Source organism: Argopecten irradians, chromosome 9 (assembly GCF_041381155.1).
Source record: "Argopecten irradians isolate NY chromosome 9, Ai_NY, whole genome shotgun sequence".
Taxonomy (NCBI): domain Eukaryota; kingdom Metazoa; phylum Mollusca; class Bivalvia; order Pectinida; family Pectinidae; genus Argopecten; species Argopecten irradians.
This window is the reverse complement of record NC_091142.1, coordinates 7,370,296-7,438,716: the sequence shown is the minus strand read 5'-3', so window position 1 is coordinate 7,438,716 and position 68,421 is coordinate 7,370,296. Positions and strand designations below refer to the sequence as shown.

General features: G+C 33.0%; 3 protein-coding genes, 1 non-coding gene and 1 pseudogene across 4 annotated transcripts; 3 read left to right on the top strand and 2 right to left on the bottom strand.

Annotated features, from left to right (window-relative positions):
* Nucleotides 1-4,100, top strand: part of LOC138331365 (mesenchyme-specific cell surface glycoprotein-like) — a 4,713-nt pseudogene extending 613 nt beyond the window's left edge.
* Nucleotides 4,101-8,761: 4,661 nt separating this feature from the next.
* LOC138331281 (uncharacterized) lies at nt 8,762-21,547 on the bottom strand. Its single transcript, XM_069278803.1, has 11 exons — nt 21,406-21,547; nt 20,824-20,902; nt 20,255-20,416; nt 19,566-19,673; nt 18,482-18,544; nt 16,862-16,971; nt 16,247-16,360; nt 15,689-15,764; nt 14,151-14,309; nt 11,681-11,769; nt 8,762-10,303 (listed from the first exon to the last, which is right to left on the bottom strand). Exons 1-11 carry the CDS (start codon nt 21,472-21,474, stop codon nt 10,259-10,261), a joined length of 1,074 nt encoding a protein of 357 aa, XP_069134904.1. The 5' UTR covers nt 21,475-21,547; the 3' UTR covers nt 8,762-10,258.
* Nucleotides 21,548-32,181: 10,634 nt separating this feature from the next.
* LOC138331280 (INO80 complex subunit B-like) lies at nt 32,182-43,145 on the bottom strand. The gene is made up of 9 exons (XM_069278802.1): nt 43,014-43,145; nt 38,900-39,056; nt 38,296-38,378; nt 37,542-37,765; nt 36,859-36,910; nt 36,344-36,444; nt 35,279-35,329; nt 34,129-34,244; nt 32,182-33,440 (listed from the first exon to the last, which is right to left on the bottom strand). Exons 1-9 carry the CDS (start codon nt 43,057-43,059, stop codon nt 33,287-33,289), a joined length of 984 nt encoding a protein of 327 aa, XP_069134903.1. The 5' UTR covers nt 43,060-43,145; the 3' UTR covers nt 32,182-33,286.
* Nucleotides 43,146-47,078: 3,933 nt separating this feature from the next.
* LOC138331279 (TLC domain-containing protein 2-like) lies at nt 47,079-65,440 on the top strand. The gene is made up of 5 exons (XM_069278801.1): nt 47,079-47,459; nt 47,575-47,657; nt 49,435-49,517; nt 55,510-55,681; nt 64,007-65,440. The coding sequence occupies exons 1-5, from the start codon at nt 47,239-47,241 to the stop codon at nt 64,207-64,209; spliced, it is 762 nt and encodes a 253-aa protein (XP_069134902.1). The 5' UTR covers nt 47,079-47,238; the 3' UTR covers nt 64,210-65,440.
* Trnat-agu (transfer RNA threonine (anticodon AGU)) lies at nt 48,587-48,664 on the top strand. Its single transcript has one exon. It is a non-coding gene; the product is annotated as a tRNA-Thr (tRNA).
* Nucleotides 65,441-68,421: the final 2,981 nt, after the last annotated feature.

Here is a 68,421-nt window from a genome sequence, read left to right as displayed (position 1 = left end):
ATATTTATCATTATGCAGTTGGATCCTTACCGGATATGATCCTGCCCACTTCCGACTGTCAGACCTTTGTGGTTGCCGTGGAGGCCGAGGCGTATTACAATGGAACCCACTTTGTAGATCCAGAGGGCGCCGTCGGGATCATTAACTTTCAACCTCTTGAGGGCACCGAGAGTGACTTCCGGTACACAAGGCTTGATTTCAAGAAGTATAAGACACAGTAAGTCTCACAAAATGGTTATGTCATTTTATGATATGTAACTTTTCCTTTGTGTGTTCGCCATATTACATTACCCACGAATGATGTAATCTTCGTTATAGGTGGCAGGGACTTGGTCGCTAGTGGAGCCAGATTTGTATACAGAGAGAACAACAATCCATTCTCTTAACGATTTAGAACCAGAATTCATCACCTTGATTAGGGACGAAAAAATAGCCTACGTAACTCTACAGGTAATTACACCTGAAAACATTAATGTATTCAGAAACAAACATTGAAATAAAACAGATATATTAAACCCAAATTCCTTCAGTTTTTGGTTGTTGTGAACATACGTTACTTGATAAGTTACCGCCATCGAATCTGTACCAAGATTCTTGTAATAATTAATATATCTCGATGATATTTTGATACTATGATATGAATAGAATCCAATCTGAAATTTTCCATACTGCGTTCAATCAACTGTGCTATTTTTCAGGAAAACAACGCTATCGCGGAAGTGGACATCATCAACGAGGAGATTCTTGCTATCCACCCTCTCGGCTACAAGAACTTAACTCAATTTAAATTCGATGGCAGTGATGAAGATCATGGTAAAATATCGATTACATATTTTATTTATATAGTACAGATTTGAAGTTGGTATCACTTCTTTGTGGAGGCCAAATCAATCATGCATCTGCTCATTTATGATTTTCTGCTTATACTGTTGTCCAACAATAATCCGGACACCAAAATTCAGGAAAACTCACAATCCGGATGGAATTATCAGGAACGGAATTGATTATTGACTAAGTAATTGGAATCCGGCAGTACGAAAAATCAGCAAACCGGACGGTTTGGGATTGGGAAGGTTTCAGATTATCGAGGGCTACTGTATCTAACATTGTTTATATGCTGATAAAGGTGATTCTTTTTAAAGACAATTTTCAATATTTTGATAAGTTTGGTTTATTTTGTAGCTATAAACATGCAGCCCTGGCCCGTTAAGGGGATGTACCTCTGTGACTCTAGAGGATCACAGTCTTACCTTCTGACGGCCAACGAGGGGGACCTCAAGGTACTACTCTCTTATCCCCGGGGCTGGGGTATTTAACGAAGCAGCACGTGTTGCCAACCTCTCTATTTCTGGTATGTCTTACATTTGGAATGTATGTTGACAAATTCATGCATTGTGAAGAAATAATGTTGTTTGAGACAACCAAGATTTCAATAAACGGAAGTAAACAAGACATTGTTATCAATACTTCAGTGAGTTCAAATGCAGCAGTTAAAATGCACCAAGAAAAACATAAGTTTTTTTCTACGGGATACAGAGTATTTGAATGCAGACTTTTTTCGTGAACCATTAGCAAAGATCGTCTTAAAGTAAATGATTTTTTTTATAAATATTTGTGATTAAACATTAGACTAGTATACGTTTATAGAAATTATGACGTTCTTCTTCGTGCTAGGTTCCTCAGATATAGCCAGATGGACGGAGATGAACGGCTTTAATGGGACTTTACAAAAATTTACAAAATCTTGCTAAGTCTCATGGACTCATTCATGTTAAAATAAAAAAGTACAGTTTATTTTTTACATTGATGTCCACTGTTCCAATTGTTTTACTATCACTTGAATATATCACAAGATGTCAGATGTTTACTTCCAAACAAAGTCAGTCAAAATCAATTTGAAGATGAGTGAAATAAGATTACTTTGAAGTTGCAGTAAAACGAAAAAAAATAAAAATGAAACACACAAATATATACATGCATTTGTATACGATGGTCATTAAACCATAAATATTTATCATTTAATCTATAACATACTGTAAATAAAATTGACGTTTTCGCAATCCAGTGTTAGTGCACAAGTTGAGTTTACAGGTTAGCAGAGCTATGATATCGCACATTCGCAATAATTGTTTTATCGATGGAAAAAACAAAAACACAATAATATTTAGCGTAAAATGTTCGGCCCGAAAAATATTTACCACCAAGCATTCCCAAAATTTTGAAAATTGCAATACTTGTTATGTATAGGTTTTGACTTTTCAAGTACGAACAAGAGCTGAAAAAAAATTTGGTAGTTCTGGGAAAAATCATTATACATGTATTTACAATGCAGTGAAATGAGTACATACGGTCAGACGATGAAGCCAAGTTGTGGTTTACTTAACATCATTACAATGTAAAAGGCGTCATACATGTTTGTCTGTCCATTTAAATGATTTTCACGACTTCATTAAAGATGCTCCACCGCTGACAAATGGTATATTTTCACTATCAAAAACAGGAGCAGACGATTTAGTATTTTTCTTCAGTTGCAAAAGTTACTTACTTTACACCATTACCACCATTGAAAAGTTTGAGCTTCTAATTTTATTTCAAATTAAAAATAGCAAAAATAATTATTTGCATCCCGAAAAAATTCCATGGCACTATATCCTATATAGAATGATATACTGAATACGCGTGCACCAAAGGAAAAATAACTTATTTTATGCACACTCCACATACAGAAAACAAAGAGTTAAATGAATTGAAAATGGCCACCATAAGGTGACATATTTATTATAAAAATTATATAAAACTCATATCAAAGTAATAAAACAAATATTATGCAAACTAATTGACACATAATTCAGTTTTATAGAATTATGTTAAAAGATTATGAAACATAAGCAAAACTGATGGTTTTAAATAGATAAATGAAGGAAAAATAACCTGTTAAACTTTTCGCCTAGTTACGACACTTATAACTTCAACGCCTTACTGTAAAATTATCTCTTTTTATTGAATGGCGTTTGCAGGTCAGTAACTTAGAGGGTAAAGTAGGGGATGAGTATTAAACACTTTACGCATTTGGAGGAAGAAGTATGTCCATATTTGATCTCACGACTCACGAGATAGTTTACGATATCGGAAGTGAGGTCGAGGAACTAATAGCAAAGCAATATCCGTTGATGTTCAACGCTGACGAAAAGCAGAACAATGTCACGGTTTCATTAACAATGGACACAAGATCTGATAATAAGGTATTAGCTACTAGGTATTTTTGTAATGTAAAGTTGTTGCCCTTTTTGTAAAAAATGCGTGTTCCCTCTAATTTGCTTGATATCAATAAAGTTGCTTTTTGAAATTAAAATGTTTAAAAACCAAGAGAGTAAAACGTAAAACTGCAAACATGTGAGAGATATTGTCAATCGAGCACATGAAGCTAAAATTAACAACTGAGGAAAGTTTATGAAATGCAAAACGTAGTTTGTCAACAGTCTAAAACACACTATCAAAAATATACCAATGGACATTCTTGTTGTCAGCATATTCTTCTCTTTATATCTTGGGAAAATTTATGCTGAAAATTCTTTTATATTGCTGAAATTAACCGTCGAACAATTACATTTGGAAAAAGAATCCCTTAAAAAGATTAAACTTATTAAACTTGCTTTATCCATTTAATCATTTTATTCTATCAATTACTCTAAAATAATTCTAAGCATTAATGTCACAATTTCTTAAAATTCATCTGAGAAACAACAGTTTGCAAACATTTGCTGCACGGATTCACACAGTTTGCAAAACTTTTTTTCAAACTCCTATGAAATAAAAAAAATTAAGAACATAACTTCTTTATTGATGAATATACACGTACGTCCATGGTTGTATAGGGGCCAGAAGTTGAAGGTGTCAAAACAGCACAAATCGGAGACACAACGGTTGTATTCCTCGGGATCGAACGATCAGGACTCCTCGCAGTGTACACCATAACTGATGACGTCACCAATTTGAAATTTGAAAGTTTATGGACCGGTATTCCAAGGACCAATGAAACTTTCAGCGATCTGTGCAAGCATTGTTCTATTAGCGCAGAAAACTCAGAGGATCTCGGGTAATATAAACATGACTATAAATAACAGTTATTCGTGGATAAAAAATAGTTTTATGCCATGGTTATATAACTTAAAATTCAGATTGCAATCTAAATAAATCGAGAAAGGCTTTATATTGAAAGAGTACATATACATGTTGTGCTACAGCTTCCTAACATGAAAATCTATGAAAATTCAAATTGTTTTGAGGGTCTTGTTTTACTACAAGATTATTACGCCGATGTATCAACGAATCAGATACAACGTTCAAAACGATCATTTGATAAGATAATATCGTACTTTTAGGCCAATGGAAAACTTGTTACGAGAAAGATGTAATCAGAGTATTTTACTGCTATTTAAATCATAATCTAGAGTGAATATTATAAAATATAAAAGTAGAAGTACACAAGGTGTCAAAAATTTTTTTTTTATGAATTATCGTCAAAAATCATATCATAATTCTTAATACGTCCTTTGAAGATAAATATAATGTTTTATATATATTACCAGACAGCAGTATGTGTCGAACTTTTATTTCAAATTTTGTAGGTATGTATCCCCGCTGGTTACGGGGACAATTAGAGGTACGGCATGTCTCTGCTGGAGATTAGGGGAATCAACAGTGAGGAGAGCCATACCTTACAACATCTTAACCTGCCAGTCGTCGGATAAATTCTATTTATTCGCACTTATTTAAATGAGACTAATTCAGGTACCACGTGATACTTGATGAAGTTTGTGTGGGACTATTGTTTCTAGTGGTGCAGGAATGACGTCATAATATGATATCGTTAACGCCATTTCAGTGTACAGAGTAGAAAGAGTAACGTTCCATCACTACTGGAGATACAAGTCCCCCACAAACGTTATCGGGTATCACGTGGTACGTAAATTAGTCCCATTACACACGTCTACCTGCGTACTAAGAGTAGAGCTTCGTAGAGCAGGTGTATTATTACGTTATGTTAAAGCAAGAGTTTGGTTTCTTTTTTCGTAATTGAAAAGTGCTAGACTGTTTAAGTATCTACACTGTTTGGAATCAATATATACATACATTGTTTATGGTTTTTCTTTTTTATAAATGAGTATAATTTCACATATTTTACATGTGTTTTTATTATATTTCGATTTTCGATTCAATGAATTTAAAGTACAATTCAGGACTGTGTTAATCTGATATTGTGATGAAATATTTTCGTATGCGTTTGTCAGGTCAAATCACTAGAAACGTACATGTATTTCTACATTCTGATATTGACATCTACATCCAGGTATCCAGCGGGTTGTGGGATTCCATTATCTAGTATTGAAGGTCGGCGCACTCGTACTTTTTAGGACATATCCGGCACGTGATAATATAAACAAAGTGATGTCATTGCGCCGTCCTATCTCATTTGACCAAGTGACACATCCCTCAACTGAGATAAGAGGGACACAATATCAAGGTCACGTAATTTTTGATTGGCAGTTATGTATTTACCTCGGAATCACGTTTCTTTTCTGTGCTAGGAGCCCATGAAAAATTTGAATGTGCATATTTCAGCCATTTCTACAAATTAGCTATAAACGCCATCATACAATTGTATACTTTATATGTTTCACTACTCTCTTCACAAGGTTACCTTATTGATCCATCTGATGGAAAAGAAAAGAAAATAAGAAATAAAATATAATTAATTGTTTACATCAATACATCGAAAATGGTTAAATATAACTATAAAGGCTTCCTATTTTGATGCTAATTGATGTTGGTTTTTTATCAACTATTTCAAAGATAATTGTTCAGGTATTCATATAGATGGACCTAGGTGAACGAATGGTTAAACTTGTCTTAAATTCTACAAATAATACTCAAAGTCTAATGAGCTATTTTGGGGTGACAGTTGGACAGTTGACCCACTGCAGTGTTTCTCTGGGAGTTCTATTTTTTTAACTGACATCCAAGCTGCAATCGAAAAAAAAATGGAAAAATGGATCTTCTTTAAATGTTATAGAATTGCAGTAGGGTTGGGGTAGATGATGGTCAAGAGAAAGGTCAGAGTGTCTGTATTTAATCATGTAGCATTAAGGTTAAGAGGCAGAACGTTTAAGGTTTATCCTGAGATGTACCCGAGGTAATGTCACATGATGTGTTCATGCCAGGACAAGGACACTACTAGGTAAAATCAATTGACACAGTGCATAGTCATCAACCAGGTTCATGGCGGAGCGATCCCATACACGTACAATATAGGATAATGATATTAAATAAAATATTTCACTTTTGTCAGATATGAACTCAACGCAAAGCTTCGATAAAGATATGTATATAATATAAGGTGCTTTGTTCGTGATTTATAATAAAAAATAATTTAAAAAAATGATTTGTTTTCCTTATTAAAAATTGAACCCACATGAATGACAACAATATGAAATCATTATTAATAAATGGCTATTAAGTCGAATGTAACATATACGAATTGTTGTTATGTGATAATTATGAATTAAAATTAACCACAAAATAAAAAAAAAATAATAAAAAAAAAAACATAAACAGAGGGAAATAACAAATAAGCGATAATAATTAATAATTTTGTAAACACAACGGCAATAATATAAATCAACACGGACATGCAGTGTACGGTATGCGCTTAGTCTTAGGTGTAGATACTAAATGAAAGTAATAAAGTTAAAGATGCTCCACCGCTGACAAATGGTATTTTTTCACTATCAAAAACAGGAGCAGACGATTTAGTATTTTTCTTCAGTTACAAAAGTTACTTACTTTACACCATTACCACTATTGAAAAGTTTGAGCTTCTAATTTTACTTCAAGTTAAAAATATGAAAAATAATTAATTGCATCCCGAAAAAATTCCGTGACACTATATCCTATATGGAATGAAGTACTGATTGCCTATGCACCAAAGGTGAAATAAATTATTTTATATTATTTTTTGTGTTAATTAGCCATATATGTACACGATTAAACACCAATTATTGTTAAAATGATTTATATCATTTATGCTCTGTCGGCGGTGGAGCATCTTTAAAACAAATCATAATTTTTCATCACGCCAACGTAAATACGGGACATGAATTAAGTGTTGTTTTTCCTATTGTACATTCCGTTTGTACGAGGAAGAAGCATGGGAAAAACACTACTTTCCAGAGCTTTAAGCTTGAATATATTCAGCTGAACGTTTAGCCTAAAACACAAATGCTACCTGATGTATAAGGACATATTACAATAATCCATGTTTCGAGTTAAATTTATATGTACCGTAACTGGACGAGATTTTAGACATATCATTTTTTCTTCAGTAATCTATTGAAAACCAGGTGTGATGAATTAAGTTGTTAAAATCATTCAAATGGACAGACAAACATATATGATGCCTTACAAACGTTAGTTACAACACAGGAATTATACACTGTAAAATTATTGTTTTTTTTATGCCTTATGTGTGTTTAGATGGAAAAACACCTGTAGAAATCACTTTACAATACTAACAATACAGTAAAAATGCGAAATGAAATTGTAGACCACAACTTCATAGTCTGATCGTATGTACACAATTCACTGCATAGTAGATATACAGATACTGATTTTTGGCAGTACTTCCAAAAATCATTTCCAGATCTATATTGTACCTGTACAATTAAAACCTATACATTGTAAGTATTGTAAATCTCAAAATGTTAGTAATTGTTGGTGTTGAATACAATTAAAAGTTCTTCTAGATTAATGAGTATGACAATTACGGCACATATAACTTTTATATGGTTTTGCGATTAAATGATATCCCATCCCAAAGTCTTCGGTCTCTTTGAAATTACAATGTACTGCTTATCAAGGGCAGTGCATGAGTTGTAGACATAATCGATTTCTCTTCTTGAAATGAAATGATTTCATATATGTTGTGTGTATTCTTTAAATAAAAACAAATGAACATTATTGAACTTGAAGAACAATTTATCTTCAGTTTCAAGACCGTTTATCTCGGTGATAGAGGAGGATAGAGACATCATCGAAACTACTTTCGCGCTAATTGATTGACGTTCAGCAGACTACATGAATTTCTATTTATTTCACATAAATGTATTATATTAAAACAAAACCTTATTAATAAACGAAAATACTTTTATCACGATTAAAATCATCAGAATTATAAAATATCGTATGTTAACAGAAAATATATATATGTATGTGGATATTCATCGCGACAAACTAATTCTGGAAAACTATTGACAGTCAGGTTAGAGTTATTGGCCTTGATTACAACAGTGTATAAACTAATAAATATTAGACGGTACTGGTAATTCCGCTTTACCACAATGCTCTACGATACACTCCGATTAGCTTTTGTACTACATTGTATTTATTGTACTTTCTAGTAAATTGTTGGTCTTAGATCATTAGATCAAAAATACCTCTGTGCGTAAATTGATTAGATTAATTACGTTATCATGTAAGTAAGCAACACAACATATATTTAAGTTTGTTAATGTCAAATATATGGAAATAGTTATAACTATTCAAAACAATGGTTTAAGAACTCAACAATGGGTTAAGAACAAATACATAATCATTTTTACTTCCGTTACTTGCATTGATTAAATTGTATCGAAATATTACATGGAAAAATGGAAAATACTGGTCCTTTAAAACGATTTTATTGAAAAAAAGAAAAACACAGATACTTGATATGTATGCTTTTTAATTTCATAACACAAACAAATAGGGGAAAAGGCAGAAGTCATGGTAATTACAGACATGTGCATGTCATGGGAAGTACAAGGATATGGTTGTGAATAATAATCTTACGCTTTCTCATTTTATAATATAAAGAAAATACTGAATAAACTATCTTATTTTCGTGATCAAGGGTTCTTCATGGCAATCATGCATTCATATACTTTTACAATTATACACAAAAAATTGAATTAGCCTTTGAGCTCTATCGCAAAATTACGCAAAAATTTGTATCGCGCGAAAATATGGGTTTACAGTTCTTTTTAAACAAGTATTTGTCTACCGTACATCTCTTTTTGAACTTGTCGATAATACTAAGCAGTGGATCTTTTCAATTATGGATATTGAGTCACTTTTTCCAATAATTAATTTCAACAATATAGTTTCCACAACCAACTAAGCAATGGGTTTTTTTCAATTCCACAACAGTGGTCCAACTTTATTTGCATCCGTTTAACACATACTGTCGATAAGAAGTAAAGATTAGGCTGAGGAGGAAAACCAGAGTATCAGGAGATAATCCACCGCACAACGACTTTTACCCGACAGGATACATATGAACAGGACCATTACACTTGTTAAAGACGCTTCATCGCCGACGAAAGTAATTTATTTTGATCAAAAACATGAGCAGGCGAATTTGTAGTTTTCTTCAGTAACAACTGTTACATACTTTACAATATTACCATCACTGCAAAGTTTGATTCTCTTATTTTACTTCAATATTATATGTATTTAGCATGATTAATTGCATCCTGAAAAAAAAATAATATTGACACTATGTACGTCCTATATGGAATGAGGTACTGATTGCGAAGACACCAAAAGCAAACCAAATTATTCAAAATGTATTTTTGTGTTTATTAGACCTAATTATGTATTAACGATTAAGCCAAGTATTGTCCATACGATAAATAATGTTCAAGCTCTGTCGATGATACTCTATGATATTAGACCTTTAAAGTTGCTCCATCGCTGACAAATTTTTAGCAATAATAAATTAAAAATCGGGAACAGACGAATTGGTATTTTCCTTCAGTAACAAAAGTTACTAACTTGCGTCTTGAATAAATCATTGTCACTAGTCCTAAATGGAATAAAGTACTGATTGCGCATGCACAAGAAGCAAAATAGTTTATTCTATAGTATTTTTTGTTACTTAGACATAAATATACGCCATTTAACACTAATTATTGTTCAAATGATGAGTATGTTCTGTCAGCGGCGGAGCATCGTTTTAACTTTAGATATATTGTACCCTTAAACACATGAAATAAAGACATGTTAATAATAAAGATATGTTTAACAAAACAAAAACAAAAAACCCCATGAAATATGATTTTACTGATACGTTTTTAAGAAGTTGATTGATTCAGCATTATAGATTTCCAGCTTATATTCTTTCTTCAGATTGAATTAAGTTGACGTTTGCCTGGGACCAGGACTAGATCTGCCAAACAGATAGCCTAGCGTTTTCAACCTCTGTGGCCTGTGAAACAAAGTGAAAAAATACTTAGTTTTAAAAAACACTATTATACACATACATAAAACATACTGAAAGTAAGAAAATAGTAAGATAAATAAGTACACTGTATTTTCCGCGTATGGGTCTTTGTCATGGGGACTAAAACATATCTGCATTACTACGTTTATGCCCAGTGTAGTGTTTGTTACTTTTTGTTTTGTATCAGCCATACCTACGATAGATCTGATGCCAAAAAAGGTCAAAACCACATGACCTTCATACTAGACCAGAATTTGTTAGTTACCTTTTGACTTTTCGTATTAAGGTATAGATGAATTGATATTTATAGGCATATAAGAAGTCACTAGTTTAAACGGGGTCTTAACCATTAAGGAAACAGAATAGGCCAGAACACAATCGAAAACATAATAATATGATATTGTGACTATAAATCATTTTCTCATTGAAATGTTATTTTTACGGTATTTTGTGTAAGCAAATTCTAAATATACAAACTTCCTTAACGATCACCTCTTTATAAATACCAACTGCTGAATAAGACCACTTTTATAGGGTCCCGTATTGATATTTTCCATTATAATTCAAGTTATGTCTGACCGCCCGGCTACTTGCGCGGTCTTCAAAGACAAGTTTGACTTTATATCACAGGTACAAATACATTGTACTTGGGTGGACTTTATAAACAGGTTTGACTGTATATTACAGGTTCAGATAATTGGGTGGTCTTTATAAACAGGTTTGACTGAATATCACAGGTACAGATACTCAGGTGGTCTTTATAGATAGGTTTGACTGTATATCACAGGTAAAGATACTTGGGTTTTATGGACAGGTTTGACTGTATATCACAGGTACAGATACTCAGGTAGTCTTTATCGACAGGTTTGACTGTATATCACAGGTACAGATACTCAGGTAGTCTTTTTCGACAGGTTTGACTGTATATCACAGGTACATATACTTGAGTGGTCTTTATAGACAGTTTTGACTGTATATCACAGGTACAAGTGCTTGGATGGTCTTTATAGACAGTTTTGGCTGTATATCACAGGTACAGATACTTGGGTGGTCTTTATAAACAGGTTTGACTGTATATCACAGGTACAGATACCTGAGTGTTCTTTATAGACAGGTTTGACTGTTTATCAAAGGTAGATACTCAGGTAGTCTTTATAGACAGGTTTGACTGTATATCACAGGTACAGATACCTGAGTGTTCTTTATAGACAGGTTTGACTGTATATCACAGGTACAGATACTTGGGTGGTCTTTATATACAGGTTTGACTGTATATCACAAGTACAAGTGCTTTGATGGTCTTTATAGACAGTTTTGGCTGTATGTAGTTACTTGTTGAGCCGTCAAATATGTTAAACTTACGTTTTTGCAGGTGGCAGGTACATCAAACACCTTTTCGTCTTTAATCCCAAGAGTTAAAGCAGAATAGCCTAAGGTATACCAGTATTCCACTGCAGCAATACAAAAAACAACAACCGATAAGTAAGTAATGTTAAAACCATCTATTTGTCATCATCGGAAAACTATCATTTTGGATTGGTCAATATAAACAACAATAAAAATGATAAAAGATATTAACATTAAAGGCACACTACCTTTCCAAACAGCTTTTGATTTTGAAAAATAGAACGTCTAACGAAATTGATGATTTTGTAAAGTTGTTAAAGTTATTAGCTTAACGTTAATACTACATTTAACTTCACCTTATGAACAATTTGATTAGAAAACAAATTATATATTAATTTCTTATAACACGGGTCGTCTTGCGTTTCCCGACGTCGTCCTAATTACCACGCGTGACTTTAATTGCATCAGACAGAAAAACAGCGACACATTCATCTTCCCTGTTAACATCTTGCATTTGTTTGGTGTGGTAATCTCGTCTTATGCTACCGATACAAATTTTCTGATGTTATTATTGTGTTAAAGAAACTTTATTTTTTTTGTTTCGGAAAGGTAGTGAGCCTTTAACATATGAGATCGATTTTGTCGACATTGTTAAAATCTTGATTTTTTTTGGATTGTGTAGTATTTTGTTCCCATATGAAAATAACAGCTGTTAATTAAAGGTACATACCTACATCGAAATGGCTTTTAATTTTAAATGGGAAAGTGACACATGTAAAATATGTGTATAGTCTCAAACGTTATCATCTTACCGTTTATACTATACTTTCCACAATTTTCTAAACAATTTGATCGAAATACTGTAAATCAAATGTTCATTTGCATAACGCGGGTCGTATTGTATTTCCGTCGTCTTCCTAATTACCTCGGGTTCGTTGACTATCACTGTGTCTGACGGCGAAACAGGAAAATGAACACCGAGTGACAACTTGGATTGCACAGAAAATCTAGTGTTTTGTGTTATAGTCGCTTAGCGATTGGTCCCAAAATAAAATATGCATAACGGAAGAAAACAGAGGAACCTACATTTGCAATATGAGAAACATCCATGCAGAACCTTTCCAAAAATTAAATATGCATAACGGATGAAAAAACAGGAACCTATATTTGAAATGTGAGAAACAACCATTCAGAACCTTTCAAGAAATAAAATAAGAAAAAGTATTAACAACTGATCGGTTAAGGACAGATTATGAATGGCGGGCGATAGACCGATCGCCAGTGTATCCATTAAATATCGTTACAAATTTCCTTGTACATATGTATAGACAATACAAAATGCAAATTCAAATGCGGTTACAAGGAGCTTTGATTGACAGCTGGCTGGGTCCGTCAATTTGAATCGCCAACTATTACCTAATAGGCCATGGGCTAGTAGGGTCCCACATGCACCCCCCCCCCAAACCTCCGAACCAATATTTTTCTTAACCCTTATGACCCACTGATCACAAATCAAATTGTTAACATTGCATAAGTTGGGATGAACTTCCGGTTATGACGTCATCAAGATGGCCGCCATCTCGAATTTCACTAAAAAATGAAAAATATTCATAACATTGACATTTTTAAACCGAAGTAGACAAATGAGGTATCAAAATGACCACAATAGAACAATAAAAACATATGAGGACCAAATAAGCAAATATATGTAGTGATTTTTACGCAAGAAGTGAAAAAATAGGATTTTAAGCTCAAAAATGGTAATTTTTTAGTAAATTTTTCATATTTTGCTTGACGCAGCAAAAATGTTTTCCAACAGCAAACTGTTATTTCTAATTAGTTTTTTGTCCACTTATAAACAAGTTTAAACAAAAACAACAACAAAAAACAATGTTAACATTGTATAAGTTCCGGTAATGACGCCATTACATATTTTTTGTTTTTGTTGGAGTTTTTTATTGATTTATCGATTGATAAGAGATCAAAAAACTGATTACGAATAATATTTTGTCGTTGAGAAACATTTTTGCTGCGTGAAGACAAATATGAAAAATTTGCTGAAAAATTACCATTTTTGAGCTTAAAATCTTATTTTTTCATTTCCTTCGTACAAATCGCTACACATATTGGATTATTTGGTCCGGATATGTACTTGTTCTATTGTGGTCATTTTGATACCTCATTTGTCTACTTTGGTTGAAAAATGTCAATGTTATGAATATTTTTCTTTTTTTAGTGAAATTCGAGATGGCGGCCATCTTGATGACGTCATAACCGGAAGTTCATCCTAACTTATGCAATGTTAACTTCTTTTTTTTTTTTTTTTTTTTTTGGGGGGGGGGGGGGGTTGCATGTGGGACCCTCCTAGCCCATGGCCTATAAGGGAAGCCTTCCACCAATATTACTACTATCAGATATTTGTTCAAACTTCATAAAAGAGAGTAACAAATAAATTATCATGTGTTATATAAAAAATTAACTGTACCAGTTGGGCCTACATTTCCATTTAATATCTGAGAGATAAGGACACAGTCGTCGGTCACGAAATCTGTTACTTTGATACCATGTAACGTATACGTATATACTCCCCCTTTCAGTTTGGTAGCGCCAGATCCCATGACCATCGGCTCGTATGTGGCATCATCTTCAAAACACAAATACAAATGTACGGGTAGTAACATTCAGCTAATTAAAAAAGGCAAAAAAAAATCTATTCCACTAACAGCTTATCACTTTATGCGGATTGTCAACGAAATTTTGTAGCAAAACAAAAACTGATCAATACTATCTGTAGGGAGGAAATAGGAATGTATACATTTTTGCTCTCATACCCGCGGGTGAAATACTGACTAGTCTAGATCTCATGCAATACACTCATGTCGCCTGAGACTTTAACACATGGCTACATGTACCCATGCAATAAAGCCTCGTGACGTCACGGCCACAACAAAATCACTATTGTCTCGGTAAGATTTTAACCTTTTTTTAATGAAATAATAATCTACGGCTGCTGATGCAAATTGATCAGTGTCAAACATCTTTTGCGGATTCAGTGAATATTGTAAATACACAACGAGTGTTTTGATGAACATGATGAACAACAGTCACGCGTTGGGAAATTTGTTTATCCCATAACTTTACCTCGATATTTATACCATGGTGACAATTTTCTCATCTTCAATCAGGGAAACTTGCCACCATACAATGTATGATATCTTTCCGCCATAAAATATAGTGCCTAAATAGAGAGCCAATATATATTGTTTAATACTTTAAAGATGCTCCACCGCTGACAAATAGTATGTTTCTCTATCAAAAGCAGGAACAGACGATTTAATATTTTTCTTCAGTTACAGAAGTTACTTACTTTACACCATTACCAACATTGAAAAGTTTGAGCTTCTAATTTTACTTCAAGTTAAAAATATGCAAAATAATTAATTGCATCCCGAAAAAAATCCGTGGCACAATATCCTATATTGAATGAAGTACTGATTGCGCATGCACCAAAGGCAAAATAAATTATTTCATATTATTTTTTTGTGTTAATTAGACATATATATACACGATTAAACGCTAATTATTGTTCAAATGATGAATATCATTTATGCTCTGTCGGCGGTGGAACATCTTTAATAAGCAATTACCTGTTATACAGTAAATACAATGCTATCTAAAAGAAAATGTGCTATGGAAAGTATCAGACAATCGGAATCAAGAGATCCTAGTGTTAACCTATCAGGGGCGCCGTGAGTGCTTACACACTTGAGTGTGTGAACATAAATGATTTATATCACATGGTTTTTCTATTGCAAAACATGCATAGTTACGGGATAAATAATGTTTGTGTTTATATCAGATTGACGGTCGATCGTTCATTCTGCTGCTAATGAAGATGACATGTCTACGATCTAGTAATAAATAAAAATGTAGATCATCTACTAGTATATATCGAAAAAGTATCTGACCTTTTGTTCAACAAAGGAAATTAACCCAAAGTGAAGAGTACCTATTCACATTTACCTGGTATGCAATTGGGCATGGGAGACTTCAGCGGATTTTTAAAGCATTTTCCATTTCTCACGTTGTATTGAACTCCCTACAATGGAAAGCATTACATTAATTTGATAATACGATATTTGTAATATACATGTAATTGGGTTTCTTATCTATTTTATATTATGGGTTACTATCACTGCCGTAATACTAACCCCTAGACTATGTCATAACATGCTGAAACAACCAAGCCGACATATTTCGATACACGATTAAAACAATGAAGAACAATATTCTTCGGGCTCAAAGCAATTATGTCTCAAAATGAATATATTTTGTGAATTTTGATTAATTGCTGAAGAAATTGACGTGAAATGATAAGGTATGTTTATCATATATATAATCTTAAGACAGCATCATAGAATCTTTATTTGTTGATTTGTTTTTAAATCATCACTGAAAGCGCAAATTTTAACCTGGAAACAATGACCAGTCATACAACAGCTGTATATTACACCTACTCTGCTACCGTTTTCATGACAATTCTATCATTCAACTGTTCTCTCTTCTTCAGGAGAAACTTACATCGCGGTAGTCTTTCAGTTCGATTTCGATTGTTGGAGGAGATTCATTTATACTTGTTTGGGATACTGTCGCTTGCTTCTGGAGCGTGGCATCATACGAAATATTCAGGTTCGTCTATAGGGAGAAAAAAAACAGGACATTTTACTTTGTGTACATACGATTCCCTCACATGATAGTAGCAATAATCTATTTTAACAAACGATAGTAATGAGAAACTAAACAGCAACTTGAGCCTGTCATCATAGAAGCCTACTATCGATCAATCCACTTCACTTCATTTCGTCTTGATTCTAGTTGATGAAGATGCGCCCTGTGAAACTTTGTTTCAATAAAACACGTATTCATGTTGTTTCTTAGATCAGAATTACCAGATTGGTCTTAAGAGACACCAGTAGATATGAAAGTTTTACAGCTTCGGTGAAATTTATATCAACAACTTCTATTCCGCCTTGCATATAAAAATATATCAGGAACCTTCGGCACGAGAAAATACCATATTTTATTGTTTACGGAAAATGCCGAAGTTTCTCGATCTAACAAATGTAGGTTACCGAATCGGCCGAGGTTTAATGATAATCGCCACTTCTTTAGTTTGATGGCTTGGAGACGACTTACCGACTGAAAATACGTTTTGCCACCAGTCTCTACGAGACCAATCATACCTCCCGGCGACTGAAACTTTTGGGGGAAACAGCATTTTCGTGGAGCCTGTTGAACAGGATCGACTTCAAACAAAGGAAAAATATTGTTAGTATTGTACATTTTACACCTTGAAACAATTCGAAATTGAGGTTTCGAGTTAAGTCAATTTAAAAAGGCTAGAGACCTGCTCTTATAATCTCAAAATCTCAACTGTTTTTCTCCAAATTAATTTAGAAAGACGCAGAGAAAAAATAGCATTAATAACATAATTAATTTGATGATTTAATCAATTCGATGATTACCATACTAATTTTCTTAAAAAATAATTACTGCGAACCACAGATAAGTTTCCTCTAAAAAGGGAATCCACTTTGAAATTACGTATTCCGGTTAAGGTATATATATTAAAAATATGTATTGCAAATGCGCAATACAAAACATCATGTTTCATTGTCAGAAAACTGCTTGTGTTACTGTAACGAGGTATGTGATTAAAATGTAAATATATCCTGAACGAGACATATGTGAAAGGGGAGACAATCTCATTAAAAATACAGAAAATAACATAATCAAATTGAGGAGAAATAAACCTTTGCGTACATGTATTGCATTTGCGCAATACAAATCAAATTTTAGTGTCTGAAATCTGCTTACATTACTATATTAAGACACTTTATATGACCAACATAGACTTTCCCTGTTCACCTCCATTAGTAGTTATGCAAATCATAACCATATTGATATCAATATTCTTCTTCAAGGCTGTCCTGACTGTGATAAAACTATAAACAGACAGTTACTTCATGATGTTCACCTATATATAGGTAAATCTAGACGTTTTAATCTCTATATGATTTAAATTAGCCATGACATAAGTTTTTGACATAAGTTTTGAAATAAGCTTTTGAAATTTAAAGATTCTCTTTAAAAAAAAAAAAAAAAAAAAAAAAACAACATTTGAATAACGTTGTATAAATTCTACTCTAATTATCCTCTGATAAAGATATACTTGGAGTATTTTGTTGAGCATGGTTGTTTTAATACGGTTACTTTGTTTTATTCTATATACAGCATACACTTATCTTATTAAAAGTATATACATGTATATTTTCAATTATTTTCAGGAAATTTAACAGTATTGAGAGCAATGACAAGTGTATATATATACACATGGACTGTTGGTCATTGTCTGTCAATATCTGAGTAACATTTGGTCTAATTAGTAATATAACATGTTCTTGTATTAAAATTATAACTGTATTTGTATTATGTGTGTTGTGTGAATGGAGTATGCAAAAGAGTTATCTCCCTTTATCTGTTGAAAAATTTCATTTCAAAACTTAAATATAATATCTATAATTGATGTAAGTTTAAACTATTACTTTTGCCACCATTGGAGAGAATTTATATAGGCTTTGCCTGTTATTTAATCCATTTGACTTGTAACATCTTTGTCAATAAAATTTGTTGAAATGAAAATATTAAGACATAGAAAAAGTCTATGCTAAAATTGTAAGGATATCCCGAACGAGATACATGTCCAAGGCAATCAGTTAAAATACAGATCATTGTTAAATAAGATTAAGGGGTTACCTTTAATTGGTTCGGGTTGCATCAGGTTTTTCAGAAGCGTGGCCCTCATTTTCCCTCTTGCAACTTAATTATGAAAAAATATAAACAAATATTGATAACATACAAAAAACTGCAGCACAATTTTGCACGTAATCCGAGTGCACTATCGAGATTTTCTCTATACTAGATTGTTCATAAAATTGTCACATGAAATCATAAACTAATGCAATAAATAAATCTATATATAAATGACGAAGTATGCATGTTTTTTGTGTTTCGTTTTTACGTTTTCAGTGAATTTGTCTTATTTTACGTTTTGATGGATTGCAACGTGAAAATAAACACAACGCGACATTTAAAATGCAACGTGAAAATAAATAAAACGCGATATCTAAAATGTGTAACAGTTATGTATTTGAAACAAGAATTCTTCTTCACCTTTTCTTCTTATAAAGATCTCGATCCCACCCAAACTACCGTTTTCCTCTTGAAAATTTATTCAAATGACATCTAATCACAAGTAACATGACTATAGCGCAAGTAGGTAGCCAATCAAATAAGACTATCTCTGAACCTTCGGCTTATCGTAAGATACATTTTCAATAATTTGTCTTATTTCATGTATTGATGGATTGCAACTTAAAATTACTGAATACAAAGCGACATTTGTAATTCAACTTGAAATTAAATACAACGCGACATTTCAAATGCAACGTGAAAAAAATACAACACAACATTCAAAACGCAACGTGAAAATAAATACAACGTGACATTTATTTGAAATGCAGCATAAACATAAATACAACGCGACATTTTTAATGCAATGTGAAAATAAATACAACGCGACATATATTTAAAATGTAACGTGAAAATAAATACAACGCGATATTTATAATGCAACTTGAAAACAATTTATTCAACACGACATTTAAAAATTCAACTTGAAATTAAATACAACGCGACATATATTTAAAATGCAACGTGAAAATAAAACAGCAACATTTAAAATGCAACTTGAAAATAGATACAACACGATATTCAAAATGCAACGTGAAAATGAATACAACGTGAAAACTAAATTGTTTACAGATGTTATCATGTATACCTCTCACTGGATCTGTGTCGTGTTTACATTCTGCTGGAACGTCGAAGACCGAAGGATCTTTAATCCCGATTGTAGTACCGTTATATCCGAGTGACAAAGCATATGGACCTTGTAAAAGGATAAAGTGTTGATCACATGTGCCTCATTAAATAGTTTGAATATTTACAAAAAAAACAACAGAAAATTAAGTTCCAAATGTACAGAAGTTCTATTAGAATTATTGAAAACAAATTGCGCAGATTTTTTTATCTTTAAGAATAATATTTTAATTGTGTAGGAAAAATATTTCAATAAGGAAAAACAGATAAGACCTCAACAAGTCCAAACAAAAAAATCCATAGACATTGAAATGATTTGGAAAGCTAAATGAATGAAATGTAAGTGGCTGTCTTATATAAAATGAGTTACATATAACACAGTGAAAGGCAAGATATAGGACAATTACAGGTAATGATCACCATAATCTGGGAGTTAAAGTACAGAAACAACAATGGATGACATCACAACTATGTTTTAAATATATTAAAGATAACAGAAAAAATAACAGAGTATATCAAAACTGTTTTAAAATGTTATTTAAAGTACAGAAACAAGAATAGAGTACATCAAAAATATGTTTTATACATATTAAAGACAACAGAGGTACTACTTCGGGTGTATGAGAGAATACTTAATGAGTAATTACGCACTGGCTCCTGCCATATTGATTGTTGTATTTGAGAAGGGCACACAGCCATCTGACACAAGCAGAGAGGTGATGATCCCAGCGGGGTCAGCCAATACGTAATTCATCACATTTATCTTATTGTCACCTGTTCCAAAATACATAGGGATGGCAGGTGGGGCAGAGTCTGAAAGAATAAAAACCACAGTATACAAGTTATTCAGAGACGAGGTGTATAACTTTTGCGACTCTACAAAATTATCGATGTTGTATTACATTCCAATTTAAAAATTAAAATCCGTTTCGGAAAGGTAGTGGACCTTTAAAGGCCCCAATTTGACACTCACCTTTGAAACTGATACAGTATACAAAGGCAAAATATCTTCAGGTCAATTTGGCCCGAAAAAATCTTGACCTGAAAATGGCTTAAAATTGAGGTCAATTGAATATGTAGAAATTCATTATGAATTGTTGGTCAAGTTTTTGACCCTGAATTGACTTTTTTGCTCTTTTCATGTACTTTTGACTTGAAATGTTCACATGAAATTGACATGAATTTACCTAAAGACATTTTGCCTGTATATAATGATTTACCTGGAATGCAAAACGGCTGGAAAGGTCCCGTCAGTTTCGTTTTCGTACACGTGCCTTCCGATACAGTATACGCCATCCCCTAGAGAGTATTTACACAAGCTCTTAGTCAAGCAGTTTTGTCATTAGTTAATTGATAATAATTAAGCATTATTCTCAATATTATATGGGTTTAAAGTAAAAAATGGAAGGTCATTCTTCGTAGACGCAAAGAATGTCCATCAATTTTTTTGTTCATGACTTCATAAACCCAAAAGATATTGAGAATAATAGTTATAATTTACTTTAGATGACTGAATCAGTTACTTGTTACCTGATTTTACTTGCTTTCACAATAAAAAACAAAGTAATTGGTAGATAAGTCCAAACTGTCTAGATTAACTTAGTTAATTATTTATGTACTGTTAGTATCTAATAGTAAAATTAATTCATTTTGTATATACTAGTAGATAATAGTATCTTATAAGTCTATCAGTTACTACGTAATTCATATATATTTTTTATTTTTCCAAAATCTTCATTTTGTCGTACATTTCGCCACATGCATACGTTTGATATTGGTTTCAATATTTTGTTCATACTTACGGCTGCGTAGTCCATAAGTGAGAGTTGCGCGATCTGTTGCTGTCCTCGCATGATTGAAAACTCATTCATTATCTTCCTAGCGTTAGCATCATAGGACGTTCGTGCTTCTCCCTGTAAAACGAAGTTTAATCTATAGTACAATGAAAGCAAATATACAGTAAAGCCGGCTGTTTTCGCGGTTAATTTGTTCGCGATATGGACTCAAACGAGAAAAATGAAATTTCAGCGGTTTTTACATTTTCGCTAGCTGGCAATATAAAGGTATATATAATTCTTTCTTTTCTCGAATTTTTCCGAATAAAGGGTTCACGGCAATAGCAGTAATCCGCGAAAACGCGAAACTATCAACCTCGCAACAACCATGTTATCTCCCGTGTATGTATGTGGTGTCTTGCGTATGTGAAGTGCGATGAGACTGTTTTGGGAAACCGTGTTATATTCATGTTGTGTCTTCTGATATAGTGGAACTCTTGCCCTTTTTATAGTGCTATATCACTAAAGCATGCCTCAGAAGATACCAAGCAACACACCCTGCCAAACATCACTAGTAATATGAGTTTAAAGATAATCGCAGACTCATCATAAACTCGAGACATCGTGTTACACCCAGGTCAGGAAATGGAGTTTGCAAGAAATTACGGGGTATCGAACACATCCTCGCATTTCAGAGGACCTTTGTCGTCTGTGTTCAGACGCAGGTGTACAGGTAGGTCATAAACTAGTCCGCTAAACCTGCCTATATTATTAGGCTTTTTTTTAATTTTTTTTTTTTTTGCCTAATATATAGTCAGCTCGCGGGTACCTCTTAAAAATGTGAAATCGTAGGCCAGATTTGGCCTACGCTACGTCAGCGGCATATTTCTAATATATCGTCCATGCAATGCCGGGAAAACGTACACATACCTTTATATTGGGATTTTATGTACTCCTTTGCCCCCATGTTACATCCCATTTATGAAATTAAACAACTGTGTACAATGAAATACTTCCGAGACCCTTCTATTTCACACATTTGTAATGGCCGCCGTATACACATTTAGTAGAGCAAACGGCAGCCAATCAACTTCGCTTCCGGTTTTATTTTTAAATATCCACGTGTAGTTGAAAGATAAACAAAATTCTACCGTGTATATGCTACATGTATATGCAACGTGAATATCGCGAAAGTTATGCGGTACCAGCAATAGTCGTGTTCAATTTGAATATTTGACAACATGTCGTGTATGTCGACCATGATTTTACTTTAAAAACTCTAACTGGCTAGCATTCTGTTTATCTTTCAACTACACGTGGTTTTTTAAAAATAAAAACCGGAAGCGAAGTTGATTGGCTGCCGTTTGCTCTACTAAATGTGTATACGGCGGCCATTACAAATGTGTGAAATAGAAGGATCTCGGAAGTATTTCATTGTACACAGTTGTTTAATTTCAGAAATGGGATGTAACATGGGGGCAAAGGAGTACATAAGATCCCAATATAAAGGTATGTGTACGTTTTCCCGGCATTGCATGGACGATATATTAGAAATATTCCGCTGACGTAGCGTAGGCCAAATCTGGCCTACGATTTCACATTTTTAAGAGGTACCGCGAGCTGACTATATATTAGGCAAAAAAAAAAAATAAAAAAGCCTAATAATATAGGCAGGTGTACAGGTAGGTCATAAACATGTAAATAACTACAAAAAATGGCCAGGCAAAGTGAATTTTATTAGCATTAAAAACATTCAATACAGTTCTGACCATTATATTCGTTAGAAAGCTTCAATTTACATTAAGCTGGTCATGTCTGGTGTTATTAACTATGTTTGTAAACATAAATATTAAACACTGTTTAACCCTGAAAAGTACACCCTTGATGCTACAGGGGTTACTATTACTGTCGTTATATCCACCCCTGGAATATGTCATAAAGTCAAAGATTGTTATTTATTGTGCAAATTATAACAAAAAAAAACATGTTTATATGGAATATAATGTTTGGCATTCAACAGCTCACACTGCTGAGACAGAAATTGAAAACTTTACGGAGAGAAGAAAACTTCTGCTAGGCCAATGAGAGTACAAGACTCTTTCATACGTGGATATGAAGGATAGGGATATTCTACCCTCGGGATCACAAACATTTTGTGATCCCGAGGGTAGAATATCCCTATTCTTCATATCCACGTATGAAAAGAGTATTTTTCTCTCATACCCCGACGTTTTCTTGCAATTTTACTTCTATTAATTTCCACCATTTTAAAATAAAATCGAAAAAAACGCGACTGCAAGTCAAATCTCCATACATAAAAAATTCGTGATATTTTCAACCCAGATCCCGTTGTTTGTATCTTTTAAAGTAAATTCAGCTTAAATTAAAAAAGAAATTGTTAAAATTGTGCCTAGAAAACAGTAGGGTATGCATGGGTATCCATGCAATACAGCTTCAGGCGACATGAGTGTATTGCCCTAGACCAGCCAGTATTACACGTGTAGGTATGAGAGATTATCATATAAAAGCTGAATTTATTTCGTCAAAAAACAAATGGATCAATTTCAGATATAACGCAATTAGTGAATGCATTTACATATATGCAAAAAATTCTGTTTAGAATCATAACTTAATCGTATGGGTAGGTTTTATGCAAAGGTCAGAAATTTGTAAAGCTGGTTTGACCTGCCAAGGACGTATAAATCCTTGGACCAGAAGACATTCAACAACCCGATCGGAGTCGGGTTTTGAATAACAAAATAAAAAAAATCCTTGATATAATATTCATGTATATGTGGATCCAAACACCGCAGATATACAACGTACGTGGGTTATTATGTACATTTTATTGTGTATTATTATGCAGAAATCGCGCAGAGATGTTCATTTATCTACGACAGGTACATCAATATATGCATGGTATAAATCCCTATTTTCAAGCGTATTCCAAACTCATATCTGTGATTGAGGATAATATTAAATAGGTATCGGATATGTACACAGGTATTTGTGTCTTCAAAATCGATCAGATATTTACTAATAGGACGTATATTTACTATAAGGTTTATGGCATGGCAGACACGAAAATCGCCACTCTCTATCTTATGCAAGTAGAGTACGTCCCGTTGTCCTCGTGACGTCACATGTCATGGGTCCCGAATCGAGGTCAGTGGCTTGGGGCTTCAGGTGTGTTTTAGAGAAAAGTCGCATTATCTCTAATATCTCTAATCGCTATGAAACTCGTACTTTCTCCATTCTTAATTTTATCCAATGACGCATTTATCAAGCCTTATATACCAAACCATTCCGTGTACACTTTAATCAGTCGACGTGGCATTGTTAAAATACATGCACACATTTATTTACTTCTACTAGATATGCATATATGTAGCCAAACATAAAAGGAAGAAAGAATGGGTAATAACTTTAAGATAATATTATATTTAATGGGGGTCTACTATGAGAGTTTTAGTATTTAATCAATCGACATGAAGTCATAATAATAGCAAATGTTGTTGCCTGTATATAATCATTATAGTAAGCAACAACATTTGCTATATAAATACATGTGTAGTCATGCATAAACAAGGAAGAAATTATGGGTATAGTAAGATAAAACATATGTAATACTGAAATAAGGGCTTTAAAGAAGTTCAAAAGAAGCATTCATAGATAACATTTAAAATCATGAAATCATTCATCCGTGCAAAAAAAAACCCACCCAGGTGAACAATGACCCGTCATCTCGTGATCAAGGTCATTAATAAGGATTCTATTGTATCTTGATATTTATCTTATCAAACTAACAAGACTTATTGCGAATTATATCTCTAATGATGACGTCAAAAACGTTCACAGCGACGTCATAAATATAAATCTTGTGACATATTTACCATTATCCCTCTTAAATTATAGTATGCATGAAAGAAACTGACCAAATCATTGATGCTTATTAGTTACAAGGATAATACCCACTGAAAGATGATTCATAAATCTTCCAGTTGGCGACCTTGTGCAAAGCATTATCATCCTAAGGCATAAACAGCTTTGTACGGAAGTAAAGACTAAATTTCGAAATTTCATTTTCAATCTCGATCAACAAATTAAATATCCTTAATCTCGACCAAAAAAACATTTATCGAGTTTTATCCACATTCTAATGAATTTATTAGGGTATGAAAATCCCTTTGGATATGGAGTTTCTAATAATTATTCATTATTCCTCACTATTTCTGCTTGGCATTCTTTTTCTTTTATTCTGCTGACAATTTTTTGAATCATGTTGAACTCAAATGTAATATTTCACTTCATCCTTTATAAATACATGTGCAAAAATAAAAACAGCTAACATTCAACAATTTCCTGATAGCACCTCCCTTAGCAGGTAATGAGGCCACTAAAACAGACCAGAGCTAGAGTGATCATGATTAGAAATGGTCGCTTGCTGCAATGAAATGTAAACAGACGAGGCTTCCAATTTATACCCAAGTAAATTCACGATCATGTGATTTTGAGTCACAGACACTAACAACCAAAGCACGTTAGCCCTACAGCGAGTCACATGGGTGTATCGTCTGCTACCGGAGAGATAAGGTGACTAAGGATTTCGCAATAAACAGCTGTCGGCTGTTGTTTGTTTTATGTAAATTGGTACTAAACAGGTACTAATATCTATGTAACTAATTATGTTAATCCATATCAATAGAAAATAAATACAGGAATTGAATGATGAAAGTTCTAGTTAATGCAATGTAGAGAATCAGTAAAAACACTGCTGTTAAAAATATATCAAAGTTCTTATTATCTTTTAAGTTCATAATTATAGCTAATCAAGTAATATGCATGCATTTGAATTACTACACTGATGCAGTTTTTTTTATCTATATCATTATAGTAATTTGCCTTAAAGATGCTCCACCGCCGACAGAGCATAAATGATATTCATCATTTGAACAATAATTGGTGTTTAATCGTGTATACATACTATATATATATAATTAACACAAAAAAATATATAAAATAATTTACTTCGCCTTTGGTGCATACGCAATCAGTACTTCATTCCATATAGGATATAGAGGCAGGGAATTTTTTCGGTATGCAATTAAATATTTTTTATATTTTTAACGTGAAGTAAAATTAGAAGCTCAAACTTTTCAATGTTGGTAATGGTCTAAAGTAAGTAACTTTTGTGACTGAAGAAAAATACTAAATCGTCTTCTCCCGTTTTTAATAGTGAAAAATATACCATTTGTCAGCGGTGGAGCATCTTTAACATGAAGGTGAATAGGAATGTCCAAAGAAAACTACTGACTACTATAATATCGGTAGAGTTGGTAACTTCATCATTTGCTAATAATGTCTTTCTTTTTTAAAGATATTATTATTATTTACATATTCAATAAAAGTAAATATTATTTATTTTTCTTACTCACGAATCAAGAAGGGTTTTTTAATATGTTATTTACCACCAAAAGTTAAAAATTTTGAAAATTACAATACTTATACTGGATAATTTTTAATTTGGCCTGTACAAACAAAAGTTCAAAATTAATTTTGGCAGTATTGCCAAAAATTCTTATATTTACGTGTACGGTGCTGTGACACGAGTATGTATACAGTCAAATCATGAAGCCAAGTTGTTGTATTTCATATTTTTACAGTGTTATTATTAAATGCAAAGTGAGTTCTGCATGCATGTTTTCATCTAAACAGATGTAAAGCATGAAAACATGAACTTTTACAATGTATAAATTATGTGTTGTAATTAATGTTTCTAAGGCATCATATATGTTTGTTTGTCTATTTCAATGATTTCCACAGCTGAATTCATCACGCCTCACGGTGTTTTTTCAATAAGAATACATAAGAGAAATTATCATGTCAAAATTTCCACCCAGTTATGGCACATATAACTTTATAATAGAAATAATCATTATTTTCATGGTGATTTTCACACACAGACATTTACAACATATTGTACACATTGGAGGCCGTCTTTAAGTGACCCTGGCCATGAATAGTACGTTGATATAATAAAACAAGCCACGATGACTTCCTAAATGAAGATTTCGATAAACAACTAATATTTCTCTTTAATTTACCATGGAAACAACTATCATTTCTATTAGTAACCACTAAAACAATGATAATTACTATTAAGTAACCATGGAAACAACTATAATTTCTATTCAGTAACCATGGAAACCACTATAATTTCTACCAGTAACTTTGGAAACAACTATAATTTCAATCCAGTAACCATGGAAACAACTATAATTTCAATCCAGTAACCATGGAAACAACTATAATTTATAGTAAGTAACCATATAAACAACTATAATTTCAATCCAGTAACCATGGAAACAACTATAATTTCATCCAGTAACCATAGAAACAACTATAATTTCAATCCAGTAACCATGGAATCAACTATAATTTCTTTTCAGTAACCATGGAAACAACTATTACTTCTATTAAGTAACCATGGACTAAACTATAATGTATATCAAGTAACCATGGAAACAACTATAATGTTTATCAAGTAACCATTGAAACAACTATTATCTCTATCTAGTAACCATGGAAACAACTATAATTTCTATCAAGTAACCATGGAAACAACTACAATGTCTATCAAGTAACCATGGAAACAACTACAATGTCTATCATGTATTGTAACCATTGAAACAACTATGATTTTTATCAAGTAACTATAGAAACAGCTATAATGTATATCAAATAACCAGGAACAAGACTATCAGTTCTATCAAGTAAACATGAAAACTGCTATAATTTCTATCAAATAGCCATGGAACAACTATGATTTCTATAAAGTAACCATGGAAACAGCTACAATTTCTAAAAAGTAACCATGGAAACAACTATAATTTTGGTAAGTAATTTATAGTAAGTAACCATATTTACGTATTCGGTCGGGCCCGAGTAGAAGCCAAATTGTGATCTACAATTTCATTTTACTTTTCAAAAATGATTTTAGTAATTTTAGAATTATTTCCGCTGGTATGTTTTCATTTCAACATACATAAGTCATAAAAGCAATGCATAAACCTTGTGTTGTAACGCTGTTCCGCTGGTATGTTTTCATTTCAACATACATAAGTCATAAAAGCAAGAATTTTCAATGCATAAACCTTGTGTTGTAACGCTGTTCCGCTGGTATGTTATCATTTCAACATACATAAGTCATAAAAACAAGAATTTTCAATGCATAAACCTTGTGTTGTAACGCTGTTCCGCTGGTATAAAAACAAGAATTTTCAATGCATAAACCTTGTGTTGTAACTAATGTTTACAAGGCATCGTACATATATGTCTGTTCATTTGAATGTTTTTCGCAGCTTAATTCATCAAACCGGATGGTTTTCAATAGATTACTGTAAAAAACATAACATGTCAAATCGTTTGCCTTAGATAACTTTACTTCAACCGAACGGATGAATTTGCTTTGAAATTGACTGATTGATTGATTGCTTTGTTTTGTTTGTTGATCACAGTATTGATTACAACACAGCATTGACATTTTTGTAAATAAAGCTTGAAATTAGTAAAACCAGGCATTTGAATTCACTTTTTAAACGTTGTAATAGAGACCACCAACACGCATCGGAAGTTGACTTTTTTCCAGTCAAATGTGTAGGTACATTGGTGGGGGCGGAAAGTGAAACTAATCAGGTGTTTCCGGCGTCTGCCTGAACTTTTACGTTTAAGTTCACATTTGGCAATGTCAAACATAGTCCAACTTTAATCTGTTCAAATTAACTCTTTGCATTAATTAGGCAGATTACATTGGTTGAGATCAAAGGACAAGTTTACCGTAATTTAGTACATTGATTTATTGAAATCTCTGAAAGTTTGTGAATTTTGTGATAAAAATGGATTATTGTTAATTAATAAGTTATTTACAATGTAAAGTTTATATCCGATATTACTGAAATTGAATCTCGTTCTTTCGAAACCTATGGTCAATGTAACTTTGGAAGCAATATTTTCAAATGATACATTGTGTTATGGGAATGAAAATATTTGAATATTAATATAAAATACATATCGTTGGCCGTAGATGAAGTTATCCAAAACACATGCAAGTTTCCCTGCATAATCTATATTAATAGTGGCGATTCATTTCGCTGTTTTGCCACCTGGTGCGGTAATTAGGACGATGTCGAGAAACATAAGACGACCCGCGTTATGAAAATTAACAATTGAATTGATTTATTTATACATTGTAATTACAAGGTGATGGTGTAAAAGCTGATAACTTTTGCAAATCTATAAAATCATCACTCCCTTTTTACATTTTTTTTTACATTTAAAAATCAGACGCCGTTTCGGAAAGGTAGTGAGCCTTTTATTATGCAGAGTTACATTTCGGTATCATATGAGCTGTTACCTTCCTGATCGAATGACAATTATTTCGTAATGACTTAACCATTTCGTAATAATCATAGTCGACAGTCTACAGCATATGACCTCGTTATCTTTTATCGTTATATCTAGATAAACACGATGTTGTCTGCAAAAAGAAGAAAAAATGCAGATAACATGGTACTCTCTGAACTCACACTTAACATTGTGAAATACTGTACAAACATTATAGAATATGCATACATTTGTAAACTAGTATTTTTCCTAATGGTCAAAAGTGTGATTTCTTTATATTTTCTTATTTTTCGGGTGTTCAAAAAACGACTTTCCGAACATATGATTTTTGGCGACTTTTTTCATTGTAAAATACTAAGATCCTCCAACCCAAAAAGCAGAAAACTAATTCTGTTGCAATTATTTGGAGGTTAGGCTTCTATTTTTCATATTTTTACTGGACTACTTCACACACGCTACACTCCACATACATGGGAGGCCGTCCTTACATGACCTTGACTGTTAATAGGACGTTAATTAATCAAACAAACAAACAAACAAATACAGCTCTAATGAGTTTTTGCAGTACAACCAAAAATATTTTTAGTTCTTATTTGTAAAATTAAAACCTATGCATTCAAAGTATTGGAACTGTCAACATGTTGGTAACTTTTGGTGGTGAATAACGTATTAAAACCTCCTCTTGATTCATCACTATATCGTATGTTCGTACCGTGTCTCTGTGATTGTGAAACTTTTCGGTTGTATTTGACGTAATAAGGAGGAGAGAGTTGGGTTTTATCGGCCAAAGGAAATTTGAATTATTAGAATGGCGTTGTTTCACTTTCTTTGTCACTAGTGATGATAACCTTGACCTTGACCTTTGACATGCAGAGTTGACTTTATCTGTGAAGGAACTACTATGTAAGAGTGCAACTTCAGTGCAAGTTATACAATATCGTTGACAATTTAGATATCCTTTTATGGCCTGGGGTGATCCTCTACTTGAAAATAACATGAACGAGGACATTTTTGTTTCGGTACAGAAGTTCATCATTTAACAGTAAAAGATTTTAGAAATTCATACCTTGTATAGTTTTCTTGTTTTATCACTGGGGTTTCAATCAATATCATGTTTCAAACTACATACTAAATTAATTTTACATTTATTATCACAACAACTATTATTATGTATAAATGTCCGCAGTAGATGTAAACGAAAATCATATAGATTTATCAATTAATCGAATAGTAACTATAAAAATAATTGCCCATTGACAGTATATTTTTTTTTATTAAACATACATTGTTTATATATATAGAGAGAAATATCTCTATTTAAGTATAAATGTATTGTCTCACTGGTTGTTCTGTTATTGTGTATATGTCCATGTCAAAACGCCGTGCTTTCATTTCAGGAGAGGAATTAATATAAGCTTTTAGCTTGTTTTCCCATCCTAGCGGTATGTTTGTATTGGTGTATATGTATGTATATATTTGTTTTCCCATCCTAGCGGTATGTTTGTATTGGTGTATATGTATGTATATATTTGTTTTCCCATCCTAACTGTATGTTTTGAATAAATACTGTTTAAAATAGTGTGAGTGATCCTGATACCGACCATGACACAGCGTTACCTATATATGTATGTTGCTAAGGTTTTGCAGATGGATTGAAAACGTGAAATCAATTCACCACATAAAATAAGTTGGTTTCCAGTACCAGTTTTTACCTCGATTGGACTTGATTTTGACACGTTCTTCGGTCTGACGTATGTAAGTGATTAAAATGCTTCTAAACAACATTGACTTGCTCATCACTGGTGCCTGTTCGTGTTTCTATTTTAGGTTCAATGCCTGATCCAGCAACCTTGGCAACTTTTGAGTAGGGAAAGAGTTAAATATATTTTCAAGATGGAGACTTTTGGAGTCCATTTTGAATTTTTGAAAGACAGTGCAGTGTGTTTTGGAGGCCTAAAATAACAACACTTCTTAGACTGCCCTTTTCTTACATTGATAATATTTTCAGCACTAGTATATAAGAAGAAGAACTTTAAAATGTGTTTTTCATAATGGCGGCTGTGGTGACCATCGCTGAATCCGGAATGTCCGAAAAAATCAGTTAGTCAGGACCATATCAGTATCGTTTCAGGACAAAAAAATCAACGCAGCTAAATTGCACCAGTAGAAGTAGTTCAGAATGTGTTTTTAAGATGGCGGCCATCTTTGATTTCTGATTGACCCAAATGGCAAGTTTCAGCTATAATCCCATCGGTAGAACTTCTGAAGATGTTCAAATGTGAAAAGTTAACAGATGACGCACATGCAGTGGATGACAACGAAACATGATGACCTAATAAATGCTAAAATTTTGTTTCCTTTTTTGAAAACATACATTGAAATAACAACTACACATTTAACTTCTGTGGAGAAGGTTTATTTCTGAAATCATACATCTATAAAACCTTCATCCTCGATAGTCCAGGGGTTACTATCACTATAACAATATTACCATATCCCTGGGGTGGATATTACGATAGTGATAGTAACCCTTGGAATGTTGAGGGTGTAAAACCTTCTGTAGTATTGTTGTAACAAATAGTAACATTGATATGTACAGATCAGCAGGCTCTTTTTCACTTCATAGACCTTCTAAACTAGGGTGACAGTCATTTCCCTATCAAGAGTCTCTCACTTTATTTATTCAATTACAGGTGCGTATTCAGAAAACTGTTTCATCCATCAGGTACAATTCTCCGACATTCAAAACCAACACTTACAAATTAAAATGTTTGTTATATCTGTTCTACTACCTCTTCTAGAGGAGTTCCCATCAATAACATGGACATTTTCAAAGATGTGTACGTAAAACGTTCTCTCAGAAGAGCTAGGACACTTTGAATAAATAAGTATACTGACAGTGAATTTTGATATGCTAAAGCCTTTTATTTTTACTGTTTTGCGGGATATTGCTATGGTAGCAAAAATTGAACCATGAAAAATTGAGAAATTCATGAATTATATATACCTTTATAGCCAAATCACGAAATTCTAAAACTGTCAAAATTTTATTTTCTCCTTTCTAGTCTTAATCATGTAAATTTCTACCCGGAGAAATAACCGACTTTACATTATTTCCACAGCACACCATTTTGATTAATTTGCTAGTAAAGTGCCATTTAGTTAACAAAGCCTGTATTAACCTCGGCTTCTGTGAACTGGTTTACAAGAAAAACCACTTGGGATACAAAATAAATCAATGCATTAATCTGTTCACATTAATTCATGAATGTGCTAAACGTTGATTACACCACAATTTGTAAATCTGCGGTATTGTAGCAGTGCGTCCGAGTCTCGATTTTGTTACAGCATATTCACTCTTCACTCCTCTTGACAAGGATTTGTTCTCACTGACAGCAGTAGGACAGGTTTGTAAACTGCATATTTCCCTCTGGAGGCAACCCTAACACTAGGATTTTTCTCATACGAAAACCGGCTGCAATAATTGTATTCACGTAAAATTCTCTCAAGTTGCAACCCTCACACTGGGGAGGTTATGTAGCAAACTGTTTTTCTTGTAACATGCCAGACTACAGAGTGGCACACCAGTCTTTGAGCAGGAGTATTTCTTTAGGTTCTTACAGCCAGATATACTACACGATTCCTTTGCCTTCGGAGGTCTGAAATGAAAACCGAAATTTTTAAATGATACCGCTAACTTCCATTCTAGACTTTATTTCTTTACAATCCATGTAATATATATGTCTCTATTCAAAATCTTATGCTATTTTTTTCTGTTTTACTCCTTAAGTTTCGCTTGAATTTCTATTTTCTTATTTCTGGAACGGTCCATTACGAAATTGCAGGGGTGAGTGAGTTACTAGCAAACCAATTACATTTTTGTACTGTTTATTTTTACATGTTTTGTAAGAAACTTGAAATAAAAATATCAAAATCGGAGAAAAATCTTAGACGGACAAGGTGCAAATAAACAGGTTATTTGTAATAAATAAATATTATTTTATACTTCTATGGCCCTGGTTGCAGTTTAATACGAAGGTTCATTGATCCAAATATTACATATGAAGGTAAATAATCTTCATATCACACTGCCACTAGGGACATAAAATTGTTTATTATCCTAAAAACAATAGGCGATGCACTATTATTTCTGGTAAATTTACTCGAATCTGTGATGAGTAAAAATTGCCTTATTATATATAAAATCTTTGTTGTACATTCGATAGGGGAGATAACTCCCTGTGAAAGATGGGTGGTTACCACACTGGAACATTCCCAGTCATGTCATATGTATCAACTAATCACAGACACTGTTATAAACATGAGGTATAATAATACGTGTAATACCTGGATGTTTGAGCTGTGAATGGCAGCTGAAATCCGACGGGTACTGAGATGGCAACGCCCGATTGGTTGTTTGTATACCGGAACCGCGGAATGTTGGCTTTCTTTGATCCCTTACCCTGTAAAGAAACATACTCAAACTGATTAAAATTCAGCAGCTTTGGGTAAATGAATATTAATATAAACATGACTTTCTTTAACTCCGAAACGTAACACGTCCTTAAATGACCCTGGCTGTTAATCAATCAAACCAATGAACTTAAAATGTACAATAATTTCCTAAATCAAAGTACTCAAAGTACTGCAAATACAACGCCGCAGAAACAGAAAAATAGAATGAAATCAAATGAATATCAAAAATCAAAATATATAAACCATATTATAAAGACTTAAATATCAATTATTTCCAGAACATTCAACTGATCACAGAAAATACATATGTTGTGTTTGACATTTTTCTTGATTAAAGTTCCTACATGAAAATTACAAAGAAAACATGTCTTCATTAAAATGAGTTTTTATCCTAAATATACTCTTGTTTCTTATGTTGCACATACAGTTACTTTGGTAAAACCATGCACATATAAGGGCAGCCTAAGTTATTTTGCCTTTACCTCAGATCTGTGTTTAACATTCATTTAAAAACATTATTTTAAATTACACAAAAAGGGCTTATGATTAGTTTACTTTGAAACTCTAGATTATGTCTATAAGCCTTAGATAGGAAGTCCAATTTGAATTATCATTAACAGAGATTATGTAAGTTGGACAGAGGAGTCACCAGAAGGCAACAGTTGACCTAGATGGGCTGTGTATTATATAACACTCTGTGTATTCTACCAATCAGAAGGCAGTCTTCCCATGAATACTGATTGGTCCAAAGGTATATTATTAAATGAATAGGGAATTTATGAATGGAAGTTTATGAATGAAATGGTTCAAGAGGTCACCACTAGATGTCATTGTAGGGCAAGTCCTACACATCAATAGTAAACCGGATAGCATTAATACAAACGCTAGTCGCGTTGTATTAAAAAAGTGAAATTCCAAACTTGAAATGTAACTTCAAATCAAAATTAATATTCGATCTAGTTCCACCTCCCATATTACAATTTTTAAAATTTACACCATTCACATTACTTTTTTCACTTACCTTTTTCTTGTTGGATTCTTGTTTTTTCAGTAGCCTGTCCAGGGTGAGTTTCTAAAGAAAAAAACATACACATTTTATTTTCATTCACCTGTGACCATAAATGCCTCGTACAAATTTATGGAAAAGTCAGACAGACTGAAATACTGTGTATGAGGTTATTTTAACAGGTCAAATATTTCATTATTTTGACTTTAAACTAGAACTGGTTGCCAGAGTGGAGGACTAATACCATGGCTGCAAAAATTTAGTACAGTATAACTTGTCTAAACCGAACCCTGTATAAACCGGAAACTTGTCCATACCGATTAATTTGTTTGGTCCCAGCAAATTTTTAATAAACTATAGTACCCAAAACCTACATAATCCGGAACCTGTCTAGGTAATGTTACTATATCTTTCTTTATAAAATTAATTTGGGCAAACCGGCAGCAATGTTTTCACAACATGGGACTGATCATGAGGTGCCTAAGGGGATTTACCTGTACCAGTATACTAAGGGCTAGATAGTGACAACATTTCACTTTTCATTCGACAGATTTGTTTACATGTACATTATATTTGTGAATATTTTTCACGGTCAATTCTAACAATAAAACATACACATAACTTCTGAGAGTTTATTTGAATGTAGCAGACCGAGAGAAATGGATCGTACATGTGCACCTCAGAAACCAAGAAAACGTAGGATGGAATTCTGTGTTCTACCATGTACATATGTGAGAATAAATGTTTGTGCTGTAATAAAAATAAATTCTTCTGATGATTTCCATGTGAACATATTGTGATAAGGTTCTATCCTCTATAAACCGGACACCTGTATAAACCGAACAAATAGACTGGTCCCGTTCACATCCGGTTGAAACAAGTTATACTGTAATAACTCCATTAAGATTATTGCAGAACTGTATATAGTTTACTCAACTCTCCTTTCTGTCAGGGTTCTGTGCACCAAATTTTATCAAAATCTGTCAAGCAGTTTAGGAGGAGTTCGCCGGGCAATGTTGTGTCTACAGACAGAAAGACGGACAGATTGGCCTTACACTTTTCTTACAATCAACGTCATACCTTGTCTTTCTCACGTTTCTCATGGGCTTGTTGACGTCGTTTCTTCGCTCTCTGCTGTCGTTTTAACTGTTGTTCCTCTGTCAGCTCCACTTGTTTGTAGCCTAACAATGAATATTATACTCATTAATTCATACATCCTTGCAGCTGAACATCAAATATCTACTTAATTTTCAATAGTCAGTATTTCATATATCTTTAGCGTTAAACGTCCTCTACCTCCTACTCCCAATGTCAATGATGTTTCACAGCATATTTATATATACATGTACATTCACATTGTATAGTGAAAAGTTCAGTCCCAACCAACCGAATACTACAAAGGGCAGGGCCTTCCATAATAAAGGACCTTTAACTAATACAGTGAATTCGAGTAAATTGGGGTCTCAAAGTAATGCAGGTTCAATTTAATGAGGTTCTATTGTTACACATAAGCAAGGCAAAGTAATTGTCGAACCAAAAGGGGAAGTAACTGTTGATGGCTCGACATTTTTACTCAAGAAAGAATAATTATTTACCTGAAGGAAGTTCCAAGAGAGCTTCTTCTTTGTTTCCGTGTATCAGAGCCCTCTGAAATGTACAACACACATCATTTTAAGCAGTTTGTCCAGGAGAACTTCCAACCAGGTGTATCATGCAGTGAAATTTGTTATTATAATGGATGTCTGTAAGTGGAGGCAATGTCAACAGTAAGACTATTACTAATCGCTCCTTCACCCCTGAAATTCAATAATGAACTGTTCCACTAATTGAATTAGAAGAGTCCACGTGTGTCTACAGGGGTAAAGGAGTAAAGACATGTCATGCTTAGGCTTAAGTAACTTGCTCCATTTGGGTTTAGAACTCAAAATCAAGAGGCTGAACAAAAATGATGGAAATAATGACACCTGAATCACTCAGAAAGTATAAGCCTAGAAAATCAGTCCATAAAACACTACTTCACAAGAACATATCTTTGTGGATTTACACTTACTTTGCGCCATTGTTAATTCAATTTTTAGTTCTATTATCAAAGCTATTAAAAAGAAAATATCTTTCACACTTTTGAAATCACCAGTCACTCAAAACTGAAATGGATTAAAAGTTGTTCTTTTATGACATGTGTATTCTAACCCTGGAATTTCATAATGAAATATTCCAGCTTTGACGTTGGAACAGTTCATTTGTGTCTTCAGGGGTGAACAAATAAATTAATTAATACCTGTCTTGCGGTCAATAACTTTGGGTCTTTGCTTTTCTTTAACATCCCTGAATCATCTAGTTCTCCTTTCTCTAGAGCTTCCAGCCATTCCTTCTCTTCATCAGACGTATCCTCCTTCTTCTCTCCTACTACTGGCAATGCAGTGGCTGACGACTGTGTAGAGGCGATGTCGGGGATCGTGGCAGATGTGATGGTAGCCGTAATGGCGGAAGATGGAGGAGAACCTTAAATACAACAGGTTTTCTATTTATTTCTAGTGTGTCAACTATCCCTACAAATAGATAGAATGAAAACATCAACAAATAAGTCCTTCATATAACATTAATTCAATCACCCCTGAAGACACATTTAGACTCTTCTATATCAAAGACTAGACCAGTCCATTTAAATTTTAGGGGTGAATGAGTTTACAAATATATCTGTAAGACTTGACCCATCATAGATTATCAAGTTTACAGATCCCATTTAATGAAATTAATTTTATAGGTACCAGCTTAACATCACTCAAACACCCCTAACCAAATACTGGTACGATCCATTGTCAATTTTAAGAATCAAAATATGCACTAAATGGTGCTATGTCATTAATATCATTCACATTTCAAAAGTCTTTACTGTTAATAATAAGTAATTCTAATATATGATTTTCTCACTTCATTTTTAACGACTTTTACAATAATAAGATCATTGTATATGCTTATTCTTGAATAAGAGTTTGGCATTTCTGGACAGAAATTATTTTACAAATACAGACCCCATGTGTCATTGAGTACATCGATGATCTGGTCTTGCGAGTCCTCGGAACTGTCCTTTTCTTTCTGATCCACATGGGTTATACTGAAAGGTAAGGGAGATAACTCTGATGTGCATTTTGTACATGTTAAATAGTGGAGAGCAAGGTCAAAGGGGGAGATATCTCTGGTCCAAAGGAATTATACTAAAAATTGAGTGGCCAGTAATTTATGTGTAATAGTGGAGAAGTCAAAGGGGGAGATAAATGTTATCGAAAGGAGTTATATTGAAAATTGAATGGCCAATATTGAAAGGGAGATAATTTATGTGTAATAGCGGGGAAGTCAAATGGGGAGTTAATTCTGGTCAAAGGGATTATATTGAAAACAAGTGGTAAATTGTAAGGGAGATCTGCTAAAAGTCAAGGGTCAACTAGTACTGAATGCCCTGTAGTAGAGATAAACTTTTGCATTTTTTACATGCATTGCTAAATACGCGAAAATAAATTGCAGCCAAAAAAGTTGATTTACAGTGAGTATTTGCTGTGTTTTGTGACATATCTCCACAACAAATAATGTCTCACGTAATCCCTAAGAATGTTTTCTACTCTGTTTATGATTTCGTACTTTTTTGTTCCTAGTGTCTCTCCTCCAATCTTGAGCTTCAGTTTAATAGCTGGCTTCGCTAGCCCTCCTGGAAAAGGATCAACGTCATGATCTTTCCTCTTTTTGTGCTTCTTTTTGTGTTTTTTATGTTTCTTGTGTGAACTGCTGGGGGAATCCACTGCAAAAACATAAAGGGAAGATTTAAATTACATTACAAGTAACAAGATATCATGAAAGCAAGATAGCAAAAAAAAAAAAAAAAAAAATTAACAAAAAACAGAAAAGATCTATAAGCTGTATTTTGGCGAAGTTAATTTAAGTGGCAAGTTGTATACATATATGGTGTATTCCGACAACATTGATTAATTACGGCTGGTTACAAAATAAATTCACTGTATTATTAATACTTATGTGACGGTTGTCACTTGTATATATAAAGTGTAATGTAAGCTATTTTGTTATACTTGTGGTTGCAAGTATCTTTCAATGTGTAATTATAGTGCTTTGTTTTTATAATGATGTTAATGTATGTGTATGTGTTGGTATGCGGTCGGGCTAGACTTCCGGTCAAGCACGAGGGGCCCGGTAGCCATCGTCATATAAACATGCACGTGCATAAAATCAGTGAGTTTCGTTGAGAGTTGAGTTTTGGAGAGTGTAACAGCAAGATAAAATATGGCACGCCGTTTTGTCATAAAATACACATAATACTTAAGGTCAAATCTTTTGACCTTAAGGGCAAAAAACGTTTTTTGCCATTATGTACATTTCACCTTAAGGGCAAAAGATTTGACCTTAAGGTCAAATAACTTTTTTGCCCTTAAGGTCAAATCTTTTGCCCTTAAGGTCAAATCTTTTGCCCTTAAGGTTAAATGTACATAATGGCAAATAATTAATCTGTAGAAGTCACTATTCTATTCATACCCCTAATCACATAATGGACTTGTTCACATACTAAACAACATGAAACACCTAGGAAATGAAATTTTAAGTCCTTTAAAAGTTGAAAAAAACAATGAAAACACCAAACAACTGATGAAAATTGAAAATCCCATAAAATAATTTAACAAAATTATTTTCAAAATTGTTCATTAATTGACACTAGAAGTATATCTAGTTATAATTCATTTGTATTGCTAAAATTATAATAAAAAAGTTGTAACTTTACATGTATATTCAAGAAATCTTTAGCTCTTGCTTAAGGTCAAATAACCTTATGTTAATATATCCTTTGCCCTTAAGGTCAAAAACCTTTTTTAACCTTAAGGTAAATAAATCTTTTGCCCTTAAGGTCAAAAACCTTTTTTAACCTTAAGGTAAATAAATCTTTTGCCCTTAAGGTCAAAAACCTTTTTTAACCTTAAGGTAAATAAATCTTTTGCCCTTAAGGTCAAAAAACTTTTTTTGCCCTTAAGGTAAATAAATCTTTTGCCCTTAAGGTCAAAAACCTTTTTTAACCTTAAGGTAAATAAATCTTTTGCCCTTAAGGTCAAAAACCTTTTTTAACCTTAAGGTAAATAAATCTTTTGCCCTTAAGGTCAAAAAACTTTTTTAACCTTAAGGTAAATAAATCTTTTGCCCTTAAGGTCAAAAAACTTTTTTAACCTTAAGGTAAATAAATCTTTTGCCCTTAAGGTCAAAAAACTTTTTTTGCCCTTAAGGTAAATAAATCTTTTGCCCTTAAGGTCAAAAAACTTTTTTAACCTTAAGGTAAATAAATCTTTTGCCCTTAAGGTCAAAAAACTTTTTTGCCCTTAAGGTAAATAAATCTTTTGCCCTTAAGGTCAAAAAACTTTTTTTGCCCTTAAGGTCTTTTGCCCTTAAGGTCAAAAAACTTTTTTAACCTTAAGGTAAATAAATCTTTTGCCCTTAAGGTCAAAAAACTTTTTTAACCTTAAGGTAAATAAATCATTTGCCCTTAAGGTCAAAAAACTTTTTTTTGCCCTTAAGGTAAATAAATCTTTTGCCCTTAAGGTCAAAAAACTTTTTTTAACCTTAAGGTTAATAAATCTTTTGCCCTTAAGGTAAATACATCTTTTGCCCTTAAGGTCAAAAAAATCTTTTGCCCTTAAGGTCAAAAAACTTTTTTAACCTTAAGGTAAATAAATATTTTGCCCTTAAGGTCAAAAAACTGTTTGGACTATTTTATACTTAAGACGATAATAAAAATTTTACCATTCCCCTTGAAAAAATGAAAAATACTACAAGATTCTTGAATTATTGAAACATTGAAACCTCATTGTCCATTGCTGATACTGTTTATTGAAGAAACACCTTATCTCAAAATGACTCCCCTTCCCCTTAATGAAATGAATACTAATTCTGAACAACAAACAATTGGATGATTCCATTCCCAGTAAGTGGTATATCAACATTAAAGGGACAATTCACTCAGGCTACTTCTTTTAAATAAACAAGAAGCAAAATATAGCATAAATGTATTGTTCTACATTTCTTATGAAACATATAACGTAAAATAACGTAAAACATTGATAAATTCCACGACATTGTTAAGTATTTTAATTAATATCGTTGAAATATCAAATCGTTGATCAATAGGATTAAGCAGGTACAATATGGACGATGTACCCATACCCGAGTCAAAGTTACGCACGTTAAACAAATAAACTACATAACCACTGAGAAGGTGATAAAAAAAATTTTGGGAAGACAATTCACCTAATAAGGTAAACACAATACTGTCAGAGCGATTTGAGCAGTTCTAGATAAAAGTTGCATTACTCTACGAGCAAGGGACAGGGTTCGGCATACAAGAAGTTCGACCACAATGTGTAATGGCGGAGAGCGAGCGAGTTTGAACACCTACACACATGTCACAACCACGGACTTTTCATGCATATCACAGTAAAACCGACTGATTTAATTTTCATTAGAACTGGGTTTTTTTCGATATATGTACAAAGTCTAATGTTCTCTTAGACTGAATTGTCCCTTTAAGGACATCACACATAATGACAAAAAATATTTTTTGCCCTTAAGGTCAAAAGATTTGACGTTAAGGTCAAAAGATTTGACGTTAAGGTCAAAAAATTTGCCATTATGTAAAGATTTGTTTACAACAACTTAAGGTTAAAAAATATGGACATAATGGCAAATAAACGGCGTGCCATAGATAAAAGAGCTTCAAGTATCCAAAGAAAATATCTAGAATTGGTGAGTGTAACTCATTTAACTTCTATATATATCTATCTACATTTTTCATATATAGAATCATAGATCTTATAGAACCTTGTGGGAAAACAGAAACGAGAAGAAATTCCCGTTACGCTTGTATTCTCAAAAGTATCATGATAAATTGGGCTCAATGTTGTAATACAGCTACGTATATAGTTACTCGCAAAACTTGCATTGAGAGTCCGCTGGTTAGCGTTTTTTATTATCGAACATTATTTTGCTGACTGTCAACACGATGTGATGTCTCAAAAGTGTCTTGTCATGCTATATCTTTAATTATAACATTGTTGGAGTACTGTATAGTGTTACATGTATCTTATACTTGTGTAGCGGGATTACACTGGGGCGATCACCGGTGACCAGGTAGCTCAGTCGGTAGAGCACTCGGCTAGTGTTCTGAGGGTCCAGGGTTCGAATCCCGGTCTGGCCGCTACATTTTCTCCTCTCCTGTTACACTTGAGTCCCCATCCACCAAGTTCAAACAGTATAGCCTAACCGACTAAAGCTACATTTTCACCTGACACAAAATTGTTGAGCTTCCCAATTCCTAATCCATCTTTTAAGAACATACATACATTTATATACAATTTAATAAAGAGCAATTAGATTCTAATTTTGAGACAAAGGTTTGGAGAGAGAGATATAAGGAGATTGAAGGATATTGTATTCGATTATGAAATTTTTATAACGTTAGACTGACAGGCTACTATTACAGTACGTATAAAAGTAGCCTTTTATAATGTCCTAATATCTTCAGGAGAGTCATGAGCAAAATGTGTACAGTACCCGACAAAACATCGTTCTTTTCCTGAGTAGAAATCGTAAGTTTTTAATATAATTAGAACACCCCCCCCTTTCATGGTCTACAAATTGTGATTCACATTCGCCTAGATATAAACATGTCCACTAAGATTTTGGTGCTGTGAATAAAGAGTTAAACCTGAAAGTAGCTCTTCTTCAGTTCCAGAACCTTTACGCTTCCCCATGATATTATAATCAAGAATAACGTGTTTCACAGCATGTAAACAACCACATTTTGGGTTAGGATATTACTACAACACGGTGATCAACGGTTCTCAACTGAACCCAATATTAGCCAATTCTACAAGAGTTGTCGTTCCTAAAACATACCGATGTAGGCCACAGCAAGGATTTATAAGTACTGGATACACACTAATCTATAAAATTTATAGTTTTATAGATAAAATTATCATTAAAGCATCAAATTGCCTTCTTGGAGGATTTATGGTCCCTTGGAGGATTTACGGTCCCATAAATCCCATCAAATTGCAGACAAATTGAATAACGTGCGTTATGAGTAATTTTATGTGCGTGAATAAATAAAAGGACGAATCCAATTTTTTAAGTCTTCTTTTTATTATTTATTTAGCAAATGTTTGATACATTCGTTAAATTCAGCCTTTACAATATCCAGTAGATTCTAGCTGATTCATTATTATTTCATAAATAGGCCTACATGTAGATCTTCAAACTTTGCCTGCTAGTTTTTTAGTTTGGTGCTTTTACGTTCATTTCATTTGAGTTTTTAACTTTTGAGCAATTAAAATCAAATAATATTATGAGCCTTCAAATTTTTACCAGCTTCCATTATACTTCGGATCAGAAATTTATAATTTTGTTGTACATTGATAACTAAAATAAATATTTCATGTCACATTTGTATCATGCATCCAATTTATTTTTCTAGATATATTCAAACTATACACGAAATCAGGTGAGAGATACATCTAGCTCCTACAATTCAAGTGTATTCTAGGTAATATGTTTTAGAATATATGTACATCTGTACACATGTATTTCAGAAAATCAGGTACATGTACATGTGTACTTAATCTCAGAATAAATGTATATACAGATGCATACCTTTCATATGTATTCATTCAGGAAATTGCACCATTTACTATATACTAATCTCTTGTTATATACACCCACGTACAAATGTATATATGAGTTTAATATAAACAAATTGAATTGAATTGAATTTGAAGAGAATTTGAATTACTTGAATTGGAATTGAATTGTAGATGTAACAAAAATTTTGAGGAATACAATCACCACAGGTCCAGAACTGGCATTCATACTTAATTACTAGAATTACTAAAAACTATAATATAGCTACATCAAGGATTTATACATGTAAGTCCTATAAAGGCCTACTACCTTTCCGGAGTAAAAGAAAAAGGTTTTCTTAAAAACATTAATAACATCAGATAATATATAGCGATGGCCTAGGATGAGGTTACAACACCAAACTTATGCAAGATTTCCTGCGTAATATATGATAACAGTGGAGAGTCATTTTGCTGTTTTGCCTCTGGCGCAGTTAGGCCTATAGTCAACTATCGCGCGGTATTTAGAATGACGGCGGGAAACATAAGACGACCCGCGTTATGAAAAATAACGTTTTATTTATTTTAATCAAATTTTCCAGAAGGTGTTAATACGTGTAAAATTAACGGTAAGTTAATAACTTTTGCGACTCTACAAAATGATCGATCTCGTTTTAAACATTAAAAACCGTTTCGGAAAGGTAGTGGGCCTTAATATTATAAGCTACATCAAGGATTTATACGTCCTTGGCTACATGTACATGTATATCAGTTCAATTAATACATCCCCGAGCCAGGATATGATATGAAAATAATCCAAGGCTAGAGGGCAGAATTAAATAGTGTCTAGTGTGTGTATCATTTCGTAATATTAGGAGAATTTTCAGCTATGGGACAAGTTCTGTCCGAGGCATCTAGAATTCAAATACTGACATAGATTCATTGACATGTATATATTGGCAGTCAGTCAACTTAAGGCCAATCCAATGGCGAAATATTCATAGAAATGTTAGGTTTTTGGTGGGCGATAAGGAATCCAGATCTCAGGGGCATTGTCTTGAAGGATGATTTAAAATGTATAATAATGTTTGCACACACAAAAATATAAATAAATAAATAAATAAATAAATAAATAAATAAATAAATAAATAAATAAATAAATAAATAAATAAATAAAAATACAAAATAATATGTACATGTATGTATCTAAAATATCTTCATTTTGGAAAAAAAACAACAACAAGATAACAACATTTTCATACAATTTCAAATAAAAGAAGAAGAGCATTTTGATAAAATAAGTATTTTCACAAATTATATTTTTGTGATAATACATAAAAACTACAATACATACATACATCACTATAAAATGCATCCAGCCACATTTGACTTATTAGATTAAAAAATCATATCAAAGTTTATAAATACATGTAGTTCTTCTGAACCAGTCGTAATTACATCATGCACAGAGGCTATCACAGCATGTTATCCATTGAACTGGATGCTATAAATGGAAAATGTGTAAGAGATGTCTACGTGTTGCGACGCATGACTGATCATCATAGGGTAATCATAAGTGTCATCTTTGATGGTGGGTGGGGAATGATCGAGGTAAAAAAAAAAGACTCGGTAGCCATGATGACAGACCTGTGTGCCACTTTTATCTTATATTTTATCCCCCGATTTTTTTTCTGTGGTGTGCTCGTCGTTGCGACATCAGGAAAAAATTCATATAGAGAATATTTCTACAAAATGATGCATTCTGAAAATCAAGGACGTATATGAGAAATCCTTATGAAAATTACCATTTCATAATGTTCAATGAATTCCCATAGTAACCTAAAGATATATCCTTATTGGGAATGGCTTTTTATTGTGTGTTTTTTTTAGTTTCACTTTGGCGAAAATTTTGGCGATAGAATTTGAAAAGTTGGCGTGAAACCTGGCCTGTTTTACAGTATGAAATATTTACATACATATAGATATAGCAACGAATAATATAATTCCTTGGATAGGCCTAGACACATATATACATGGGTAACCACTATAATTGTGGCATGCGTGTACAATTTACACAATTGCCAAATTTCAAACGAAACAAAAAATAAGCACCCTCACTTTTATATTGATACAAATACGCCAAACTTTCTCGACAACAAAACATCCCGATTTACGGTAAGTTACTTACCTCTTTTGGGTTAGTTCTGTGGCAGCAGAACATTGTCTTATTAAATATACTTAGCTAATTAGGTTCAGCCTAATTTCTGCATGGCTATACTCTCAGGCTAACTGAGTATTTTCCCATATGCTTTTGCATAAAAAATATTTTATAAATTGTAATACCCAAATCTGAAAGCGTTTTGAAGAGAGTTGCAATTTTTTTTCTAACGTGTGCTTGAATCTTGATTTTTTTTCCCCTTAAATTTCACAAATAGATGCCTTCATTGTTCGTTTTCTTGTCAGCAGTGCATATATTTTTAAATAGGGCCGGAGCTTAGAGGCATGCCCGGTCAAGTCCTGTGTTTCAGCAGGTTCGAGTACACCTCCTAAATGCAGTTTGATTAATAAATGTTGTTGTTTAATTGTGTATATATATGTCTATTTAGCACAAAAAATAATATGAAATAATAATTTTGCTTTTGGTGCATGCGGAATCAGTACTTCATTCCATAACAGGACATAGTGCCACGGAATTTTTTCGGGATGCAATTGATTATTTGTAATATTTTTATGTTGAAGTAAAATAAGAAGCTCAAACTTTTCAATGGTGGTAATTATGTAAAGTAAGTAACTTTTGTAACTGAAGAAAAATGCTAAATCGCCTGCTTCTGTTTTTGATAAAGAAAAAATACCATTTGTCAGCGGTGGAACATCTTTAAGTAGTAGCTTCAAAGAGTTGGTAATCTCAAGGATTTATCATATACGTCCTTGGTAATCTAAATGTAAAAAAAACCAGTTATGAAAATCCTTTTGATTGGCAAATACTATTTAAATCCATCAATTATAATTTAAGAAGTTATTTGATTTGGCTAGGAAATTCCTTAACCTATATCTATATACCTGATTATAATGTATAATATACGCAGTATAGGCATTGGTATCCTTAGTATGGTTGGTATGTATGTACATGTAGGTTCACTTAGTGGATATACGACTTGACAACAGTAATATCATCAAAACTGCAAGCGTCAAGTCGTGTTTTTCTCCGTCAGTACACATTCCGTCTGTCTTGTTTTGAAGTTTAAAATGTTACCGACTCGTGTCTGAAGTGGCAGGGAAAATTCTGCTTTGTTTATGAATTAATTGTTATTCATTATGGAAACTAAAGCCATGGAAGAGGTCTGGCCAACCGAACTGGGAGGAGCCCCTTATGGCCTGAGTGTTATTGCCGTTTCGGCTGTGATTTTTTACGTTCTTTCTCTAATTTCCAAACTGTTGACCCCGTCGGGATTAGGAAAGAAAACCTCATGGAAATGGAAAAACATAACAGTTTCGTTCGTTCATTCTCTGTTAAGCGGAACTTGGGCGTGTCTTTGGTAAGTTCAATATTTCTAATGAGAAATTTTTGCATGTGTTTGGATGTCGATGATCAATTTAAATGGATTGTTTGAGAAATAGGCGTGTTTTCATGCTGTGATTTTGTTTTTTCAGCTTCTACGTGAAGCCGGAAATGGCAGAGGATTTAATTTCCACCTACGACACATTTGCTCACACGCTAATATCGGTTTCAGTAGGTGAGTCGATGGTTACGTAAACAAGACTCTGTGACCTAGTTAAGGGAAGGCACGTGTGTGAGGGTCATGGGTCAAACGTCAGAGTTAAGTTCATGACACAAGTTAAAAGAACTTTATAATTGAGTGTGATGTTACATGTATAAATACTAAATAGCTATACATTTGTATACTATAATGTTAGTAATGAATAAATTATCAATAATATCTTAAATCTACATTATATATTTAAGTTTATTTTTTAAGAAACAAAACTCACCATAACAAAATAATGCTTGATTAGTGATTTAAAGATGATTAATTATATAATTAACCAGATGACCTCAATTATCAGTTTAATCAGCAATTAATCACATTCGTACTGTAGTGTACATGGTATGTCAGTATACATGCGGTAACATGCGATGATGTCATACATTATATATATCTATTCATTATGTTTGCTCGGGTTAAGCTAAATAATAATATGGTATCTATGTATATACCAGCATTCAATATATATTTGCTCGGGTGAATGAATACAATCTATGAATAGAACTTGTAGTATGTATGATTTACTAAATTTAAATCTGCCATCTAGTGATCAAGATTCATGCCAAGATTTGGTTTTGGTTGATTTATTTCATGACGCTATAGCCCTTTTTTGTGAATAAATTTTAGGCAGAATAAAGTATATATGTAGCGGGATTGGACTGGGTCGATCATCGATGACCACGTAGCTCAGTCGTTAGAGCACTCGGCTAGTATTCTGAGGGTCCTGGGTTCGAATCCCGGTCTGGACGCTACATTTTCTCCTCTCCTGTTACAAAATTGGCGCCCAACTAAATAACCCACGGTGGTGGTGTTTGGAAGGGTCTCGTATGTTTTCGGGGGCGAAGACTTCGAGAAAGGAGGGAGGAGTGTAGCGGAATTGGACTGGGTCGATCATCGGTGACCAGGTAGCTCAGTCGGTAGAGCACTCGGCTAGTATTCCGAGGGTCCCGGGTTCGAATCCCGGTCTGGCGGCTACATTTTCTCCTCTCCTGTTACATATATATATATATATATATACTTAAGTTTTTAGGACCACGGCTTCACATACATTGTGTAATAGAACTATTATTGATCAATGTTCAAAGATCATGGACAATCCACACTGGACACACTATACATACGTATATGTACATAAACTTGATGATATCAAACAAATAGAACTTGCAAATGTACTTAAACTTTACATATAATATAATATCTAAACATAATTTTAAATTATAAAAAAATATTTGTGTTTCCAGTTACCCGACTGACCTTATAAAATCAGTGCCTATACTCAAAAACTTTTTATCAGTTTTGCCCTCAAGCAAACAAATAACAACCTTATTTTTTTGGTTTTGCACAAAATCAGAAATTTGATACAAATTCTGTAAAATCAAGACACCAATAATACCCTGGGAATCAAATCCCTGGTTTATAGAAGGTTGAATATAGGCTATTTCAGTTTTTCACTGCAACAAACTGGGATGAACAGAAAAAAATATTTAAAGAAATGAAAAAAATCCCTACCTACGTTTATACCGACCCATTTATTTTTAAAGTGTGTTACCAGAAACAAAAATATTAATTTTTTTATTTGGCCTTATGATATATATATGGCATAAAATTGTCCAAGTATGAATGTTTTTAGATTACAGAACATTATAAGAAAAATAAAAAAAAGTCCAGGATAATGACCTTAAATCATATTATTTTTAGCACTTTCATATTGCAAGTTATTACATGATTTTACATTTTTGTATTTCAGGTTATTTTATTTACGACATGTGGGACATGTTTGTCTATCAAAGAAATCGTCAATCATATGAATTGATGGGACATCATGTTGTGGTAAGTGGTGATCCAAACCAGATCTAGATCTACTGTATTCAACCCAATAAGCGTACCTCTCGTCCCTATAAACGTCGAACGTCCCTCCCTCTTTTTGAAGCTCCCATTTAACATAAATTTAATATACATGTATCTTAAATATACCGGCTACAAATTTAAAATTCACTACAGAATGGGCCCTGATGGATTCAGCCAATAAATTCTAATTTATGGACCTTAGATCAAGAACTTTTAAATTTACTATTATGATCCATGAAGTGTTCTATATATCATACTGCAGTATAAACTGTAGATCTTCTTGTAGTCGTTCATTAACACCACATCAAGTAGAGCAATGTCCTACAAACTTGGTGGCATCACAGGGACTTGGCACAAATTTCTAACAAACAGTATATGTATTATAGTATAATACTTGTAGTTATATATCATATTTTATAAGGGTGATACAGCTGATACAAAGAAAAATATGGGTCCATGAAAGATTTTGTGTTGGCCTATATTAGGCGAGATAGATTAGTCAAATACATCAATATATATATATATATACACTGTTGGTTGGATTTTTGTGCCAAGTCCCTGTGGGTGGCGAACATTGTCCCATACAAGTACGAATAAATGTCAATAGGACATGTGAGGGCCAAACCTTGCGACCTTTCGACTGCCATATATATGGTGATTATGATGTCACAGAATATACTACAATGATACTACAGTATATGTGTATGCATGGACGGCCGATGACAAGATAAGTGGGGCGATGGGGCATCACCGGATAGGTGGCTCTGATAACTTGTGAAGGAATGACCATGTACAACAACAGTTCTTAACAACTACTCCCTTATATATGATGTTTATATAGAGAACAGGCTTGTACATTTATCAGAACTGAGAAAAGGTATTTTCAGGGCATAATCAATCTCCCATCATAGGAATTTATTTTGCATTTTTGTAAAAAAAAGTTTTATGAAGATACAACATTTCCCTCAAAAATTGTTATATGATAAATGGTAAAACTTAAATTTCAGCCTCTATATCATTAAAATTTTATAAGTCCAGTTATAAATAATTATATATATATCTTAGCCTACAGCTTGTCTTTGTTTTAAATAAAAAGTACAGCATACAAGTTATTTTACAGTATTTGACTGAATAAGCACCCCTCTTTATATTTAAGGCTTAAATTTAATTTTCTTCAAATTAAATGCTGACTAAAAATATGAAAACAGCTTTGGTTTCCTTACTGAGTTTTATGAAAGGCTATAGCTATAGACCAAATTTGTTTCTAATAAGCACCCCGTTATTTGCTTCAATTTTTTATGTGCCCTGGGTGCTTATTTGGTTGAATAAGGTGATTTATATGTATACGATTAAATATGTCCACAACCTTATAAAAGTCCGCCATTTATATATACTCCTATATAATGATAATGTCATGTTGTAAACAATCGTGATTTATTTTTTTTAAATGCCATTTTAAAATTCTAACCATAGGCAATGATATATATACATGTATACCGGTAATATAAGGAGAACCATATTCTTTTTCTGACTTGTACACTTATCTTCAACTATATTAAACTGGTTTAACTCACCCACCCCTGCAGACACAATTTAGGCTCGTCTAAATCAAAGACTAGACCAGTCCATTATGAAATTTACGGGTGAATGAGTTAAAAAGCTATTTTAAAATATATGCGTGTTTTGATACATATACGTAAAGTCCAAAGTAAAAATATGAGGATATTTGTTTCAAGTAAAGATATAAATAGATCTATAGAATAAGTAAATCATGAAGCATATTGAATTTGTTATTTAGGTTTGTAAGATACACATAGCTGGCCGTATGGTATAAATCAGTTTTTAATCAACTACATTACGTAGATTCTATCTTTAGTGATAAACAATATTATAAGACTCTTGCATATGTGGATATGAAGGATAGGGATATTCTACCCGAGGGTCACAAAATGTAGTAAAACCCGAGGCTTGCCGTGGGTTTTGCAACATTTTGTGATTCCGAGGGTTGAATATCCCTATAGCTATCCTTCATATCCACTTATGAAAGTGTGTATTTTTCTTTCATACCTCAACGTTTTATTGCAATTTTACAACTATAATATCCCGCCATTTTGAAATGAATTTGTGGAAATCCACGACTGAGAGTCAATTTTCCATACATGAAAAATTACTTGATTTTTTCAACAAAAATTTTATAGTAAAACCAGACAAGTTTGTAAAAAAAATGTTAAAATTTTACCGAGGAAATTAAAAAAATTTTGACGCCGGGACGTCACGAGGCTTTATTGCATGGGTAGCCATGCAATACGGCCTCAGACGACATGGCTTTATTGCCCTAGATGTAGACCAGCCAGTATTAGGTACACGTAAAGGTATGAAAGAAATACTGTACATATAAAGTGCAAATGAACATCTGGTACAAACCGGCTAGATCTGCTATCAAGAACATTATGTAAAAGATCAATAAAACTACACATCAATAAAATATTATGATTTACAATAAAGTTAGTATTGGGTTGGTTCAACGGAACTTTTTTTATTATTATTATTATTATTTTTTTACAATTGGAAAAATAAACTTAAGGTTTCATTATTTTTCAAAGGAAATCATTTAGTATCTATATTCTAGAATATTTATGAATGCAGGTACCCGGCCTACTATATACTATACATGTTCCACAGGGTATGAAATGGTCTCTTTTTAGGTTCTAGTAGAGAACTACGTAGTTCAACTTCTCTACTAGAACCTAAAAAGAGACCATTTCATACCCTGTGGAACATGTATAGTAGTTCTAGTAGAGAACTACGTAGTCCTCTACTAGAACCTAAAGAGAGACCATTTCATACCCTGTGGAACATGTATAGTATATAGTAGGCCGGGTACCTGCATTCATTAATATTCTAGAATATAGATACTAAATGATTTCCTTTGAAAAATAATGAATTATATATAATTACAGCGTGCTTATAGGACTCCCAATGTTATTTTTTACGTCGAAATTTAAATATTCAAAAGGCTCCGGGCCCAGCTGTTTGTCACCTATATAGCTTGGGAATTTGGCCCTGTTATACACGTTAGAAAGGTCATTATAAAAACATTATAGATGTATTAGTGGTATATATGTGTGGGAACATTGATGCTCAGCCACAAAACAGACAAAAGCCTTTTATGGACTTGGTATAAGGTTAAATCAGCAGGCTTTTTAAAGAGTTGCAGGTACATGTACATGTATTGACGATTCCGCCAGCCATTCAAATTTTGCATTGTGTATGCATATATATAGCTACAACAGTGCTACATATATGTAATAAAATAACAAAAATGACGAAATTTTTAGCTTGCGATTTCATTGTGTCATGATGGCTCTCTGCCTTAAGCTTGTGATGCATATGGGTTATTTAATTTTCAGTGTTCTCCCTTAAGGATTTTTTCCAGCTGGTCTTAAGGACCGGTTGACCCTAAAAGTAACTGGTCCTGCCTGAAAGTTACTGGTCCTTATTAATCAATTACAAAGCTAAAATTCATCCTTTGTAGTTTACATACTAGCAAAGTAATAGTTTTCTAACAAAAAATATCCACATTTCTGTCATAGTATTGTGTGCTTTCAACAAAGTTGACTAAAAACCAGAATATTAATAATTTTTGTGTGGTACAGTTTGATCTTCAAACTTTCTACAAATGGTATTGCTATTTTTGTTTTGAATAGCTTAAGTACACTCTCTGGACCTATAAGTTACGGGTCAAAGGACCAGCTACATGGCAAAAATTATCTGCCCTACAATAAAGTTGCCGGTCACGGGCAGACGGACAGGTGTTAATTTCGAATGCTGTTTTTTTGTGTAATTTTCCTAAAAATTATGTTTAAGAGTCCATGTATAGCTTAAAAAATATTTTAGGTAAAATAATGTATTGGTACCCTATGTACTATAGTATATCCTTGTAAAATGATAAATTCCTGTCACAGTGGCCTGGGGTTACCATAGAAACAATTAACAACCCTAATGTGCCACATGGTAGCTATATATAGAAATACGTATACTCAAACATTTTCCTACCCTTGATTGCACACATATGTTTTACAATCATTTACTTTAAAATTAAGTTCACTTTTATATCACATTAACTGGCAAAGAGATCTAGATTGATCAAGATTGCAGCAAATAGTGATTCATTCCTTAGATGTATCAATTTCCTCTAAATTTTCTTGTTTATTTATATATAGAAGGAAGTCAAAAATACAAGGAAAACTAAACTTAACCATGTAAACTTAAAAAACTGCTCTTCAAACAGAAGCTATTAAATTTACTACATTGATTACAGGGATGATAAAACAAATTTCCTTGTCTTTAAAGAAATGATGCTGTATAGCAATGTATTCATGTTTTAATTCAGATAATTACAAATTCTTAGATTTCCCAAGATATCACCACAAGCCATCCACCTCTGGGTCGCAAGTATGAATCCCATGTAGAGAAGTTGCCAGATACTGACCGCTAGTCGGCAGTTTTGCCAGATACTGACCGCTAGTCGGCAGTTTTGCCAGATACTGACCGATAGTCGGCAGTTTTTCTCCGGTTTTCCTTAACCTGGTCATGACTGCTGGTCAGAAATGTTTTCTCTGAGTACTCCGGCTTTCTGCCACCTCCTAATTAACCAGGTACATCCTTAAATGAGTGGAAAGTTATAAATAACATGCTAATTAACCAATCCAAACCAATCCAAACAAAAATATGGAAACCTTACTTTACAAATTTCTCGGTTCATTCGCACTGTGGTATATTTGTGTATCTGTACCCTTGGCCTAGACATGTAAACAAGTGGTGATGGATGGTCCATGCCACACACAGTCTATATGCAGAAGGTATCTATATATATATATACATGTATTTGAGACAGAAGGTATCTATATATATATATACATGTATTTGAGACACTAGCCTGACTGGAAATAGTGTCACTGGCCTGGGCCGTTTGGGATTAAGGTGGGATCACGATGACAGACAGCAACACATCGTTTTATACTAGCTACTGAAGCCTTTGATCAAAACAGGCTACCTTATATTTAATTCATCGAATCAGTAAAGCTACACATGACTCCTCAGACACGGGTATAGATGGGAAATGCAGTTTGCTTATATACAGAAGATGACAAAATAATGTATGAATGTCTCTCTATATGCAGACTATATAGTGATATGCCGGACATCTTATATAACTATTCAGCCACCATCGCCCTTATTTCAGTTCCTTTAATTTACATTATGTAAGGGGATAGGGTCTTAAAAGGAAACAAATGTAAATAAGCTTATTACCTTTCCTTTCTGTAACTGTCCTGGAAATGCTGTCATCATATATCAACTCATCCACCGCGACGCGTCCACCCCTGATGACACATTTAGACTCTTCTTAATCAAAGACTAGACCAATCCATTATGGAATTTCAGGGGTGAATGGAAATGCTGTCATGTTAAGTATTTCTATAAATGCATGCTGTATATAATAAAAATAAACCACCAAACGTACAGAAATTACTATTCATCTCTATATTATGGTTACCTACGGAATAATACCATATCCTTTGTGACCCAGTAGCCAATTTTAACATAATTTGACCTTTGTATAAAGACCACTTGACCATGCATTAAGACCACTATTTCTTAGTACCTAGGGTGGTCTTATAATTATGAGCTATCCATTTGAAAAAATCTCCATGAATTTCTCGGAATCTCCACAGAATAATTATGGAAATTCTGCAATTTTTTTCCATGGAGTATTAATTGGAAGAAGATTTCCATGGATTAAACTTCACAGTGGATTTACAATACCTTGTTCTAATATGTTTTCCATGAAATCTTTGCAGAATAACTGAAGAATATCCATGAAAATTCTGTCACCATGAAAATTTTCTATTTGGTGTAAGACATACATAATATATGTATCATGTATATAATGGTATTTTTGTTTCCCTTTCAGATCCTCATCTGTTTCACCATTGCCATAGTAACGAGGATATATGTGGGGTACTCTGTAGTGGCCCTGCTCATTGAAATCAACAGTATTTTCCTTCATCTTAGACAATTGATGTTAATATGTGGCATCTCTAAAAACAACAGCTGTTATAGATTCAATAGTGTTGTCAATTTAGGTAAGTAAAACAACAGGTTCAAATGGCATCAATTTAGGCAAGTAAAACAACAGGTTCAATAAGGGTATAAATTTAGGTAAGTAAAACAACGGGTTCAAATGGTATCCATTTATTTAAGTATAAACAACAGGTTCAAATGATGTAATCAATTTATTTAAGTAAAACAACGAGTTCAATTGGTATCCATTTATTCAAGGATTTAAGTAAAACAATGGGTTCAAATGGACATATATTCAATAGCATTGTCAATTTAACAAAGTAAAAAAAAACAGTTGTTACAGTTTCAATAGTGTTGTCAATTTAGGAAAGTAAAACAACAGTTGTTATAGTTTAACAGTGTTGTCAATTTAGGAAAGTAAAACAACAGTTGTTACAGTTTTAACAGTGTTGTCAATTTAGGAAAGTAAAACAACAGTTGTTATAGTTTAACAGTGTTGTCAATTTAGGTAAGTAAAACAACAGTTGTTATAGTTTTACAGTGTTGTCAATTTAGGAAATTAAAACAACAGTTGTTATAGTTTAACAGTGTTGTCAATTTAGGAAAGTAAAACAACAGTTGTTATAGTTTAACAGTGTTGTCAATTTAGGAAATTAAAACAACAGTTGTTACAGTTTCAATAGTGTTGTCTATTTAGGTAAGTGAAACAACAGTTGTTACAGTTTTAACAGTGTTGTCTATTTAGGTAAGTGAAACAACAGTTGTTACAGTTTTAACAGTGTTGTCAATTTAGGAAAGTAAAACAACAGTTGTTATAGTTTAACAGTGTTGTCAATTTAGGAAAGTAAAACAACAGTTGTTATAGTTTAACAGTGTTGTCAATTTAGGAAAGTAAAACAACAGTTGTTATAGTTTAACAGTGTTGTCAATTTAGGAAAGTAAAACAACAGTTGTTGCAGTTTAACAGTGTTGTCAATTTAGGAAAGTAAAACAACAGTTGTTATAGTTTAACAGTGTTGTCAATTTAGGAAAGGAAAACAACAGTTGTTATAGTTTAACAGTGTTGTCAATTTAGGAAAGTAAAACAACAGTTGTTGCAGTTTAACAGTGTTGTCAATTTAGGAAAGTAAAACAACAGTTGTTATAGTTTAACAGTGTTGTCAATTTAGGAAAGTAAAAACAGTTGTTATAGTTAACAGTGTTGTCAATTTAGGAAAGTAAAACAACAGTTGTTAGTTCAAAGTGTTGTCAATTTAGGAAAGTAAAAAACAGTTGTTAAGTTTAACAGTGTTGTCAATTTAGGAAAGTAAAACAACAGTTGTTATAGTTTAAACAGTGTTGTCAATTTAGGAAAGTAAAACAGTTGTAAGTTTAACAGTTTGTTACAGTTTAACAGTGTTGTCAATTTAGGAAAAGTAAAACAGTTGTTAGCAGTTTTAACAACAGTTGTTGAGTTAACAGTGTTGTCAATTAGGAAAGTAAAACAACAGTTGTTGAGTTTAAAAGTGTTGTCAATTTAGGAAAGTAAAACAACAGTTGTTGCAGTTTAACAGTGTTGTCAATTTAGGAAAGTAAAACAACAGTTGTTATAGTTTAACAGTGTTGTCAATTTAGGAAAGTAAAACAACAGTTGTTATAGTTTAACAGTGTTGTCAATTTAGGAAAGTAAAACAACAGTTGTTAGTTTAACAGTGTTGTCAATTTAGGAAAGTAAAACAACAGTTGTTAGTTTAACAGTGTTGTCAATTTAGGAAAGTAAAACAACAGTTGTTGCAGTTTTACAGTGTTGTCAATTTAGGAAAGTAAAACAACAGTTGTTAGTTTAACAGTGTTGTCAATTTAGGAAAGGAAAACAACAGTTGTTATGTTTAACAGTGTTGTCATTTAGGAAAGTTTTGTTAAACAGTGTTGTCAATTTAGGAAAGTAAAACAACAGTTGTTATAGTTTAACAGTGTTGTCAATTTAGGAAAGTAAAACAACAGTTGTTATAGTTTAACAGTGTTGTCAATTTAGGAAAGTAAAACAACAGTTGTTATAGTTTAACAGTGTTGTCAATTTAGGAAAGTAAAACAACAGTTGTTATAGTTTAACAGTGTTGTCAATTTAGGAAAGTAAAACAACAGTTGTTATAGTTTAACAGTGTTGTCAATTTAGGAAAGTAAAACAACAGTTGTTATAGTTTTAACAGTGTTGTCAATTTAGGAAAGTAAAAACAACAGTTGTTATAGTTTAACAGTGTTGTCAATTTAGGAAAGTAAAACAACAGTTGTTATAGTTTAACAGTGTTGTCAATTTAGGAAAGTAAAACAACAGTTGTTATAGTTTAACAGTGTTGTCAATTTAGGAAAGTAAAACAACAGTTGTTATAGTTTAATAGTGTTGTCAATTTAGGAAAGTAAAACAACAGTTGTTATAGTTTAACAGTGTTGTCAATTTAGGAAAGTAAAACAACAGTTGTTAAGTTTAACAGTGTTGTCAATTTAGGTAAGTAAAACAACAGTTGTTATAGTTTAACAGTGTTGTCAATTTAGGAAAGTAAAACAACAGTTGTTATGCAGTTTAACAGTGTTGTCAATTTAGGAAAGTAAAACAACAGTTGTTATAGTTTAACAGTGTTGTCAATTTAGGAAAGTAAAAAACAGTTGTTACAGTTTGTCAAGGAAGTGTTGTTACAGTTTAACGTAATTTAAGTAAGCGAAACAACAGTTGTTATAGGTTCAACAGTGTTGTCAATTTTCGGAAGCAAAAAAAAAAGTCATATATTAAATTTAATAGTGTTCATTGTAGGTAAACACACATACCGTATTCGACCCAATAAGCGCCCAGGGCGTTTAAAAAATTGAAAAAATGAAAAGGTGCTAATAAGACGAAATTATTGCAAATCTACTTAATCTAGACAGTATTTTGTAGTTTTGGTCTTTATTTATGCGTGTACAATTGAAATCGAAGCTTCAAAAAGGGGGAGGGCGCTTATATATAGGGACATGGGCGCTTATTGGGTCGAATACGGTACGTATTCATTTCATAGTCATATATATCGGTATGTTATACATATGTACCAGTCAATTCAGTTACAATAAAACACGTTCATAACGAACAAGCTTACAAAGAATTCATAATTTTCATTCCTAGTCAAGGTTCCTTATAACATATAACATAACGAGGTGATTCGTCGGTTCCCAGCTGATGTTCATTATAACTGTGTTGTATCACTGTCCACAGAAGTTGTTTATTTGAAACATAAACATTGATAGGTCAAGCGTTACATTTACGCCCATAGCTAATAAACCTTGTAAATGTCAATTTACGCAATGACCAATTCAATCATTTCAATCAGCCGTTATTGTCTTTTATTTTGACATCAACTGTTTAAAATTGATGTGACAATTTCTTGATATTTATTTGGCTACAGTGTTTCATCTGGCTTCATCAGCAAAGGTTTCTAAGACAAATGATCTTGTGTCAACCAATATTCCCTTCTTGTTTTTATCAAAAGTCTTAAGATTTATTTTGATTTGAATTGCGAATTTTTTCTGTATCTCGGAACTGAAAATTCGTGTAGATATATTTATATTTTCTCTGCAACCGCAATATGCAACCTAATTACCAAATGCAATTTTGCTTCATGTTTTTATGAAAAGCCTTAAATATATTTTGATATGTTCTGCGAATCCAAATACAATTTTGCTTCATGCATTTACTAAAAGCCTAAAATATAAATATACATTTTGATTTGTTCTTCGAATCTGTTCTGTATCTCATGAACGCAAGATTTACGCATGTCTACCTTCTATACCAGGTACAATGTATTCCACACCTGTCCCTGTACCTGTGGCCCAAAGCTAATTATTACACTTTGTTATACGAGGACAGCTAGATTCTCAGAGATGAGGGTCCATCACTGGTATAATATGAAGTAGTACTGATTGCTTTGTGTTGCAGGCGACAATATTTCCCCTACGTAATTATCAATCCTTCTAATAGGCTTTAATTTGTATAAACATGGGAGAACAACAACCATTTCAACATATTGATCGATATATCTTGTGTATTAACGGCATTTATGTTATTGACCTTTGGCCATTATAGGCATGAATCACACGTTAGTAACACACGAGGCGAAAATATCGCGGGGAAATGTTATGATGTTGTGGTATATAAGTGATAATATGAATCTCAGACCACACCGAGGTGATATCCTTGTATATAGCTGATATATCACTGAGTTTACTATGCCTTGTAATAGGTATAGGATATAATTGTACAGCAAATTTTAATGGATAATGATTCATGAACGTTCATGAACAAAAAGATTAGACGATCATCCTTGAAATGCAATAAACGAACAAGAGTAATGTTGTATTTTCTAAAAATCAAATGCTACCTTGCCAGAATTTGGTGCATTGCTAAATGAAATAGCACGTGTTCATGCTTATATAAAATATATAAAAAATAAAACACATAGTTATGCAACATGCACACATTAGAAACAGCCTGCAGGATTCGTTTTATAGTTCGTTATACTCTCATTACATACATCTTATGTGAACCTTGACAGGGCATGAAAATTAAAAATTACTGTTATAACCATTAATTCGTTGTAAAGTATAAATTACTGTATATCCGGTTATTTTCGCGGTGATGATGCATATGTTTCCGCTATTTCGCAGCACATTGCGATGATCGCTAAGCTAAAGTTTTATCCGCGAAATGTTGAGAAATGGTTGAATGATATGAATTCTAGGAGCCAGGTCGTGAAAATTTAATACCGCGGAAATTTAATTTTCTCTTTTTTATACGAAATCGCGAAAATTTTGATCCGAGCAATAACCGGCTCTGTGGTATTACCATATTTATTCCTTAACCTACTTTTCTTTTAAGATAAAGTATAAGTTGATGGCCGTTGACCCGGGGTTGTTGTACTATGCATGTACAGTATATATATACGTTATCAGATCACAGACAAATCAGTACTTGTGTACATGTACATGCTATTTGGTAGGTGACCTTATAATTAGTTCACGTGTACTGTACATGATACAGGTACCAACTACATACATACTATTTTCCATCAATGTCAAAAATATTGCCTGCATATATATATATAAATATATATACACACGTGGAGTTCTTGATCAGTATGCTGTGAATGTATGTATCTATTTGTTCTGGTTTCGAGACATCTAAAGGCACATGATACCTTAAGGCACAAGAAATTTATGACTCCTTACACATTGTTTTTGAATAATTGATAATGGTGTATTTGCGTTTTATGCCTTATAACGAAAAGTGGTCATTTGAGGACAGGCTGGAATAAAACCTGTATACCCAGTTAAGAACTGTTAGTCTCTGATTAACAGCCAGGGTCATTTAAGGATGTGCCACGTTTATGTGGTGGAGCATAGTCGGGGCCCAGTGGGAAAAAAACACCGACCAGAGGCGACTTGGCAGCTGCCTCAAATGGGATTCAAACTCGCGACCCAGAGGTGTGGAGGATTGCGAGATCCTAACTATCGGCCGCCACGGTCCCTACCAAGAGGATGACTTTAGTTGTAGTACATGTCAGACACGTGAACAAGTTAGCCACCCTGGTCAAGTCATATTCTGTACCACAGGTCGAAGGATTTATGCAGTTATAGTCAGAATATGAGACATCTTAACTTCTGAATCATACAATCCTCTACCGTGTGGGAGCTTATTAGCATTGTAAAATATTTCTGCTGTGTGTATGTGCGGAGTTCATTACTTGTGTAGCTAAGAAGAAGTATTTGTGTAGGCCGAGTTTGAGGGTCGTCGAGCAAATAAAGGCTATAGTGATATGTACACACACTTGTGTGATTAGAAGGGAGTTTTAAACTCTGGGTAGGTTTAGTTAGCTTTAAATCGTCTTGGTGGCCTTGCATTGAAATTCTTGGTAGGTTAGTTAGTTAGCTTTAAATCGTCTTGGCGGCCTTGCATTGGAACTCGTGTAGGTTTGTTAGCTTTAAATCATCTTCGTGGCCTTGCATTGGAATTCTGGGTAGGTTAGTTAGCTTTAAATCATCTTGGTGGCCTTGCATTGCAACTCGTGTAGGTTTGTTAGCTTTAAATCATCGTCATGGTCAGACATTGAAACCCTGTGTTAACGTTGATATGGTAGCTGTAAATTATCTTCATGGTCAGACATCAAAACTATGGATAGGTTTGGAAGCTTTAAATCGTCGTGGTCTTACATTGAAACTCTGGGTATGTTTGTTAGCATGAAATCGCCTTCATGGTCAGACATTTAAACTATGGATAGGTTTGGAAGCTTTAAATCGTCGTGGTCTTACATTGAAACTCTGGGTATGTTTGTTAGCATGAAATCGCCTTCATGGTCAGACATTTAAACTATGGATAGGTTTGGAAGCTTTAAATCGTCGTGGTCTTACATTGAAACTCTGGGTATGTTTGTTAGCATGAAATCGCCTTCATGGTCAGACATTTAAACTATGGATAGGTTTTGGAGCTTTAAATCGTCTTCATGCTTTAAATAGAGCCTCGTGGTTTGACACAGATTCCTGTAAAACTGTATCCAAAACATAATAAGACATTTAAAATCTATCATAGGCAAACGGATATTTACACCACTGGGCTAGGTGTTAGTTATCACACTACACGTACAATTTGTAAAAACTCATATACATAGTATCTGGAATACCCTATATATGCCTATAGTTGGTAGAATTTGTAAAAACTCGTTTATCTGGAAAATCCTTTAGATGCCTAGTTTTACATCCTGCATGTTTATACTCTGACAGATGTAGTGTGCATATAACGTTCACAAAAACATGAAAGCAAATATGTTTTAGGCATGTATACATATCAACAACTGTAAATTATATCGGCCCAAACTAACGAACATATCAATGATCCATCTACATTACTGCTAGGTGGTTTTACATATTTATTATATATAGTTGCAGTAAATATGTATATATATATCTTGATCTTTGGTTAACTGAAAATGCCCATCAGACTACAACAATATTAGTACTTTATGTTACATATGAAGTCGTACAAATTTCACAATTCTACAAAACTTAGCACCACACAGTTCTTATAGCGTAAATTTATATTTGTTAATTTATGAAATATTAGTATACACTTCTAACTCTTAAAACTAAGATATTGGGCGGAAGTTTGTTAAGTTAGAAATATTTTATAAATTAAGGTTTAGAGCAAAACCGTCTCGGATATTTTGTAAAAGCAAGGTGGTCAAGCATGGATTAGGTCAGTATGTATAATTAGTTTAAGCCCAGTCAAAATGGCGTGACTTACTTTTAAATCTTTTCTCAAACGAGAGACCACATGGCCTAATCACGTAGTTTACAAAACACTTTTGTTCCTTTTAAATATCTCCAATCCTAACACAGGTTATAGGTAGCATTCAGCATTCACACGTGTGCTGGAAGTTTTACATTATTGTATACTGTGTTTCCTAAATGTTGTCTTTGTATGTGCGTAGCAAAGTCTCTCTTTCAAACGAAAGAATTCTTGTAACGGCACATATATCAAGTAATATTTTGAGGTAAATAATAACTTTATTTAGCCTAGGCGATAGTTTCAAAGCAATGGAGACGAAATCGTCATTTTACTTTCATCATTTAAGCCAAAGTGTTGTGCCCTGACAAAGTTGTAAGGGAATAACAGACTAGAAGATGGCTGTTATAACAATACGATTATAGGCCAAACTAGACTGAAAAACCATATTAGTACCCCATTAAAATTTATGAATATCAAATACTAGCATTGCTTTTCGGGAGAATCTATTAATGATAATGATTTTCTAGTATGCAATAACATAATGATAGCCTCAAACTATTTACAGATTTAAGTTGGAGTTAATTAAGGAATTCCATTGCAGTTAAACCTAGTACAATAAACCTCAATAGGAATCTTACTGTGTAAAGAAACAAAACATACCTTACTAAATCTATTTACAAAGTTTTTGGACACGGGGCCGTCTTCCAAAAATCTCTATACAATATTACTGTATATGAGCAGACGGGTTAAACCCGACAGAATGCAGACTTTTGTTGGTGAGATCATGATATAATGTTAGACTTAAGTTATTGCTTATCCTATAAAATGACGTAATTTTTTGTAACGTCAATTGTGATTGGCTAAGTCTAAACTTCCCACTGTTTTAGATTTAAGATTGTTTCATGATTTTGGGGCCTGGTTTCAACTCAATCATAAAACTAAAACGATTTTTGTCTGGGCAGTGATGGGCAATTAACTTATTCAATTAAAATATTCAGTGAAATATTATTAGGTCAATTAAATGGTGGAATTTTTTTCATGCTGTGCCGATATTCTGTATTGGTCAATGTAGCTTTCATTAAATGATTGAGATATTTTTCAGGTACTTTCATCGTTTGCCGAATTTCTGTGATGGCATGGATGAGCCGATGGATGTTGATTAATAAAGATCGTATTCCTTTGGTGTTCTACACCATCGGCAGCCTGGGACTCGCTGTCATGACAGTCATGAACATCATTCTTTTTTATCGTCTCTTACAAAGTGACTTTCTTCACAAAAAGGATAAGTGCAAGCAAGAAGATTAGACTGCAGCAAGGCAGGCAATGTAATATTTAGTTATATATATACGATATATACTTAGTTATTGTTTATTTACATATTTCTGTGCTGGTGTATTTTTCATAATGCAGACTTTTTAAGGCTCTTGGAATTGGCTATTACGTTGTTACATTTTGTGAAAAATTTATGTAGTTTTCTGATGAAGTTGTGGCATTTCACGATGTAACAATTAATATCAGACCACATTCTGGAGCAGACATCTATTTTGCCACAAAACGAAATACCGGTATTTGTGTATATTAATTATATTAATTTGAAATTATAGTTCAATATTATTTTTATTACAATATAAAGTTTATCAATTTTTTGTTGAATCTTCCCAATGCTGCATTCAGAAAAAGGTTATTATCCCCTCTTTTGAGTCCTTCCCCAATTTTTTCAGCATTTCTGTTGTATCAGATTATAAGAAACAAAAATGCTTACCTTCCGATTATGTATTTGAGCTAGACTTCAAGTTCTGTATCCAAAACTAATTTTTGAATGAAACATTTTTAAATGTAAATTTGAAATGTATTTATAAATTGAAGCTGTCTAATACTCAGAAATTGTTTATGCCAGGTTGTTCATACTGAAAGAGTAAAATTAAATTTTGATGAGTATCCTTTGGAAATGACCAACAACACTTCCAATATGATATCCTTCTTTTTCGAGTGCCCTCGGTGCTAAAAAAGTCGGATACGCTGTGGATTTTTTTCTAAAAGAGATAAACAATTGTATACATTCCCGGAATAATGTAGGAATGTGACCTGTAGCTTGCTTTCATGTGCAATTGAATTTCGTCACCAAAAATATGCGGAAAGTGGACTGTAGCAGAAGATTTTTTCAATGTAAATCACAAAATTAAAATCGATGTGAAAAAGTCATTTGTTATGAAATCGTGAAATTCACTCGCCGTGAAAATAAGTTGATTCGCAGTATTCTAGATATGTCGCATCGTCGCGTAAATGTTCATGTTAGCTCAGTATTTTAGGAAAAGATGTATTTTATATATACATTTGCTATTGCATTTATAAATCTTTGGTGTGATTGCCTGCTTCATATGATATTATACATTATTATCTACATTTTCACTCAAAATTATTGTTACCAAATAAATCTCAATTTCAAGGACCTAGTTCATGGAAGATTAAAAAATCATTACTGATGAGAGGATATCCTAACTCATAGAAGAGGTTCAAATTAATTTGTGCAAAGTCTTTGTTGTGCAAAGTCTTTGTTGATGATTCTTCATCTAGATAATGCTCACTTAATATAAGCCACCGTGCTATTCAGATTAAAGGCCACATGCTTAAAAAAAGGTAATTTATGCGCAGAACATGTGTTGGTTGTGATCACCCGTGATATGTGTGGCTTTTGAACAAATTAGTTAAATAATGTATTTGCATTTGAGTGAAAGATTACAGCATTTTGTTTGATTTTGAAACTGTAGACGCGAATATTTTCGCGAGTGCTTTATTTTGTGATTTTCATACATAAAACTTTCGTGATGTTGTTACTTTCGCGATAGATACATGTTCATACTTTTAACAACAAATTTAACATCTGTGTACTTGTACACAATCTTACGCGAGGGGGGCTTTTTGCGATCAATCGACCTTCGTATAATTACCGAAAATTCCCCTCGCGTAAATGTTGTATTTGCAGTATACATTATGAATGATATTAGTTTATTTTCATTTATTCATTTTTTATTTCCATTATATGACCTCTGCTGTCGCCTTTCTCTGGTCCCCAAATCTATGTCATAGATAGCTGTATGCATTGTATAAATACCTTGTATCATAATTATCTGATTGTATTCTTTATTTGTATATCACAGAGTTATCAGCCCTTGTGGGTAGATATTGATTGTGACGGCATGTTTGTTTTGAGAGCGTAACGTCATATTTTTCGGAGAAAACGACGTTAATTGCGCCAAAAAACAAATAACATCACAACGGATACCTATCCTCAAGGGAGCTAACTCTGTTATATGCCAAGACGGAATACTATGATTTCCTGGTATACTTACGTGTAAGTCAATTGTCACAATGTATAAATTTTACACCCATTTCTATGAAGGACAGTCAGAACTGTTTCCCTGGTCCCACTTGAACTGTTACCCACCACTAATTCGGTAAAAATGATCCACCGAAATAATGATCAATCAGCTGTTATACATATATTTTTATTAGGTGGCGAACCAATTATTTTAAGGCCATTATATTTGGAGAATACTTAAACATATTGTCTCTCTATTTAACTGTCTTTAAGGCTATAAGTTTCAGAAAAAATGTCCCTCAGAGAATTTCTTAAACGTTGGTTCATAGTTTTGTCTGTTTCCCTCGAAGTTCTATGTTACTTCCTCTATTGTATGTATTGTTATTTTGTTGATAAATGCAAAGGAAGGCTGGTACTGTGAATATTCATCCATGATATTGGAAAATATTGATATTGAAATATATATATATATATTACTATCCAAAAGATCCATTGCAGATGTAAAAGTTTACTGGCAGTTTGTCTTTGAGAAAACTTTCGAAAAAAACAATAAATGAGTTGAAGAAGATAAATAAGTTTATAAATAATGTCAACTGATGCCTGTCATAACAAGGTTTACATATTTCTGTACTTTATGTATATGTGTAAAAATACAAGTGTAACAAAAACTTTTGGATGGCAATGTATATATATTCTGTTTTCCATTGGTATTTCACCAAGTTGTCAGTTTTATCGATTTAAGTTTAAATTTTGACAGGAGTGATTTTTAATCTTCAGTTCAGAATCTTTACATCTTAACATAAGGTTCTGTGCATGTGGAATTGCTTTTATTTGCGAGAAACTCAATTTTACTAGGAAGGTCGAGTTAGTTTCCGTGAATTTAAATATCCGGGATTGGAATTAACAAGAATGATAATTTATTAACTAATAGTGGTAAGAATCAACAATGTGTGAAAATTTTTACCCGCAAATAGGTTTAAAAGAAAAAATCGCGAAATTTTCACCCGCGAAATAAAATAATTTTTCTTGGAACATAATTTGAAACATTAACATCATTTTTTCACTTTGAAAGATTGTCACAAGACATTATTAACGCCTCTTTTATTTAAACTGTTCGAAATTTTGTGGTCTTTAAAAAGAAATGCATGTGCATATTAATTGTTGAGGTATTTGATATTTATTTTGTTGGAAGTGTTTAGTTTTATTAAACTAGATGAACAAAAAGTGACTGATATTATATTTATTGTAATATGAAAAAATAACATATATACTTCAGTTGTGAACAAACAGTTTATGTATTACTTTTACAAAAAAACTAATTTGTCATTGTGATATAATTTGAAATTATAAGAATGATATCACTCGTTATCAATGCTGGGGAATTTATGTTAGAATGGAATTAGGACTTATTTCTGGCGACCATTATCGGGTGCATTTAAGAAAAGATATTTAACAGGTAGTATCATTGAAATTTAAAATAAACAGTTAACTATGATTAAAAGTTAATTATATCATTTTTTAATCGAAATGCTTTCTGACGCTCGTGTAAAATCGCATTTTAAATGTTGTTCAGGTCCTGATTTCTCCGAAGAAACAAAGAATTTCCTGAAGTGTATATAAACCTTTTCCGTCTTTGCATATTACAGAGTTAGCTCCCTTGCTGGTAGGTATCGATTGTTACGTCATTATTTTATGAGCGCAATTCACGTCGTTTTCTCCGAAACATATGGCGTTACGGTCGCAAACACATGACGTCACAATCAATACCTACCCGCAAGGGCAGATAACTCTGTAATATACAAATTCGGAATTAACTTGATGAGGAAGTGGTTTGAAGTTTTGACTTAATTCGGTGCTTTTCGTGCGTGGGGATTATCAGAAGGCTAAAAGTAGAATCACTTAAGTACAGACTTAGATGAAACATTAACTTTGTATGCATATGATATTAACGTGTAAAATATGGCTATAATTGTACGTACAAGATGAAAAATGTAGCAGAGGAAATCAAAATATCCATTGCTAATTAAGTCGATCACCATCATAATACACAATGTATATTTTATATATCCTTATATATATAAAGACATAATCGTGTAGATTTAATATTGTAGTAATTTGTTGATTATGATTATGATCTATGATTTTATACAATTTATTTCATATGTAAAAATAAATATGCTTCTGATTAATGTATACAT

Bases quoted from the DNA above. Each gene is read 5' to 3' on its own strand.
- LOC138331280 (XM_069278802.1), bottom strand. From the start codon at position 43,059: ATGGGGAAGCGTAAAGGTTCTGGAACTGAAGAAGAGCTACTTTCAG. The intron at 36,445-36,858 runs GTAAATAATTAT...ATTCATTGTTAG, and splicing joins TCTCTTGGAACTTCCTTCAG to GCTACAAACAAGTGGAGCTG. The intron at 35,330-36,343 runs GTATGACGTTGA...TTTTTTCTTTAG, and splicing joins AGAAACGTGAGAAAGACAAG to AAACTCACCCTGGACAGGCT.
- LOC138331281 (XM_069278803.1), bottom strand. From the start codon at position 21,474: ATGAATGAGTTTTCAATCATGCGAGGACAGCAACAGATCGCGCAACTC. The intron at 15,765-16,246 runs GTAAGTTTCTCC...TTTCCATTGTAG, and splicing joins AACTGAAAGACTACCGCGAT to GGAGTTCAATACAACGTGAG. The intron at 10,304-11,680 runs GTAAGTTTAACA...TTTGTTTCACAG, and splicing joins TACCTGCCACCTGCAAAAAC to GCCACAGAGGTTGAAAACGC.
- LOC138331279 (XM_069278801.1), top strand. From the start codon at position 47,239: ATGGAAACTAAAGCCATGGAAGAGGTCTGGCCAACCGAACTGGGAGGA. The intron at 47,460-47,574 runs GTAAGTTCAATA...TTGTTTTTTCAG, and splicing joins GGAACTTGGGCGTGTCTTTG to CTTCTACGTGAAGCCGGAAA. The intron at 49,518-55,509 runs GTAAGTGGTGAT...TTTCCCTTTCAG, and splicing joins TGATGGGACATCATGTTGTG to ATCCTCATCTGTTTCACCAT.